At 43.1% G+C, this 71,243-nt stretch overlaps 5 protein-coding genes across 9 annotated transcripts in view; 3 read left to right on the top strand and 2 right to left on the bottom strand.

The window, feature by feature from the left end:
- The window catches only part of mgab (MAX dimerization protein MGA b), an 18,056-nt gene extending 11,036 nt beyond the window's left edge, over nt 1–7,020 (bottom strand). Inside the window, exons 1-6 of one of the 3 annotated variants that reach the window (XM_084377130.1) lie at nt 6,883–7,020; nt 1,946–3,342; nt 769–1,219; nt 426–522; nt 156–269; nt 1–42 (exon numbers count right to left, since the gene is read on the bottom strand). The exon at nt 1–42 is cut by the window's left edge and continues 78 nt beyond it. In XM_084377130.1, the coding sequence (XP_084233256.1) occupies nt 1–42; nt 156–269; nt 426–522; nt 769–1,219; nt 1,946–3,306 (2,065 nt within the window). In that variant the 5' untranslated portion in view covers nt 3,307–3,342; nt 6,883–7,020. Of the gene's footprint in view, nt 43–155; nt 270–425; nt 523–768; nt 1,220–1,945; nt 3,343–5,537; nt 5,753–6,003; nt 6,098–6,882 lie in introns of those variants that run through there. The other 2 variants (XM_084377131.1, XM_084377129.1) reach the window with 2 other exon arrangements.
- Nucleotides 7,021–9,617: 2,597 nt separating this feature from the next.
- On the bottom strand, nt 9,618–10,541 carry ora6 (olfactory receptor class A related 6; the record flags this gene model as incomplete). Its single annotated transcript, XM_084376958.1, has 1 exon — nt 9,618–10,541. One exon carries the CDS (start codon nt 10,539–10,541, stop codon nt 9,618–9,620), a length of 924 nt encoding a protein of 307 aa, XP_084233084.1.
- A 5,400-nt stretch (nt 10,542–15,941) lies between these two features.
- Nucleotides 15,942–48,538, top strand: LOC311271918 (bromo adjacent homology domain-containing 1 protein). Of its 2 annotated transcripts, none has more exons than XM_084377901.1 (7): nt 15,942–16,575; nt 40,046–41,833; nt 43,104–43,462; nt 43,747–43,906; nt 44,034–44,113; nt 45,624–45,715; nt 46,050–48,538. In XM_084377901.1, exons 2-7 carry the CDS (start codon nt 40,066–40,068, stop codon nt 46,237–46,239), a joined length of 2,649 nt encoding a protein of 882 aa, XP_084234027.1. In that variant the 5' UTR covers nt 15,942–16,575; nt 40,046–40,065; the 3' UTR covers nt 46,240–48,538. The 2 variants fall into 2 exon arrangements, with proteins under 2 accessions (XP_084234027.1, XP_084234028.1); XM_084377902.1 differs by lacking the exon at nt 15,942–16,575 and adding an exon at nt 28,567–28,651.
- Nucleotides 48,539–55,557: 7,019 nt separating this feature from the next.
- On the top strand, nt 55,558–64,739 carry LOC311271687 (echinoderm microtubule-associated protein-like 1). Of its 2 annotated transcripts, none has more exons than XM_084377478.1 (7): nt 55,558–55,667; nt 59,442–59,633; nt 60,600–60,729; nt 62,473–62,583; nt 63,045–63,076; nt 63,672–63,698; nt 63,947–64,739. In XM_084377478.1, exons 1-7 carry the CDS (start codon nt 55,571–55,573, stop codon nt 64,210–64,212), a joined length of 855 nt encoding a protein of 284 aa, XP_084233604.1. In that variant the 5' UTR covers nt 55,558–55,570; the 3' UTR covers nt 64,213–64,739. The 2 variants fall into 2 exon arrangements, with proteins under 2 accessions (XP_084233604.1, XP_084233605.1); XM_084377479.1 differs by having other exon boundaries at nt 63,958–64,095.
- Nucleotides 64,740–69,261: 4,522 nt separating this feature from the next.
- The window catches only part of evlb (Enah/Vasp-like b), a 48,496-nt gene continuing 46,514 nt past the window's right edge, over nt 69,262–71,243 (top strand). Inside the window, exon 1 of the mRNA XM_084377932.1 lies at nt 69,262–69,705. Coding sequence (XP_084234058.1) covers nt 69,701–69,705 — 5 coding nt within the window. The 5' untranslated portion in view covers nt 69,262–69,700. The remainder of the gene's footprint in view (nt 69,706–71,243) is intronic.

The raw sequence follows: 71,243 nt of genomic DNA on the forward strand, positions 1-71,243 counted from the left end.
CGATGGTCTTATTTGGGTCTAGGCAGCTCAACTTCAAGCCCACTACAAAAAAATAGACATAAAAAGGAGTCAAGGAGATAGAAATATTCACACAAAATTATTGTAAATAATCTACTCAACCACAGGGATGTTCATGTGCGTATGTAGGGACTCACCTTCCTGCAGCACCGGATGGATGACCTGTCTGTGTTTGAGAGTTTGGAGGTCCTGCAGCAGTACAGCTTCCAAGCGGGCTATCTTCTCCTCGTCAGTCTCTGGAATCACCTTCACTGAAACACCACAGAAAGGTTTCGAAAAAGGTTTAACACAGTAAGTGATGGCGAGAGGTTTACGCAGGATTTTTTTGACATCATTTAAGATGCATAGGCTGCATAAAAGCATTTGTTAAACACATCTCCGAAATGAAAGATCTTTACATTGCTTACCTGTTTGCGTCAACTGCATCGATGTTGTTAGAGAAACGGGAGATGCAAATGATGAGTTGCTGGCTGGTTTGTCCCTGATGTGAACCTCAAGAGCTTCCTGTCACACAGAGGAATGCAAAAGCTTTAACACTTGACAGAACACCTTTACTACTGTGCATCCGAGATACTTCTGGTATGCATCAGCAAAAGCCATTTCAGAAATGTGTGCCGCTTCAGCCAATACTCAACACACCTAGAGGATATTTATTAATAACTGGAAAAGACTGCAGATCTTAATCTTAAACAAAATAAGAATATCTTTGGAAACATGCATCATTCTTTGCAGCAATTTGCATTGTTTTACCTTTGAGGCGAATGAAACAAACAACAGGCCTTCTACATCATCCAGCTCTGGTTGCATAGCGACAGTCAACGATGGGCTGTGGACTACAGTGGGGGAGGCGGTCACAGCATTCCACTGTTTTCCCCGTGCGTTCGCCCAATGTCTGTTGATCCTCTTCCTCCTTTTGCGAAACCCCGGTGACGTCCTGGAAGTGGGAGTCATGGATGTTGCTTCAGGCGATGCTCTGAAGCCTTCCTCCGCCTCAGGGGTTACACTGCCTGCATGGGGTTCTGCCTTCGCTTCCACTCGTGGACGCTTTTGGACCAGCACAAGCTCACCAAGGGCATGCTTGCCTCTTATACAGGGGACATACCGGTCCTTCTTATCGGAAGAGGTAGACATGATGGGCTTCAGGACCAGTCTGGTCTCTTGCACATTTGAGAGAGGAGGAGAGGCGGTGGGAGTCTTTATGCTGTAAGACAGAATAAAGGGAGAACTGTAAAAAGTGAAAATGATTGTGATTTAATTATAAAAGACATTAAATTGTGTTAAATTGTAATGGCACAGAATGTGGTAATGGTATTTAATAGGCTCATTCCAGCAGCTTAAAAGAACGAATTTCAAAAGAAATTTTTTCAGTCACATGATTGAGTTTAAGTGACTTTTTTGAACCAGACATAGCCATGGATGCATGTTTTTCTCTTACTTACACAGTTTTAACAGAATAAAAGCAGCGAGCCTGTCAACATTTAATACTTTGAATTTAAATACAAAAGAATTGAGACAAAGGCATGACTAATATATGTGTATGTTTGCTGCGAATGAAACTAAAGTCGTTCCAAAAGCCAAACAAAGTCAAACACCACATGTAATACACTCCACAGCCACTTTTAAAGTACATCTACACAGTCTAATACAATCCAGTACAACTGCCATGTCACAAATTCTACGTTTACTAAGCGTATAAAGGCCAGTTTTTGTCAAATGTGTCAGAGAGATGTTAATTCAACTATATGTTTATTATTGAGGTCGTAGTTGCTATTGTACTGAGCTGCATTATTATCAATAATAATCATGTAGTTAAATCTATACCACTGTGACAGGTGACTGTATTGTGTTAGATTTGATAGGTCTTTACCAGGTGTACTGAATAAAGACCACAGAGAATATTAGTGTGTTGTTGACATGTAAAACTGACCTCAGAGCCACAACCTCCTCCTTGATTTCAATGGATTCAGCAGATTTCAAAACAGAAGGTTGCGTCTCCATCTTCTCCAAAGGTTGAGCTGCCGTGGTGTCCATCTTCACCAAAGGTTGAGCTGCCGTGGTGTCCATCTTCACCAAAGGTTGAGCTGCCGTGGTGTGCATCTTCACCAACGGTTCAGCTCCCGTGGTGTCCATCTTCTCCAAAGGGTGAGCTCCCGTGGTCTCCATCTTCACCAAAGGTTGAGCTGCCGTGGTCTCCATCTTCACCAGAGGTAGAGCCGCTGTAGCAACTCGGATCAGACGGGGGTTGTTCCCGTCCTCCCTGAAGCCTTTTGCAAAAGGATTGTGATTAATTTTCAGCTGGGTGATCCGAAAGTTCTGATAGGTCGTCACAGCCATGAATTCGGTTTGCGGAAAAGTAAAAGTCATGCTTTCTGGTCCCGTAATCACAGGATTTTCGTGCGAGGGTACGTCCCCATCCGGGACAGGTATCACATGTAGTCTTGGAATGTAGCGATGCATGGAGTGTAGGATTATGTGACCCTCCAGGTCTTGGGGATTATTGGTCAGTTTGATTTTGTAGAAGGACACCAGGCCTCCCATCCAATCCGAGCCTCGACACGGTGAGTAGTGGTGGGAAAATGCCCGGATCAGACCCTGGGTCTGGTTTTCTGCTGGTCCGTGAACCTCCCATTTGGATGTGCTCCAGCGGTACCTGGAATGGTCCGACGGTACTATGGACAGGACCAGACTGTACTTCCGCTCAGGATCTAGGCCTGCAAGGCGAAATCGGCAGTACGGGAACATCCGGCGCCCCTGTTTAGTGAGAATCATCTCAGTCCCACAGCTGTAGAACTGCTTCCAGACATTGTTATTCTCCAGAGTCACACTGACACCTTTGAAGGTCAGCACAGTAGGAAAGTCTGCGTCCGGGTCTGGACTGCCAAATATATGACATGGTAACACAGGCAACGACGGCGAGGGTTCTATGTTGACAAGGCTCGACCCTTTGCACATTAGGGAGTCTGACGCTGATGCCATATGTGAGGTAGCTGGGCTTGTTTCAATGGTCCCATCAAATGTGGTAGGTGATGTCACAGCAGGCTTGGCCGGGCTGGCTTCAGCAGGTGAAGAGAGAGCCGAGCTGCAGTCATTACTTGCCATGGATACGGCTTTTGACTCAATCTCAGCCTCGTTAGTGAAATTAGGCCCCGTAGTGGTCGGAACAGGAGGAGTTGAAGAAAGGACGGTAGTAAGAGGAAGTGAGGAGGGGGTGTGAGTCAAGTTCCCCTTCTCATCCTCCGATGCATGGGGGTCCTCCATCGGTGTGGGTTCAGAGTCTGTGGCAGGCATCGCTATAGGCTGTGGTAGTCCGACTTCATTTGGTTCCTAACAGGAAACAACAAGGAGGATGTCAATTATAAAATACAGGCTAAAGACCGAAAAATAGGACAGAAAATACAAATTAAAGCCAAATACAACCCAAACAATGCTGACAAATGTTAACAAAAGCAGTTAGAAGTCGTCCAAGCAGAGCGGATACTGACAGGAAACAAATAAGAGACATAAAAGAGGCATCAAGAAAACAGAGAGTAGAAAAATGTGCAGTTCTACTTGCCCAAGTAGAGAAGTGTTATTTACTGAAACATTTAGCACTGAATTCACATTATTGTATATGCAAAAAAAACACAAAACATCACAGAGCTTTTAAATGCTGGCTCAACTTCAAATAGTTGTAGCAACAGTGGCGTTGTTACATCAGATGCAACTTCAAGTTCTAGGATGTTGTGGGTGCTGATAAACATGGGCTCAATTTAAGATGGAGACATATTTTCGGTGAAATCAAATGAAGAAATTAGATAACTTAAGTCAAATTGAAATCACCGTTTTCATATCATAGATAATTTTAAAAAGTCATTCCAAGATTTGTTTCCCAGGCTGCTGGTTGTGTGACTCTTTTGTAAGACGGAGCACCAGCACCTAATGTCAACACATCTGATTTGCACGATTCATAGAAAAAAATTAGTCAGCTGAATTACAAAAATCATTGACATGATTCTTTTATGAGCTGGTGGGGACTCATTTTACTGTATATGTAAAACAAGTATATTTCAAACTACATCTAAAAGTTATAAAGAGCCTGCTTTGTCACTGGACGTACATGAGGAGGTGAGGATGCCGAGATAGGTCTCAAATTTTGACCTCAAGTGTGGTATCGCATTAAGTTTCACTGTGATGATGTTGCACACTATGAAGGTGGGAAATCAGCACCAGCTACCAGCAAAATGCTGGTAAGATATAAAAGTAGCTGGTAGATTTCACACACAAAATAATGGTTGGTTAAGTTGAACATTAATCATAGCGGCTGCTGTTTACATTTTAAAAAAAGATATGTCGTTTTTAGAGAAGAAATTCAAACTGGTCCCTAGGGCTAATTTACCCTTTCATGACGACTGTACAGGGTGTTTAAATTACATTGAGGCGTAAAGGGGCGCTATGCAGTTTTGAAGAAGTAATATTAATGAGGTAATAAAACAAACTCAGACATATTTATTTTTTCCATAACTGAATGAACAAGCTGTTCTCAGAGGACTGTTTGTTCACTGTTTGAATCAGAAAGGTGGCAGGGTCCGCCACATATAAACAAAGTACAGCAGTATGAAATTGTGTTGTCCTTTTGGAGGTCAGTTTGTTCAGTCATGTAAACAAAGTGAGTTTGTTAGTTTAGCATAAAACTAAATAAAAATCAATAACGATCTTTCTCTTCTCATTAATATTTCTTCCACTAAATTTCATAGCACACCTTTAACTTCCAACCCATTATTTGCAAGAACAGAAATGAAAATAAATATGAAATATGGTTAAAAGCCATTAACACAGAGCCATCTGCTGAAAAATGTAGCAGGACCTAAGATAAGAAAAATGCACCCATACGCCTTAAAAACACAATTATGTGACTAATATTCATATATATATATAACAAAAGTTTCAGTTTAATATTAACATGGACTTTGCCTTCGGTGAGCTGTGAGACCACTTCGGTTTGACTGACGTGATAACACCGAGCGGAGGACATGGCTGCTGAAACACTCGGACATGCCTGTTTTTTTTTTTTTTTTAAAGTATGGATGAAATTAAACAATCAAGACGAGACATCTCCTCGATCATTTCTCACCACTGCAGCCCACATTCAATCAATCCCGTCGTCGCAGGCAGGAGGACAAGCGGACAAAAACAACCTGTTTTCTCGTCGTCCTGCCCTCCACGGGTCAATTTACTGATCACACACTCACACCAACAACACTGATGCTGTAGCCTCATGTTAGAAAAGGTGTTAATCGGGCCACAGAGCGCCTCGAACGGGCCAGCACCGGCGTGTTTACCACGCAAACTCCGAACTGGGCTCCGTGTCACCGTTTCTCCTCCTAAAAAAAGCAAGAAGCCACGCTGAGAATATGACTTGTTTGACAACAGCTCTTTCTTCCTCACACACCGCAGAGAGAGAGAGAGAGAGAGAGAGAGGAAGGCCGCCCTCCCCTCCACTCGCAGAGTTGGAAAAGTTGGAGGTTTCTCTAACGCCTCACCTTTCGACATCGGCTGACTGCCTCGTGGCCTCTCGCGGCGATAAAACGAGACGCTTCCCGGTGAAACTCCAACTGTTGCGCGTCGTCGTCGTCGCCGTCGTCTCGGCGAATCCCTCGAACATAAACACAAACTGGCAAATGGAGGCCGAGAGCCACGCCAGTGTGTGCCTGCATCGACCGACCCGAGCGTGCACGCAAGCGAAGCCAAAGCGCATGCACAATATCACCCCCTTCAATGGCGCGTGATTCCTGGGCCGCCAGCGCGAGGGGCGCGGGAGTCCGCCATCCCGGAGGTTTTTTTTTTTTTTTTTTTTTCTCTCCCTCTCTCGCTTCTTCCCACCTCGAGCACACACAAGACCGGCTCGCGCGCCGGTAAAGCGCAACTCTCTGCAAGTTTGCGGGGTGAAAAAATAAACAAAAAATGTTTCGCGTGCGTGATCCCCGAGCCGAGACTTTCTCTTCCTACCTGTTTGTTTTTTTTCCTTCACTTCTTGCACCTTTTCGATCACGTTTCCATTCTCACCCTCGGTGAACCACACACATACACACACACACATACACACACTCCTCACTGCCCCCCTCTCTGTTTCTCACACACACACACACATCCGTGCTGTGACGTAACACGTTCACCATGGCGGTTGGGCTCCAGCAGCCAATGCGCAAGCTCCCTCCGGAGGACCCAACCGGCCAGTTGTTTCATCACGGTGTCAACGGCTTCAATATTATTGACCCGGACACAACCCGATGAAAAAACTTAATATATTAATATTATATCAGTACCGCACGGTCCAAACCCACCACACGCGTTATGTGTCTTGTACAACTGTTTAAAAACACACGCCGCTGACCGGCTTCCGTTCTCGGATAAAGATGGCGGCGAAACTCGTACGAATAAAACTTTACTGCGTCATAATCACGTAAAACGGCTAATCATAATTAGCCGTTAGCCGTTAGAAAGCCTCTCCAGACATTTTACACCACAGGAAACCAAAATAAAAAACATGGCAAATGTTTGAGAGTAGCTAGCTTGCATGTAGTGGCTAATTTAAATGTTTTTTAAGTCTTTAAAAAAAGAAAATACACATGTAATTAGCCTCGTAGCTACAATGTTGTCTACAGCTAATGAAGGGCATTTTATTAGCCGACGAAGACAAATTATAAATATGAATTATCAGCCCAGAGCAAACCAATCTTTTAGCCAGCTGTAACACCTTCAGTTTTGATTTTTGTTTACCTTTATGGAGGAAATCTGGACTCAAATATCACCAATACATCGACCTGAGACATCATCATCCCCACAAAATGGTGCCTGAACTCCACCAAAACCAAAACAAATACTTACACTGAGTGCAGCTCACTCTTCCAGTCGACTTTAGACACATTAATGTATAAGTTTGATAAATTAATTGTTTGTTGTGGTTGTAAATTGAAGCCAACGGAGGAGGTTGGCTTTCATTTCGACCATGACTCAATGGAGGGGGGAGGGGGGCTGGTCAAGGGCTCGTCGCTCCCAGCAACATATTTAAATAGGAAATACACCAGAAGGATAATAACGAGACATAACGAGTGTTTATAACACTTATGCATGATTTAAAAAAATGCATTTAACAGTAGACTGCATTTTTTAGTTGATTCATGTCATTTGAGTTGTGGTGTAATAAAAAAAAAAACACGACTTCCGGTCAGAAAATGTTGCTCGCAGTGTTCAGTTCATAATTCAGCCTGCACACGCAGAAAGACTGGGTCATCACAGCCACAACAGTGATATATTATTAAACCGACAGGGCGGGGTCTGAGCAGGACTAGGAAGTGCGACAGGAGCCCACATGAAACCTACCCATCTTTTGTGCTCCACGTGGAGATCTCGTGGCGATGTGCTGCAGCCTGTTCCTGCAGGGCAGCTCCAACACCAACACCACGCTGTCTCCCTCCTCCACCACCACCTTGTCAGTTATTGGGTGTTTTCATACATTTACCACAAAATGTTAGATTGGGTGTGAAGGCTGTGCAATGCATTGAGAGGCTGCTGCATGTAGTTTACACATTTCAAGGCAAAAGGCAGCCACTCCACACGACTTCCCATAAAATGACTGTAATATCACAATGATGCCTGTAGTCATTTTTTCCAGGAACAGGAAGTGTTTTTCAGAGGAACAAACACTGTGAGATGTGTTTATTGCCTAGATAGTGGATTAAAAGTGTTCAATTAAAAGATGTGCGGGTAGAAATAACTAAAGCAGGGTGTCACAGTTGTGCACACACATAGCTACAGCAACAACACAGGAGGCAAAAAAAAAAAAAATCTAAATTAATATTTTTTTAACACATCCTTTTTATTTTACCAACACGCTTTAGGTTGTTTCTCTTATTTTGTGACACTGCATAAATACTGAAGGGTAAGTTGTAGCTGTAAAGTTGTTGTAGTTGTATATTGTTCAGAATATTTGCAGGAGATATATAGAGTCCAGTGTAAGAACACTTTAATATGTTGATCTTTGTTCTCTTATTTTACTTACATAACAAACAATAACTGTCAAATATAGATTATTTATGTAGTCTATCATCACTAGTTAAAAAAGCAAGAACTTGCTTTTCATCCGTGAACATGGTACGTTGTTTAAAGTCATATTTTATCAGGATGAGGTGTAAAAAATCCACTATGTGGTTTCGGGGAAGAAATTTTAATTAGAAGAGAAAAATCTTCATTGACTGATTTTTTAAACCTAAAAAAAACTAAATAAACAAGCTCTCTTTGTTTTCATGACTGAATAAACTGAATAAACAAACTGACCTTAAGGAACAACACAATTTCTTACTGTTTTACTTTGTTTATACGTGGCGGACCCTGCCACCTTTCTAGCTTCACACAGTGTTCTGGGGACCTTATTTTCCTCTGAGAACAGCTTCTTTATTCAGTTATGGAAACAATAAATATTTATGAGTTTGTCTTACTACCTCAATAATATTGTAAAAAATAAAATTCAGAGTTTGAATTTCTTATGCGCCCATTTAAGGTCTTACTCAAGATGTAAAAACAGAGAATAAGAAGACTTGGACACTCATACATCAAAGTGCTATTGCCTCTGCAGTATGTTCTGTGGTATTTAATGTAATTTTGGGGGACTGAAGTTAATGTTATAGTCTGCTATGCAGCATGATGCTTAAACATCTTAATCTTTTGCTGTAGATAGTTTTAATAACAACAAATTCCAATTTAAAAGGCACATTTAACCGCATATCAGCTGAGGTTTAATGTCACCTACATCAATATACATCTCACTACATTAGTCACAATCACACTCAGTGACTAATATCTGATCTATGTGTAATAACTTTTGCTTTCAGCAGGAACCAGTCAGTCTTGTAATGTTGCAGACACTGTTGGCCCAAGAGTCTTAATGCATGAGGAGAAACCCTTTAAGGAAATGGGATTTAACGATCGCTTTAGTGGTCAGTGTCACATCTACCTGCAGCGCGCTGCTGCACATCCTATCCACAAGTTTAAAGCTGCTGTGGAGACGAAAGACATGCAAGGATTAAGCTATCACTGTTGGCTCTCTGTGGGGAACAGAATTGCTTCTTCACTGAGTTTGTTATGGTGTAAACACGTTATGCAGGTCTGTACAGTGTCAGTGCACAAGAGTTCATGCAAAAAACAGGTGTTAAGTGCAGAATTGCATTGAAAAAGAAGGCAATGCATGAGCTTGCATTTTTTTCAGAGCGAAGCAGAGACTTGTAGGTGTTTTATTTCAGGCCGTAAGAGAGCAAAACGGTTTGTTTTCAGTCTAAAGAATGATGACCCTTCACTGCTTTTGTCATGCAAAATATAAAAATGGGGCTGAAAGCTAATTTAGATTGAATGCAAAATTCATCCCAGAGGAGCTTTTCATATATATTCATATTAGATTTATATCAAGGGAAGGAGAAGGTATTTTAAAAATGTCTTCTTTCCCTGAAGTAACTCACTGAATTTATAACATATAACTTTTATTGGCAAGCAAAAATCACATTACAATTGTTTCATCTATTATATTCTATCACTCAAAACAAGAGCTAACCCAGAAGATACGCTTCAAATTACTTCTTCATTAAGTTCTTCAGAGAAAACAGATTATTCCCAATCCCATACACATAGGGACTGATGGATGTATAGGAAGTTGAGATAAAGAACTCCATTTCACCCCAATAAGGAAGATCATCAGGGCTAAAAGTCAGCTGAAAGATCAGGTAGAGAGTCCAGTCTACCTGGAACAATCCCATAGCTGCCAGAACGGCTATCGTGCTTCGCTGGAGCCTCAGACCTCTGCTCTTCCCGCCCAGCTGGCTTGAGCTGCTAATGCTCACCACCGGCATCACCGTCTTCCTCTGGCTCAGCAGCACGGCGATGATGAGGCAGCCGGTGACCGTGACGATGATCAGAGGCAGCAGGTTGCACAGCGTGATGAACAGGTACTTGAAAATGCCGTTGAGTAGTGGACAATAACTTTTACTACACTGAAAGAAGTCAGGAGGGCAGCCTATTTTCTTTGTGACATTTTCTCCAGGGTCCTCAAGGCTTATGGCGAAGATGGGGACACTTAGTAATGTAGAGAACATCACACAGGCTCCGATCACCATCCAGGCCGACCTGATGCTGTCGAGGTAGATCGGGAGGTTGACCCTCTTGCTGGCGTCTCTCAGCTTCTGGTAGCGGAAGATGCTGATGAGGACGGTGAAGAGGATGCTGGTGATTTCCCCAAACACTGTCAGGAACTTGAGTGAGCGGCACAACCAAATGTTAGAGGCGATGAGGGAAGTCTGGAGGACTATAATGTCGTAGATGTTTACGATGAGAATGTCCTCCAAGTTGGCTGTAGCCAGTCCCAAAAGAAACAACTCAAAGGATTTAACCCGGGAGAACTTGGTCTGAACGATGCAGGCGATGAGAAATACATTACCCACAATTCCTATGAAAGAAATGCAGACTCTTACGCTGAAGAGGTGGACGAGGGATCCAATCATTCTCGAAAAGAAGGATCACACAAAATATGTCACTTCTGTGTTGGTTTCACAGAAGCAGGCGGTGATGTGGCCTCCTCAGCACGGAGTTGGAGTGTGTTTCGTCTCTCCCCGCTTTGCCGCATCACTGACCAGAAACCCCTTGTTATCAAGTTCTCAAAGGTGGCAAGGACTTAGCTCTGTGATTGGCTGTGCTCATTATAGAGAAAGGAAAACAAGGGGATGCTGGAAACATTGGAGGCTGGGAATCATTAAAGTTTTACCTCTGAGCCTTTCAAAGCTTCATCTTGAGACCAGTGCAGTGTCTGATTTGCAGCGGTGACATGTTTTTCCACTGGCTGACATCACAGAGTGCAATTCCTGCAAGAGCTCATTTAGTTCCTATGAAACAAGTTCTCCGCCTCACTTTTTTGTCTTTTGGTGTTTTTTCCCACATGATATATTGTGTCTGACGATACACTGCTATGAAAAAATATCCACTTAATGACATCTTCCTTAACTTAACCATTACCCTTTTGCAAGCAGTAAATTTCTAAAGCGTCTAGCTCCCTGTTACCTCTTCCAGAAATGAAAAGAAATCTAACTAAGACACTGAGACAGAAATATCAGTGCTTGATTAAAGCAAGAGCAGTGATATAAATGGTTAGACCTTGAGAAACTTAGCAGCTTATCCGCCTTATATCATTATAAAATTATTTGATATTTGTAGTTTACCAGTAATTGTTTTGTGTTTGCAGCTGAGGCTAATGACTTCACGGTGTCAGTCTGTCTCCAAACCAGGGCTGCTCACAGGGGGGGCTCCTGGGCTGAAGCTAGTCCACCATATAGGAATCAATTAGGCTTGCCAAAAAATAAAAATAAATTTTTAAAAATAAAATTGGTGGCTGAGATAGAGACACCATTCACCCTATAACAAGACACTGTAGCATCAAAATGATCTTGCAGCTGTTATTTTGAGGTAAAAGAGTTACATAGTGTTGCTTTAAAGTGTGTTTACAGGTCTTGAGGAGCAGTACTGTATGGTAAAAAACGTAGTATAAAGCCTTTGGTGCCTCCAGAGGAAGCTGCATGTAATCTGATAAACTGCCTCCAGTGATGTCACTCGGTGGCAAAGTTGCATTGTGGGTAATGTGGGTGCCAGGTATTGAACAGCAAAGCGCTCCTATACCACCGTTGGACTCAGTATGAAAACAATTTATCAAAGTCGATACAACAAAACAAGAGATATCGCCTTTTTTACTCCTCACATCCTTCTTCATTTTCACATTACCCACAATGCAACTTGGCCACTATGTGACATCACTGGAGGCAGTTCATCAGATTACATGCAGCTTCCTCTGGAGCCACAAAGCACATTATACCATTTTTTTCACATATGCAGTGTAGTGTGTAGGCCCATAATCACACTTTAATGTGTAAAATTGGCGGAGTTACCCTTTAATTATTTTTCTTAATCAGTTAGTTGGTCAGTTAGGGGAACTTGGGACCCTCATACCATTTTGCAAATGAGCAATACAATATAATATGATAGGTGTTTGCGTTTGGCCCATTGCCCACCATTAAGCGTTCAGTGCTGGCCCTCCGAGGGAAACACACTGGTGGAAACTGTTTCAGGGTAAAAGCATCGGCAAGCAAATAATATGAGAGAAGCGACGTCCTTATAGACGCGGTCACTGAGAATATGTATGTACATGTAGGTGTGTGTGTATATGTTTTTGTGTGTCTGTGTGTGGTGGACAAACAAAGATGTAATGGGGCTTCTGGACCCTGCTGTTCACACAGGACCAGTTCATGTTCCAGCTTGTTTTCTTTTCCTCTTGTAGCGCATCGTCTTGTTAGCAGACGCTCCCTTCAGCCAGGCCCTGCGTCCTGATTCAGCTTAATTGTGAATCCCACTGTGTGTGTGTGTGTGTGTGTGTGTGTGTGTAATTAAGGGATAAGCCCTACACAGGCAATAAATGGGTAAACTGCAAGTTGTGTAACGAGCCTGGACAGTGTGGGAGGTTGTCCTTTGTCACGTTCCAGTAATTATCAATCAGACCTGATCAGACGGGATTGATTGAATTCATTGTATCTGTCTGTGTCTGATTGCTTTTAGCTGATGTTTTAATGTAGCATTGTATTTCACTGTAACTCCAACAGAAATCATTGTGTCAGTCTGATGCGGTGAGATATGGGCCAGTCGGGGTTTTCCACAAATCATAATCCGTCTTCCTTGTTTGGTTTCCACACTCACTGGACTTGGAAAACCCCCGACCGAAATACCCCTTATTAGACTGAAACAACATAGATTTTTGCATCGGGTTGGCATCACAGCAATTATTTTCGGCGTTGGCACATTAGAAAAAAGTCTTCAGCCACGCTATCGGCTCTGTGAAGCTGTGCTTATACGCACAACAGTGCTTTGGGCACAATATCAATGCTAACATACTGATGTTTAGCAGGTATGTTTGTCATGTTCATCTCATTTTAGCATGCTAACATTTGCTAATTTGAGTTTAAAGCTGCTGTAAGTGTTATTTTCTTATTACAATAAGTGTTACATAGCTCTATATCCCAACAGTGATCTTTGTTATAGTATTTCGTAAGTAACCCATGACTTTTTCTGGTATCCCCGCCCACTTTATCCAATCAGGACAGAGAACTCCACAAGGAGGCGGTCCTGTCTGCTTCACAAACAAGCAGAGAGCAGGATCCTCTTGTTCTGGTAGCTACACCAGCAATTGCGGAAAGCTGCCATTTCCAGCGCTCATGGTGATGGCTTATACTACCAGACAGGCCTGCAAAGAGAGCTTCCTCGTGAAAAAGAAAGGAGTTGTGCCAGTGTGCTGACGGAGAGCAACAACGCTTACAGCAGCTTTAACTCAAAGTACAGCTGAGCTGATGGGAATGACTTTCACTTAGTACGGAGCAGTTTCCACTTTTGATCTGATGTTGCAGCTAGATGAAAACTCAAGGTAGTTGAGAGGCCATGTTGTGTGTATCGAATAGTTATTCTTCCAATAATTGTTAAGGCTCGCACGAACGAATGTCAGCCTCATGGTGGCGCAACAGGAAAAGTCACCAAATCAGTGTGGTTCAACCTCTGAGGACCATGAATGTGTGTTTACTGGAGAGCCTAACTGTGCTCTTTCTCTTAGAGAAGATTCAGCTTTTTTGTGTTTATGCTTCATAAAGGTCAGAATCCTGGTGATGAAACAGTCATTTTATTTTGTGTCAGAGATTTTGACACGTCACCGTCAGAAAAGAGCAGGCACACTAAATAAATGGAACAGAGCCGTCATCAATGACATTGTTAACACCTGTGGCTCTAATGTGACAAGTCATATCTGCTCTGATAGAGGCCTGAACTGTGAGTCACACAGTCTCTTTATATAATGTTCCTGTGGATCATTCAAAGTGGAGACAAGAATGAAGATCTGACTTTCACATGACCTTCATGACCAGAACTCAAACCTGAGAAATGTGACTCAACTTTCACGATCACTTTGCTGAGCTGCGTGTTGAGGAGTTGCATCGCTCGGTGGAAAGAATTACATTTAATTGCCAGCTCGTCAATATAAAATGTGTTTGACACTTTCGGTGACACTGTTAGCTGTTCAGAAATCACTTGTCTGTGGAGTCAATTAAGGGTGTGAAACGGAGGTTATCGAGGGGACTCAAAAACTGAAACGCTCGGTTGATTTGGATCCTGTCTTGTGGTTTCAGACGTCTGCTTTTTTTCCCACAGCTACAGATGAATATTTATCACCAAGGTGGAAATCTTTGACTTTTGTTTCCAAATAAAACAAAATTTAAATTCACTTGATGAATCTGAAGAGCTTTTGTCCATTTAAAGTCTCTCAAGAACTGAGGGTGGCCGTGTGGTCTGAGTGACACCACCTTTCAAGTGGGTTCAGACTCTAACAGCAACAGACGTCTTCATTAACGTGTCCTGGAGCAGCTCGCTGAGTCTGAACTCCGACCACGCATACAATTTTCCATTGGCGTCAATGAAGACGTTAGTGTTCCCCTTCAGTTCATCCCCAGGATCCAGAGACTGACCAGTCCTCGTGTGCTGGAACACTAACCGCTCCGTTGTCAATTACTTTCAGACAATTTGGTTGAACCCAATTTTATTTTGTAAATATGTTCCCTGGAATCAATATAGAATAAAGTCTTAAAGGATAAGTTCACCCTAAAATCAAAAATTCAGTCACTACTCACACCCGTGTCGATGGAAAAGTCTGTGAATTTTCATAGTCACAACCAAAATCGTTGCAGCATTCCTGTGAACATGTAAAACATAAAAACAAAAACAACCAAAAGAAAACATAAAATCCAAGGTAATTAAAGTCTCCGGAAGCTGAGAGATAATGATATTGAATATTTACACCCTTGACACGCTGTCCAGCTCATGCTCCCACTTCAGACTAACACTTTTAGCTTAGCGACTACAGTAAAGATAATAACATATTCTCAAACCAGTTTGGGAACTCGGGGCTTCTGGAGACCTGGATCACGCTGGACGAGCTGCATGGAGCCATTTAAGTTTTTTTTTTCCTCAGTTGTTGTTTTTTTTAAAACAAGTCTCCATCTACTTCACTTCTTTTGCCGTGAAGCTCCAGAAATGTTTGGTGGACGACAAAACTTCACCTGACTTTTCCATCGGCACGGAGGTGAGCAGGTAAAGACTGAATTTTACATTTTGGGGCGGACTGTCCCTTTAAAGTAGATTGTTTTTTAATAGGATTAGGTGTTAATGCAGGGCCAATTCAACTTCAGTTAGTTGACATTACATTTTTATGGTGTCAATTTTTAAAAAACATTAAAATGACAGGGCAGCTGGGGTCTGGGGGCCTCTTGTAGGAGTCACCAGTGTGTCCACTTCCTGTCAGACTCAAGCCTCCACACACTGCTGGCTTGAGGCTCATATTTGATCATATAAAATAAAAATCTGCATCTTTATTGGGACCCATACTTGGCAAACTTTGGCACGGAGTCACCGCAGGAGAGGCTCTCCTGGCCTGACGCCCACTTGGACGCACAGCTGCCTGACAGTCACCTCCGTGTCCAATTAACGCCGCGGCGCATCCCCCTCCGCGAAAAAAGTTAGCCGGGTGGATCCAAAGCAGCCGAGCAGTGACGCGTGGATACCCCTTTAAAAGCCTCACCATGTTGCCATCACATGTTCCAGCACAGAAGTAGGATGAGGATGTTCTCGTTGTTGTTATGTAAAACACATTTAGTTTCCTCTATAGTGTGTCATCTTTGGACCGGAGACACTTTTTCTGACTATTCCTACACTTTGTGTGGCAGGAGGGGAGGTGGTGGGTGAGGAGGAGGAGGAGGAGGTGAGGAGGAGGAGGGGAGGCAGCCAGCCCACCCCCGTCTGTCAGCGCTGCAGTCAGTCATGTTGTGCTGCTAGTTGTTGTTCAGCAGACACACACACACACACCGCACACACACCGACTGGTGCGCAAACTGAAAGCTGCGTACAGTGTTAATGCCAAGTGACGGATATAAGCGACGTGTGTGCGTGATCTTGCGTGTGCGTGCGTGTGTGTGTGTGTGTGCGGGATTTCTCCAGCAGCAGCAGCAGCAGCAGCAGCAACACTCTGAAGGTTTTGCAGCCGTGCTGGCGTCGGAGGAGCGGATGGGATAGGGGAAGAAGAAAAAACACACATCCTGGAGCAGAGAGCCTGCTCGTCTTCTCGGTGAAGGAGTGTTGCGTGAAAGGAGAGGAGAGTTGGCTCGCTCCGGCTCCTCTCTGCCTCTCGTCGGGGGTGTTTAAAAAAAAAAAAAAAAGAAAGAAAAGGGGTCTCTCTCTCTCTCTCTCTCTCTCTCTCTCTCTCTCTCTCTCTCTCTCTCCGGGGTGGAGTGGCGAAACATCGGCGACACATTCGTGTTTATTTCCTCGAGTTGAGGCTGCAGCCGGACGAGCCAGGCGGACTTGTCTTACCTCAGCCATTTGGAAACAACAAGGTGCCCTGACTGACTGACTGGCTCCCTCGCACCATTGCAAACCAGACGGAGATAGTGCCCGCTGCACGGCACGGTGAGTAGCGGCTGCTCCACATTATCTCTTTTTTTCCTCGTTGGGCTCGTGTGTTTGTGTTGAGGCGGAGCGGAGCGGGGCTGTGCGCGGCCAGCTCTCCGCTTTTGTGCACGCTGTTTTTGTGCGTGTGTGTGTGTGTGTGTGTACTCATGTCTGGAGGACGTTGCAGAGGCAGATAATGGCCATGATGATGAAGGAGATTCCCAGGGAGTGGTACTCAGTCGGACTGGCCGTGCAATGTTATCATAGCCACTACCCCCCTCCCTCCTCCTCCTCCTCCTCCTCCTCCACCACCACCACCAGCAGCCACCAAAGTGTAATACCAAAGCCATAATAGTGCTTTGTCCGCGGGATAGACTGACACAAGGTCAGTGATAAGGGGGCAGCAGCATAGTGTCAGGATTGGCTGCATGGATGCCAGATGTGGTCACCTGGATATCACACCCTCTGTGTGTGTGTGTGTGTGTGTGTGTGTGTGTGTGTGTGTTGGGTTGGGTTGCAAACTTTATGGTATATACAGCTCTGGTATTTATTGGGGGTGTAATCTGGGCCTTTAACGGGCTACTTTGGGTTCAGTGAGAATAAACAAACGAGCCACTGTTGACTGAGAGAGGAGGAAGAACAGCCATTGGTTCATTCCTGCAGGTAAATGAAGGAGGCTTGCACACATGCCAACGCAATTAGCCCACATTGCAGCTTGCCAATTAGGTCATAAAAGGCAATGAGCTCATCAGGGATGATGCTGTTGTGACATCATAGATTAAGCCACCCGAAGCTGGGGGGTTGCCCAGTGGGTGTGAAGATCAGCTGACGGCTGATTGAGGGGGGAAAAAGTGGCCGCAGAGGAATCAGAGAGGGGCCGCCTCCATCACCGGATTATCATGAAACATGGACTTTTGTATGAAATCAGTAGCTTCGTAAACTTCACCGCTGGTCAGGCTGTGTGTGAGGACTGCCTGTGTGAACGGTGACAGTTTCCTGTTTGTGTAGAAATTGACTAGAATCTGGAAACCCTGTTAAAATGTCACGAATGAATGCACTTTTAATTTCACCCTTTATTTTAACGTGAATGTGAAATACTGCATTACAAGTCAAAGTCTCACAATCAAAATTATACGTAAGTTAAAGTACCAAAGTATCAAAACTTCAGATTCTGCAGAGAAACGGCCAACGTGACCGATAAATTCAGTGGTGGACTCAGCAGGGCGATGGCCCCTCGGTGCCCCCATGGTCGAAAAGATGCTGTAAAAGTGCCCTCTTGGATGCCCCTATGGTAGCTAAAACATGATGAAGTGCCCTCTTGGATGCCCCTATGGTAGCTAAAACATGCTAAAGTGCCCTCTTGGATGCCCCTATGGTAGCTAAAACATGTTAAAGTGCCCTCTTGGATGCCCCTATGGTAGCCAAAACATGATAAAGTGCCCTATATATATTTAATATTGCGATATTGAGAGAGAAAAAAAGATGGTAGAAACCTCAGGGAGAACCACAGAGGAGGGATCCCTCTCCCAGGACGGACAGACGTGCAATAGATGTTGCGAGTACCGAACAAAACAACAAAATCAAATTGCACTGACAGAATATCTGATACATATAATATATGTAAAGTGTGTGGATTAAGGAGGACGACTGAGCAGGCCGAGTCACACCTCTCCACTGTGGTGACCTAGAGGAGAACAGGCCACACAAGATAATAAGCCATAAAAAAGAAATCATCAAAATAAAGAGAAGTTTTCCAGAAGTACACATAAAGGAGATAGTAAAACAGAGCAGGGGTCACGACATGATTAATGAGATAGGAGCTAAGAAAAGCAGTAAAGTTCTGCTACGCAAAAAAAATGTAATTAATGTTTTTGGATTTGGGAGTGAATCTTCACCTTTCTGCAAAATAATCTTTTTAATGAGTCACCTCTGTACTAACTCTGGTACAAAGAGCTGCAGCTGCAGATTCTTCATGTCAATAAATAAAACCGACTCTTCAACCTGAGAAAATGTAGAAGGAGAATATGTTTGTTTACATTGTTTGTCAGACTAGTTGAGTTAATTGAATGAGTTTTCTTAAGTTCAGTGAACTCGACTCGGTTTCTTTTTACATTTTTTAAAACTCTTCTGATGAATTAATTAAATTCAGGTAACTCACTTTTATAAAAATGTCTATATTTCAAGTTTAATCAGGTTTATATAAAGCTTCATGTCTGTTTCATATGGTGAAGTGAATTTAAAACCATGACCTTCTGTGCAATGGTGCCCCGGCATACATGTGGTGCCCTTTTTATTTATTTTTTTGCCACTGCCCCTTAAACATCCTGAGTCCTCCACTGGATATATTCAATTATTAGACTGTTAATACTGATGTTTCCATGTGTAAGTGTCATTTTACTGTTGTGGCTGGTTGAGGTGGATATAGATTTAATACACAGTAACAGCACGTAAATATTACACATCGCCTCAGTGGGCTTTACAATCTGTACAGTGAACAACATCCTCCGTCCTTAGACCCTTGATTAGAGTGAGGAAAAACTTGCCATATGAAAATAATAAAAATAATTATAACATAAGCACTTGTTAGACCAAGAAACCCTTCTGCTCAGTCCTCTGAAGGTGCAATATGTAAGATATGGCCACCTCTTAAAACACACTCCAACTAGCTCCAGCTAGCTGCTTAACATGCTAACATCAGTAGACGTTACACATCTCTGCAACACAATACATAATAATAATCATAATAATGATGATAATAATAATAGTTTTGGGTGAAACCATGATATTTTCTGTTCTGGTGGTTGTTGTTCTGTTAAAATTTCACAACTCTATCTATTAAATAACTGTTAAATAAATGTTGCAAAGTACAAAATACCTAAAATAAAACACATTGTACACCATAGTATACGATGGAAATACTCAGTAACTTGTTCAGTATTACAGTATTTGAGTAGATGTATTTAGTTACTTCCCACACTTGTTGATCAGTCACAAAACGTTAAGACGTTGGCCCGGAGGAAGAGCAGATCTTAGTGTGCTCCGTTTAATAAGATGTTTCTCAATGAGTTAGTCATCTCGTTCTTTCTGTTTTAATAATCCCTGTTAACCATCCTCCGCCTCGTCGTAATTCTCTCTCTCGTTCACACTGTGAGAAACGATTTGCTTCTTTTTTTTTTCTGCCAAGTCTCCTTTTTTTTTTTCAGAGCCGCCACGAGACACGTCGTGCAGCGTAAATGAAAAAGCTGTGCTGCCAGGCCACTCTTTGACACACTGGTTTATTGTAGTTGAACATTAATCTTTTGGAGTTTCTTCAGCAGACTTGCACTTCACACCACGCAGCACCTCTCCACAGTGTTTCCTCTCTGATTCAACAGACCGCACCCCACCTCACTAAACCATCGTAAATGTCATAAAACTTAATATAGAAGTGTTTTAATGACTCACACCTAAGACCCGTCATTAAAAAGCCATGCAGGCCTAATAACTGAGCCATTACTGTAAAGGCAGTCCACTGTGAATTATCAATGGGCTCTGCCAGCGTACAAATCTAATGCTTAAATCATCAACGGACTACGGGCCACTGGAGTTTTTGGATTAGTCGTGTATTTTGGATATTAAAGGATCTATTCTTGTGCTTATTTTCATTAATTTTCTTCCATCGCTGTGGATCATCATTCAGTTGTGCTGATCATTTAACAGAAGAAGAGTATTGATAAGATGCATTTCTGCAGACCTGTCCCTCAGTCAAGTCACTTGTTTATGTGGTAGAGGTGGAAGTACATTTACTCAAGTACTCGTGTACAATAATGTGGAGTATTTCTATTTTATGGTACTTTATACTCGTTATTGTGCTTTTTGCTCAACTACATTTTAAAAAAAAAAGCTATAGTTATTACTTATTCTTTTCAAAATAAGATTTTACAAATTAAAGGCTGTGATATGCTTATAAAATACAATATCTATACATATATATACATGTCTAGCTGGGGCCCTTTTTCACAGGTTTCAGATGTTTAGGAGTTGTCACCACCTTTGTATGCCTAAACAAACTAAATAAACAAACTGTCTTTGTTTTCATGACTGAATAAACAAACTCACCCCAAAGGTCAACACAATTTCATACTGTTTTACTTTGTTTATATGTGGCGGACCCTGCCACCTTTCTAGCTTCAAACAGTGTTCTGGGGACCTTATTTTCCTCTGAGAACAGCTTGTTTATTCAGTTATGGAAAAGATAAATATCTCTGAGTTTGTATTTTTACCTCATTAATACTGTAAATATTAGAGATGCACCGATCCGATACTGGGATCGGATATTGGCTCCGATATTGACTAATTAGCTGGATCGGATATCTGATGAATGGGGCCGATCCAGCATACCGATCCAGTCGTTTCATTTTTATTAATATTGGGCGCGGGTGTGACATCAGAGAGAGGCGAGATTGTTGCGGGTGTGAGAAGTGTGTTGCTCAGCTCCAAAGAGTATTATGTTTGTGAGTTTTTGTCAGCAGAATAGAGTGACTTTAGAAGCCCTGTACACTTCATTCATTCAACAGTAGTATCGGATCGGTATCGGGTATCGGCCGATACGCTCAGCCCAGGTATCGGTATAGGGATTGGATCGGAAAAAACTGGATCGGTGCATCTCTAGTAAATATCAAATGTTCTTCTCCAAAACTACATAGTGCCCCTTTAAGTAAAGGTTTTAAATACTTCCTCCACCACTGGATTTAGGTAAAGTGTACTGTGTTGTATTGTTTTGCTGATTTTCAACACAATTATGTTCTGAATTGATCCTTCTATTGAATGATATAGTACGATAAAGCCTATAACCTCTACTCATCCGTCCTGTAACACTACAAATACACACAGCACAACTTGGTTTTAAGTGTCTGAGATCTAAACATAAAGTCTTCGAGCTGTTTGAATGTCTTTAGATTTCATTTAATTTGACTGTAACACTTTTGTGCCTCCGTGTGTGTTTACTGGCTGTCATTTGAGCGGCTCCATACAGGAGCACCTCCCGATGAGAGGCGAGATTAGCGTCACGGTTGCTTGGTTTCATCAGAAGAGGCTTGTTTATGTTCTATCGCTGTCATTGTCCCGACGAAACCCTGTACCTATACACTCCACGTTTACACAAGTTCAGTTTTATGAAACAAATCACGTCTGCTGGACTGGTTTCTGACCCATTAATGGCTCGCAGTGCACACAACTCCAGAGTCAGACCTTGAGAATAACATACATTCATAACACGTGTGGCACATCAAGTGTAGAGGCCCTTACTGTTGGATTAATTTTCAATGCCCTGCCGTGCTCTTTGTCCACGGTAACCGAGTGTGTGTTGTCTTTTGAGGCAGCCAGTAGTCATGTATGAATGTGTGAACAGACGTTTGACTGTCTCCTCGTGGCATTTTCTGTGATCCATCCACGACTCGGAGTATTTCGCTTTTTTATTTGTAAGAAACCGGAAAAAATAACTTTTCATAGACATCAGTTAACGTGAATGTTTATGATGACCATCGTTATAAATTGTACATTTCTAGTTGTTGGGTGTTATTGACGACATTCAGCATTTCATCTCCCTCTTCTGTGGCGTTCACGTCACAGTGCTGCTGTGGTTCGTTTGCTAATGTTGCTAAGGCTAGCTGGCAAACGTTTAAGGAAAAGAGATGCTTTTATTCTACACCTGTCTACCAGCGCTGTGGATGTATTATTTTTAGGATTTCTCTAAGTAAAAAAACACTAATATGACCTTTAGTTAATAATTACTTCACTGTTAACAAACAATTAAAATGCTTTAAAAAACATTTATTAAGCAACTGTTTACTGTAAAGTTGCAACTGATGTTTATAAACCTTTACATGTACTTAATAAATGGTTTATAAAGCATTTTATTGTTTGTTCAGTCAAATAACTATTAACTAAAGTTTTAGTTTTACTGTTAAACTATTAACGTTATAATAATATAATATGATAATTATAATATAATATAATTTAATTTACCATAATATGAATAAGTAAGGTTATAATAAAGGGTTACCAAGTAAATTATTTCAAATCCTTTTAGAACGACACAGAATATGATTAAATTCCAGCTCTCTGTATTGTGGGTCTGTAACCACACAATATCATTGTGAATGAACAAAAGAGGTTTTGGGTCCGTCTGGCTACAACAACAGGATGTAGAATAATATTGAGACACTGGAAGTCGTCTAGCCCGTGTTGTTGTAAGGAACGGACTGAGCTGATGACAGAAAAAGGGAACATTAGAATGGATTATATACAGATCAACTGGGAGAGAAGCTTTTTTTTGTTTTTAAACAAATCTGGGGCTAATTTCTGGCCTTAATGTGACTGAATGTGTCCTGACACCTGGTATAATGAAGTGGTAGATTCGGGTGTAACTGGTGTTTTTAAGGCACCTTTTTTTTTTGTCTTTACTGGAGTCTTTGTTTTGTGGTGTTCACAGTTGTGTCTCATGTTGAGCTGCTTTACTTCCCTTTGTTGTTCTCTGATAGGATGTTTTTTTCGGTTTCTAAAAAATATGAGCAAAATAAACACCAAAGAAATGTTTTTGTAAGTAGATGATTTTTCCAAATGTTTTGACGAAAGCTACATCTACTTGAAATTCAAAGTACTTCTGGAAACGGCTGCAGGTAGCGAAGCTCAGTTTGTCTCTGTTAGCGTCTCTGACTGTTAGAAAGTATGTTCAGGTGAATCATTGAATGAGCAAACTAAAACTCTAACTGGTGGCAGAAAAAAAAAGAGATTCTTCTCGCAAAGTCTGTCTTTTTGTCGAAACATTCCTCCCCCGGAGACTTGAAAGGTGGCTGTAAAACACTGTGGTTTGCTTCTTCACAGAGAGCAAAGGATTCACTGTTAGTACAACTGATTCCACCCAGAGTATAAAAAGCATCCACATAAGCTTCACCAGCGGTTCCTGCTGTGTAATCACTTCAACAGTCATTCAGAATTTCTGCAGGCTTGTTCTTATTGTAGGTCACTGATTGACTGCTGCTTCTGTCACTCAAACAGTTATTTAATCTATTTAAAAGACACTTAAGGCAGCTGGGTGAGGTTTACCGACTGTTGTTCAACTCTTTATTCTTTCTGAATGTGTGATGGTTAACTATCAGGATTTTACTCAGCTGTGCTCCGTTTTGTAGAACAATTCTTCTGACATCTCATCGAACAAAATGCAGATTTTTGTTGAAAAACGATCTGCAAAAATGTTGATTTCTGGTAAGTCAGCAAAACAATTAAACAATTCATGTGGAGTGGACTACAGTGTATATTATTACTTCTGCCAAGGAGGTTATCTTTTCACCTGTGTCTATTGATTGGTTCTTCAGATGGTTGGTTGGTTGGTTGGTTGGTTGGTTAAATGGTTGCTTGGTTAGTTGCTTGGTTAGAAGGTTGGTTGGATGGTTAGTTGCTTGGTTAGAAGGTTGGTTGGATGGTTAGTTGCTTGGTTAGATGGTTGGTTGGATGGTTGGAAGGTTGGAAGGTTGGTTGGTAAGATAGTTGATTGCTTGGTGAGAAGGTTGGTTGGATGGTTAGATGGATGGTTGGTTAGATGGTTGGAAGGTTGGTTGGTTGGTTAGATGGATGGTTGGTTTGAGGGTTGGATTGGTTGGATGGTTTGTTTGTTTGTTGGTTGGTTGGTTGGTAAGATAGTTGGTTGCTTGGTGAGAAGGTTGGTTGGATGGTTGGATGGTTTGTTTGTTGGTTGGTTGGTTGGTTAGATGTTTGAAAGGTTGGTTGGCTGGTTGGATGGTTAGTTAGATGGTTTGTTGATTGGATGGTTGGCTGGTTTTCCAGGGTTTTTGTAGGTTGGATGGGGTTAGGGTTAGGCTTTGTCAGCAGGATTACACAAAAACAACTGAACAGATCAGGAGGGTGATGCGAACGTTTGTGCCACGAACGCTGTATTTTCATTCAGCTGGAGTCGTGTATCTGGCTGTGTCGCATTTAAATGTTCAGTATGTTCACCAATCATCCTGTTTGTTGTTTGGCTCTGGAAAGGTTGTAATTGCACATATAAAACATCCACACCCTTTCTCTTTTTCAGCACCGACAGCTTCTTGCACTGGTGCTGAATATTTAGACTCGGTGGTAATGCACGTGCTGCAGAATCATTCAGTGTGAACGCAATACCTGTGGATAATGGGAATATGATTGTTAAAAGCATGCTGAGCAGGAGGATTTGCAGCGAAGGGGCGATTTGAGAAGTTACCCTGAACGTGTCCATTAATTCTCCCTGCTGTTCATTATATAAATGTACTGTGACCAACATGGAGAGGCTCGAGGAAGTGATAGTTATTCCATACCAACCAGTTTATTTCTCAGGTCGTTTGGTTGAGACGTGAGGACGAATAACAAGTGACTAGTTGATCATGTAACAATAGAAGTGATTGGATCGTTATCGCTACAATGAGGAGTTATTCATTATTTAACATCACACAATGTGTCAATCACTTGAGTCTCTTTCCCTCAAAAAAGGCTCGGCCTGAAACAGGGCACCTTTTAAAGAGTTTGGATTGATGTAATAACCGTGTATTGAAGTCTTCAATTGAGCTAAGTGTATAATGCAGCTCTTTCAGCTTCTCAGAGTTTCATCACAATTTCTTGTCATTAAAAAAAAAAAAAAGTCTTGTAATTGGAGCAGGTAAAGTGGCAGCTTTCACTGATGGCAGGTTTAGATATATATATATATTTTTTGCAGATTATATAAAATCTTTTCAAAAGTATAGTTTTACAGCTTTCTGGAGCCTGAATGCAAAAGAAAAACACACCAGTCAATGATCCTTACAGCTGAAAATGATCACCGATTTTTTTTTTTACGATAACTGAGAGTTTTAAAGTGTTCAACACAGCTGTGAGAGGCAGAGAAATCTGTTTCTGTGGCAGATTGTGTGCAAGAGATGTTCAGGATAAACTACACCACTGCATTCAGATGCGGTTTTTGTAATTGGTGTGTTTCAAATGTTAGTAGCAAGTCATTAATTCCTTTTAATATACTTATACAGTCACACACTGTCGACAAGCAGCAGGACCGTGAGTCAGGACTGATGTACACAGTTCTACTTAAAGCTTTTTAATAATAGAGCTCTAAGTAGCTTATAAGTACATTACTACTGGTGTTGCATGTCACCGGTCCGTCCTGTGAGATCTACACTGATCTACACATCTACAACTGCACCTTCTCACTTAAAGTCCAGCTTCATGTTGAAATGTTAGATTTAGTTAGAAGTGAGATGTTTTGTTCTGTTGTTGAGGAGGCAGTGTGAGCTCTACTCTTAGTAGTACTTTACTTATTCTGGATACCTTGTTTCCTCAAAATATTTGCACTACCTAACTCAACAATGTCACTTTGAATAATTTGCACTTTCAGTATGTTTCTGTTTTTGATATTTGTTATTCTTATTGTGTTTTTTTTTTGGATATGCTTTCATATTTTAATTCTGTGCTGAGCCTCTGAAAGGAAATTTCGTTCTGTGTTCACTTGTTGCTCACTGAAGTCTCTGCCGATGCACTAATTCGAAGTCCTGGCACTTAACTTGAGTATTTCCATTTTCTACCTCCATCACCAGCCTCGACAGCGCTGCCTGGTAATGTTTTCACCTTGTAAGTTTGTGTGTTTGTGTGTGTGTGTCATAGCGGCATAATGTGTTTGACCATTTGTGGCCATATGAAGAACTTTGTCAGCATGATAGCATCACAACCGAGCAAGATGCAGTCACAAAACCACACACAGGTGTGTAGCTGAGATGAAAATGAAGGCCCGGTCTGAAGATGTGGTGTGGTCAGAGCAAGGGTGCTGGAAGTAGAGGGTGGCCCCTCGCACTTTACTCGCCCTCGGCCCGAATTCATTTCGATGCAGTCGTGAAACTTGACAGGTGTGTAGCTGAGATCAAAATGAAGGCCGAGTCTGAAGATGGGTGTGGTCCTTCCCATGAGCACTGAGTCCTCATGTTGTAATGTAGTGATCACTAATTAGTAGTCATGGCTGGAAATGTCAACATGCTGACGGGCTTCTCTGGTTTCTACTCTGTCAACCTTGAGAGGGAAATATTCAAGAAGTCTTTATCTGACTACATTTATTTGACAGCTTTATTCACCAGTAACTTTGTAGATTGCGACACATATTAAGCAAATTATATGGAAGGCCTCGTCTGTAACTGAGGACACTGAGGTCATCTGTGGTGTTCACTGGACAGTTTAACAGAAGAAGTTTAAACTCTGCAGTTAAATAAATTCACACAATTTGAGTATTTTGTAGGTAGATTAAACTGAATATATTCAAATGTGAATAATTTGATGAAATAGATTAAAAGGATTCAGAGCAGCCCCGCTAGGATTGTATTAGCAGAGCCGGAGAGGCTTTGAAACAGCTTTTAAATAGTCAAATATGAAAAGTCAATATAATTACAGAGCTTTAGAAACTTTAGTGCCACAGATGCATGAGCGCTATACTTCTTCAAGCCTCGCTATGGCCCGAACGTTGAGTATATAAGGTGTGATTATAGATTAATAACCTCACAGCAGCCTGAGTACTTTATCTTTCTGTACTTGAGCTGATATTACTTCATCATCTCTATAAATTCTTAAAGTATGAGTTTTATTTTAAGTACTTCTTTGTCTCATGTTAGGAGTTAAAGTACTTCCTCTGCCCCTGTCAGTATGTGTAGTAACACCTGCCACCTCTCATCTGGACACGTTGGTGGCTGGTGGCTGTACGTCCCCTCCCTCCTCGTTCCTCGTTACAGTGCTGGAGGAGAGGTGTTAGTTTCGTCTGCTTGGCTCATTGAGCATTTAAATGATTTGAGGTTCGTGCTAAGTTATAAAGTTCGCCAGTTGCGGGGGAATGAAACGAAAGAACAAATCGCCTACGGGTTGATCTTTACTTTGATTTGTTCATCTTGTTCCCGATCCAAGCTATTAATTGAGAGTTTAATAAAAATGAAGTTGATCTTTGGCCTGTTTTTAATGATGAATGTAAGAAAATATACAAAAAACTAAAGATATACATCATTTCTTGAGAGTTACTTTATGATTTTAACCCTTTAAAGCACATTAAATTGGCTTTAAAGTGAGCTTTAGGAGGGTTTACTTTCCTTCACATCACACAGCTCACATGGGGAAGCATTTAAAGCCTCGTATCTCACCACGCAGCATATGGGACACTGTTGATATCGGGCCTGATCTCTAGTTTAATTTGTTCATCTTGTTCTTCATCCAAGCTATTAATTGAGTTTAATTTTAAAAAAGTTACCCTTTGGCCTCTTTTTAATGATGAATTTAATAAAAATACACCAAAATAAAGTCAAATACTTCCTGATTTTAACCCTTTAAAGCGCATTAAACTGCCTCAAAGTGAGTTTCACATCCCACACCCCACATGGGGAGGCGTTTAAAGCCCCATATCTCACCATGCAGCCTATGGGACACTGTCGATATGGTGTTTTTAAACGCCTTCCTCCACGTTCACCTTTCACACCGATCTCTCCAGACGTGCGCTAACAGCGTGGTGGCTGACTGGTCACGACAAATGACAGGGTGAGGCTGTCTGTGGTGGTGCTGCTGGTGCTGGTGGTGGTGGAGGGGGCAGCAGCGGTAACATCCATCGCCCGTGATGATGTAGCGCCACAGCGGACGCAAGTTGCTCGGGATCTCGGGGATAGAAACGCGGACGCGCAGGCACTTTACGCAGATAAACAGCTGTGTGTCCGTCATTGGAGGACGCGGGTGTCAAGCGAGCCCGGTCCGTGTGGCAATTGGTTCAGATGAAGTTTTTGTGCAAATCGGGTGGAAGCCCAACCAGGAAGAGCGCACACACACATACACACTAACACACACAGACACACACACACATACAGTCCTCTCTCTCTCCACTCCTCCCCAGCTCTCCCAGTTCACGGAGCTCCACCATCGCACCAGTCCGGCGTCCTTCTCCCTTCTCTCCCCCCTTCCACACACACACACACGCACACACACACACACACACACACACACCGCCGCCTCCCTCCTCTCTCTCTCTCTCTCTCTCTCTCCTCTTTCCTACCCGCAGGAGGAAGCGTGTCGGCGAGCCGTAAGTTCCCACCTCTCGATGTGCGTGCGTGCGTGTGTGTGTGTGTTTTGTTGCTATCTCGCCTCTGAATGTTTGAAGTTGTTCCGACCGGCCACTCGTCCACACAGCCCCATTTTTTTTTTCTCTTCTTCTTCTTTCCTTTCCGCTTCGTGCACCACCAGAAGCGGAGCGATCCACCGGGGGCTGCCCGGCTGCTACGTGCCATAATCCTCCGAGGTTCGGGGGGATCGGAACAAGCACACCCGCGTCGGTAATGAGGAATCCGGTTAGAAAAACGCGATCAGGAGGGGTGACTGCCCTTTATTTTTTTGCTTGGTGTGTGTGTGTGCGTGTATGTGTGTGTATTCGGGTAGCCTCCCCCCCTCCCTCCCCTCCCTGCCTCCCTCCTTCCTCCCCTCTCCAGCCCATATTTAGAGCCTGGCTGGCTACTTCAGATGGGCAAACAGCTACGTCGAGCTCGCGCTGTATCCCATCCTGCTGTACCATGTATGTTTACGCATGCACTGTATGGAGGCGAGCATGCGGCGCAGCGCTTCCGCGTCATCCCGGTGTCGTGCCAAAAAGTGATCGTCTGCCAGAATCTGATTTCCGGCCGCGGGAGCGCGCACAGCAGCCCGTTGAGCGGTAGCGTTTAAACGTCTGGTTTTCTCTGGATGAAACGGTCATGATATGCAGATACACACAACTGTACGTCCGCAATTATAGCAAAGGTATGTGTCTTAGAAAGTTTAACGTTTGTTGTTACGTAATTATCACAACTGTGGCCAAAAGAAGTGGAGTTTGTAGCGAAATCAGGCCTGACAATTACGTGATAGACATGTCCCTATGTGCTTGGTATGTCTGATGCCTTTGTTTAGCCCTGTCTGATGAATTAGACTGTAATGAATGTGATTTATAGGTGTGGATTTTCAATAAAGAAATGATCACTTTTGCAATTATCCTCGTGACTCTGCATTATCTTTTATCTGATCTGGGCTCTACATTTGCTTCCCATGTTTGGATGTGTCTTGTACATCTAATATTCTTGTTTATGCCTACTCTTTGGAGACAATACTATGAAAGACATGATTAGGGAGGGTTACATAAGCCTATAAAATAACAGTTTTCACCTGCCAAAAACTGATTGAAGGCATAGTAGAGTTACTGAGAGGTTATTTCTGCCTAAATATGACTTGATCTCATTCTTGAGCTTCATAATATGAAGATCTGAGCTCAAGAGACAGCTTGAAAATCTTTTAAAGGACCATTACAACAGAAAATGGGCCTTTTCACCTGCCAAAAAGTGATTGAAGGACATATACAGTTACTGAGAGGTTATTTCTGCCTAAATATGACTTGATCTCATTCTTAAGCTTCATAATATAAAGATCTGAGCTCAAGAGACAGCTTGAAAATCTTTTAAAGGACCATTACAACAGAAAATGGGCCTTTTCACCTGCCAAAAAGTGATTGAAGGCCAAATACAGTTACTCAAATGTTATTTCTGCCTAAATATGACTTGATCTCATTCTTGAGCTTCATAATATAAAGATCTGAGCTCACAGGACAGCTTGAAAATCTTGTAAAGGACCATTACAACAGAAAATGTGCCTTTTCACCTGCCAAAAAGTGATTGAAGGACATATACAGTTACTGAGAGGTTATTTCTGCCTAAATATGACTTGATCTTATTCTTGAGCTTCATAATATAAAGATCTGAGCTCAAGAGACAGTTTGAAATTCTTTTAAAGGACCATTACAACAGAAAATGTGCCTTTTCACCTGCCAAAAAGTGATTGAAGGACATATACAGTTACTGAGAGGTTATTTCTGCCTAAATATGACTTGATCTCATTCTTAAGCTTCATAATATAAAGATCTGAGCTCACAGGACAGCTTGAAAATCTTTTAAAGGACCATTACAACAGAAAATGTGCCTTTTCACCTGCCAAAAAGTGATTGAAGGCCAAATACAGTTACTCAAATGTTATTTCTGCCTAAATATGACTTGATCTCATTCTTAAGCTTCATAATGTAAAGATCTGAGCTCACAGTATGCTCCTGATGTTGGACTGAAAGGGATGCTCTGCCTCAAAGTCACTTCATATCACTCATCAGTTATATTTTGAAGAATATATCTTAACCACTACTTTTCACTACTTTAAACTGTGGAAAGGGCCAGTGTGAGGTGGTAATCTGTCACATATGATGCTTCAGGATAAAGATCAGTCATTTTGAGGCAGAAAACATCTTCAAGTTACAAGGAAGGAGCTGCAATCAGTTTTTGGCAAATGAAAAGGCACATTTTCTGTTGTAATGGTCCTTTACAAGATTTTCAAGCTGTCCTGTGAGCTCAGATCTTTATATTATGAAGCTCAAGAATGAGATCAAGTCATATTTAGGCAGAAATAACATTTGAGTAACTGTATTTGGCCTTCAATCACTTTTTGGCAGGTGAAAAGGCACATTTTCTGTTGTAATGGTCCTTTACAAGATTTTCAAGCTGTCCTGTGAGCTCAGATCTTTATATTATGAAGCTCAAGAATGAGATCAAGTCATATTTAGGCAGAAATAACCTCTCAGTAACTGTATATGTCCTTCAATCACTTTTTGGCAGGTGAAAAGGCCCATTTTCTGTTGTAATGGTCCTTTAAAAGATTTTCAAGCTGTCTCTTGAGCTCAGATCTTTATATTATGAAGCTTAAGAATGAGATCAAGTCATATTTAGGCAGAAATAACCTCTCAGTAACTGTATATGTCCTTCAATCACTTTTTGGCAGGTGAAAAGGCCCATTTTCTGTTGTAATGGTCCTTTAAAAGATTTTCAAGCTGTCTCTTGAGCTCAGATCTTCATATTATGAAGCTCAAGAATGAGATCAAGTCATATTTAGGCAGAAATAACCTCTCAGTAACTGTATATGTCCTTCAATCACTTTTTGGCAGGTGAAAAGGCACATTTTCTGTTGTAATTGTCCTTTACAAGATTTTCAAGCTGTCCTGTGAGCTCAGATCTTTATATTATGAAGCTCAAGAATGAGATCAAGTCATATTTAGGCAGAAATAACCTCTCAGTAACTGTATATGTCCTTCAATCACTTTTTGGCAGGTGAAAAGGCCCATTTTCTGTTGTAATGGTCCTTTAAAAGATTTTCAAGCTGTCTCTTGAGCTCAGATCTTCATATTATGAAGCTCAAGAATGAGATCAAGTCATATTTAGGCAGAAATAACCTCTCAGTAACTCTACTATGCCTTCAATCAGTTTTTGGCAGGTGAAAACTGTTATTTTATAGGCTTATGTAACCCTCCCTAATCATGTCTTTCATAGTATTGTCTCCAAAGAGTAGGCATAAACAAGAATATTAGATGTACAAGACACATCCAAACATGGGAAGCAAATGTAGAGCCCAGATCAGATAAAAGATAATGCAGAGTCACGAGGATAATTGCAAAAGTGATCATTTCTTTATTGAAAATCCACACCTATAAATCACATTCATTACAGTCTAATTCATCAGACAGGGCTAAACAAAGGCATCAGACATACCAAGCACATAGGGACATGTCTATCACGTAATTGTCAGGCCTGATTTCGCTACAAACTCCACTTCTTTTGGCCACAGTTGTGATAATTACGTAACAACAAACGTTAAACTTTCTAAGACACATACCTTTGCTATAATTGCGGACGTACAGTTGTGTGTATCTGCATATCATGACCGTTTCATCCAGAGAAAACCAGACGTTTAAACGCTACCGCTCAACGGGCTGCTGTGCGCGCTCCCGCGGCCGGAAATCAGATTCTGGCAGACGATCACTTTTTGGCACGACACCGGCGGATGGAGGTGATCAAGTGTCTGTGGAGGAAAAAGGGCAGAAAAGCAGCGAGCTAATGTTTGAGGTTGTTGTAGTCCTCCTGTTGTCCTCGTGCTGTAGCTGCCCGTCAGCACAGCTGTCTGGGAGAGAAGAAGAAGATCCCCCCCCCCCCCCCCCAACAACCAGTCGGTGTTGATCCGATTGGGCCACGTTACCCAGCTGCTGATGTGTGTTTCGTCTGAAAGTTGGAAGGAGAAAACCTGCTCCACAAAAAAAAGGGAAAAAGCAAGTGTCGGGGTTGTAATTGGAGGTGTGATGTTGGCTGATGACAACCAGTGTTACCAAGGGATCCGGAGCAGAGATGGAGTTGTGTTGAGCAAGGTGTGCTGCACGCTGCTTTGTTGGTTGGTTGGTTGGTTGGATGATGTGTGGTGGTTTTTGTGAGGCTTTTTTCGGCTTGTGGCACCTTTTTTTTTTATTAAAAAAGAAAAATGACACCCATTCTGCTTGTGACACCTTATTTTTCAAAGGTGGTTTTTGGAGGAGAAAAATTCCAACACTGAATTTTTAGGCAGTAGTACACACTTAGAAATATTTATTTTTTACCATAACTGAGCAAAAAAAAAAAGCTGTTCTCAAAAGAAAACGAGGTCTCCAGAACACTGCTTGAAGCTGGAAAGGTGGCAGGGTCCGCCACATATAATATAAGTATAAGATAATATGGTGATATAAGTTATTCAGTCGGTGAAGATTTTTCTCTTCTGATTCAAAACTTGACCTTAAAGGACGACACAATTTCATGCTGGTTGACTTTGTTTATATGTGGCGGACCCTGCCACCTGTCCAGCTTCAAACAGTGTTCTCGGGACCTTATTTTCCTCTGAGAACAGCTTGTTTGTTCCGTTATGGAATAAACAAGTATTATTACCTCATTAATATTCTAAATTTTACATCTCTGGGTTTGAATGTCTTCTCCAACACTACGCAGTGCCCCTTTAATTTACGGCCTTGCGAGCACTTCCACCAAAAAGTGATTTGTCGTTCTCTGATTGTGCGGATGGCAAGTTTTTCCTCTCTCGACTCGAGGGTCTGAGGACGGAGGGCGTCGTTCACTGTGCAGCTCTGTGAAGCCCTCTGAGGCGATGTGATCGTGGTTTTGGGCTGTAAAAATAAAATCAAATTGATTTTAATTTGGATGCTTCTGTATTTCAGAAGAAAAATCAACAACTTAGGGACTGTGTGGAAATTATTCTGGAGGCGAAGGTGGTCATAAAGGCAGGTTGTGTGTTTTTCAACTTTTATATCATTTAAATCACACTCCATCCTTTCTTTGGTGTAAATATTGGACACTAAAGTCGTTAATAAGGTCTTTTTGACATCATCAGCAGCAGAGCTGGCGCTGCGGCCCGGTTCACTCATTTACTGGCTGTTATGGGTCTAATTGTTTAGCAGCTCATTATACAAACGTGGAGAATGCCTGTATTTTCCTTGTCAAGGTTCATGTTCATTATTACTCCCGCCGAGGAGGCCATGTTTTCAGCTGTGTCTGTTGGCTTGTTGGTTGGTTTGTCACCAGGATTGCACAACATGTTATGCGCTGATTTCATGGAAACCTGGATGGAGGATGGGTTTCACTTTCGGTACCAAATCTGCTGCTGTATCTTCATGAAAAATAGGCAGGCATATTTAGGTGGCTGGTGTCTATTCGCGAGTGCAATTTGATGCGGATCCAAATAAAAGTCCCAATCTAGCAGATTTAATTACGTTTTAATTGATATTGGACTGCGCTTGATTTAATTAAAGGGGACTGTTGGGCCTCAGCTTCACTGAGTGCCGTTCTCATTTGTCACTCTACAACACAGGGTTAAGCAATGAAATGCAAGTTGAAATATCTTTATGCTGCACAAGAAAAACTATGAGTGTCGAGGATGAGTTCAGGAGCCTTCACAGCCTGAGGAAAGAAGCTGCTTCGTAGTCTGGTGGTGCGGCAGCTGATGCTTCTGTCAGGCAGCTGGGCTTTGAGACACCTCGCCGGTATCTCTGATGCCCGGTAGATGGGTATCCATGATGTTCTGATAAAATATATTAAATAAAATATAAGATTCAGCCCTCCTCTACACCCGAGTATGTTTCAAACAGAGAGGTAAAGTAACGCTTCATTTAAACCCACACATTAAGCATTTATAAGCAGTATGTAAACACTAAATGTTTTAGGACACACTGCAGTGTCGTCGTAAAAAGACGTGAGGACATATTTAATGTGCTTATGATTGTCTTACAAATTAATGTTAATCAGGGCTTTATAACGAGTCTATTAAATGCTCGATATCATTGAATAACATAGTTCAGAAAATAAATTATATATATTTTTAAAATAGTTTTAAATACATTTATAAATGTACATAAATATCCTGTAATTGTAATTAATTAAAAATAATTTAAAACCCTAAAATACAAAGGATTAATTACCTTGATAAGGGACCCAAATTAAATGGAAACTAGTGAAATTAAAGGAGCACTCTGTAGTTTTGGGGAAGAAAGATTTTGTTTACACCTAAAAAACTGTCTTCATTTTCATGACTGAGTAAACTGAATAAATAAACTGTTTCATACTGTTTTACTTTGTTTATATGTGGCGGACCCTGCCACCTTTTCTAGCTTCAAACAGTGTTCTGGTGACCTTATTTTCAAAATATTTCTGAGTTTGTGTTATAAACTCATTAATATTGTTTGAATGTCTTCTCCAAATCTACACAGTGCCCCTTTAAAAGCTTACAATGTATTTAAAACTGCTAAAGACATGATAATAGTGCATATATTTGATGTTTTATTGGTTTTCAAACAGTCGTAAACTATGTATACTGTTATAGATAATTAATATGAGGAGTTATAGTTGTTAACAAAGACTAAATAAACACTTACAATGTCCCTTCATCTGTTGGCAACTACATAGTCACATAATATAAACCATTTATTAATTAGTATAAACTGTTTATTCATGTTAAATAAAGTGTTGCCATGAAGCCAAACAAGTTTCTGTTGCAGATATTTTTTTTACTCTCTCTTATTTATTTAATTATCCTGTGATGTGCTCAACAGTATCTTCTAGTGTCATTCAGAGTGACTGAAACATGTCTCACTGATGGTTACTGCAGCTCTACCTGCAGTTTCTCAGCATATAAAAAGAGTCTGTATGTAATTATTGAGCTTGTGCGTCGTCACTCTGTTGAATTATTCTATAAACACATCTGGGCTGCTGTTGTACGCACATCGTCTCAAGAAGAAGAAGTCTTGGGAGATCTTTTGCGAGCCTCGTCATAAAAAAAAAAGTATCCCGGTGCGTCTGGTGTTTGCGCTCTGAAAGGAGCGGACGATCTGCTTTCCAACCAATTAAAGACAGAGCGCGGGGTCATTGATCTTCCCGTAAATGCGAGATTACTTCCTGAGGATCACCAGGCACCCCGACTGTGTTTAAAGAGGGCCAAATTACCGTTTGGCCAGAGCGCTGCCGCACGAGATAATATCTCACAGGTTGTTCCCTTCCAGCGTTTTCCCCACCTACACTTCTCGGCAGTGACCCGCAACCGCCGGTGGAAAATCACGATAAAAAGTTTGAATTAACCCCACGAATACAGACTTTGAGCGTCGAGGTGCTTTAAATCATTCATCCGACAGATTCTGGGAGTGATTACGGTCGTTTCTCTTGAATTGTGGGGCTATATGTGATGTGAAACCCCTCTGAAGGATGTCATTCTGGTATTGAATTTCAGTCTCGGCCGGCAAGGTCACACTACAAAACGGATTACATCTCCTCTGAGGAGCGCAGCCTGCAGTTAGCCGTCCTGTGACAGGGCAGAGACAGAGAGACACACACACGAAGACGAGGGATCACACACACTACCCGATGTTGGCATTCAGGAACATGCTCGCTATGTTTTTTTGCTGTATGAAAGAAATTATATGAAATGCTGTTACACTGTGGTGCAGTTGCAGGAAGTTGTAGTTGATTTTTAATTGACCCTGGAGCTAAACTTGTATTGGCTAATGCCAGGATCACTCTGACATTTCACACTGCGACCGCCCTCTCGCTGCACAAGCCCAGTCAGATTGGAGGCAGACAGAATCAAACATGTTTTCGTCGGGCTTCGACTGTAAATGAGTCGTCAGTCAGGACGAGGCGCTGCAGAGAAATCTGCATCGACCATCAGGCTTCTCAGCGCCTCACACTGCCGTGCTAGTCTGAACAGATGCCCCGGCCTGTTAGTCTGGAACTGCAGCTCCGTGCAGAACGAGCTGGAGAGTGTTGAAAAGCTTTTCTGTGATACAGAAGAAGAGAGACACACTGTAAATATGCATGTCTTTAAAGGGTCTGTAAAGGGTGAGTACACCCTCCACTTTACAGCCATATCTCTCGGCCATGTCCCAACTACAAAATGGTGGATCCCAGTTGATTGTCGTTGTCATTTTGAGATATAGAGAGCGGAGGTCACGCCCCTTTCCAGGTGGATCACCATGGGACCATATTTTGGAGAAGATATGTACAGTAGTGCAGGGAGATGATTTTATGATCCTGTCTGAATTGTGCCATGAATCACACCTATGATGTTTGTCAAATTAAAAGTTGAGAAAGTCACAGTTTGTCATAAAGCTAATGACATATCAGACTGTGAAATACGTAATTATAAAGACAACACAGCCAACAGACTCGTTAGTGATGTCGTCTTGTTGAACGCTCACCAAAACCCGTAACTTTAACCTTGTAGAGCTGCTTGTGTATATTAGCAGCTCACAGAACTGCAGTCGTCAATATGAGCAGACTTATTGTGATTTTCACCTTTTGTTAATACTTTTTCTGTGCTGAGGCAGCTGCCGTGTTGGTGTTGGTGTCGTATGTTGAGTGAGATGATGCAGCACTGAGCGGATTCACACAAAACTGTGGTTATTTTACTTTCTTTACGAAAAACAAACTTTTTAAATAAATATATCACATGTGTGGTTCATGGCACAATTCAAACAGGATAAAAAATGTATTTGTCTCTTTGATGATGATTTATAGAGAGAATAGGAGATCCACCAAATACCTTTAAAATGACTGTTTAATCCTCTGATTCTCAGAAAAACAGGCAGGTAAGAAAAAAAAAACCTTACATGAGAAAGTTTAAGAAATACTTAAATCCAGATTTTCAGATATTTTTTTTAATGTTTTTTTTCTGTCCACTTCATTTTTCTTAACATTTTAAATCATGCTATAATTTACACTTGAGTAGTTCAACAAATCAGCGTTCAGATTTGATCTAAATATAGGTCCCATAGGCAGAATATGCCCATCGGCACGTAACCTCCGCTGGAGTGGACAGATGTGTTTTCAGTCACAGAAAAAAAAAAAAAGATGTAGTTATAATTATTAAAATCTTGATGAAAGTATTTCTAATCTAATCTAAATTAGTTAAAGATAATTATTTTACCTGCCTGCTTTTCTAAGAATAAAAGGGTTTTATACTCACTCCTTCAAATAACATGGTGAAAAACTTTTTTATATAATAGTTCATGCATGAAAGGGTTAAAAATATATTTATAAAGATGTTTTTATTGAAGCAGAACAGCCGTTTTTCCACAATAAGATACACATGAAATACACAAACAAATGAAAAACATACCTCCTACCACGCTCAGTAGGTCGGAGGTATTGTAGACGTTTCTCCCTCGTTCACAACTGAAAAATGAAATGAAATACAATCAAGGTGTGAGGTCGATAAAGTATTTGAAGACAGCGCGATCGGGGGCAAGGTTTTATACTAACTCACTAGTCAAGAGGATGCAAAAGCCCGGAAAGAGCCCCATATGTTTTCATACGTTGCTGGTGCAGGTGTACTACAGGATGGTAATTAATTTAACCCTTTGCTTCTGCGATTGAGAAAGGTCTCATTTCCAGATTTGTACAATGCGTTTTTTTCCCAGCTGTGTCCACGAGTTATATGAAGTATTTTTTTATATTAACGTTCATACTCAGACCTTGTACGTCTCTTCAAATCCAGATCGCAGGGTCAGACGAGTTTTTGTTTTCTGTTGGAAATAGTTAAATTTGGAACAACAACTGCAGCATACATGATACACGTACAAGCTAAAATCATTTTTTTTAAAAACACAATATGAATGTAGTAGAAAAAATCCTCCTTATTATCATCGTATGCCAGCAGGAGTCTGTTGTGTGGAGTGAAAAAACGTGCAGCTCCTCTTTCAGGGGGAAATTCATTAACCGATTATAGCTAATTACGGGAAGTAATGGGGTAGGACAAGAAGCTCTTGTGATTTGTGAATCCATTCAGTTTACAACAGGAAATCTGAATGGAGGAAAATGTACGATTGTAAGAGTTTTCTCTTGTTTTGTTTCACAGATTCTGAATGTTCAGTTTTTAAATGCAGATCTTTCCGTCTCATCAGGCAGACGATAAATCTTTATGACCCTCATCATAAACAATATGCTGCTTTACCTTTTCCCTCAGCACCACAGTGTGTGTGTGTGTGTGTATGCGTTATTTAAAGAGCCGTTGCTTTAACGTACACATGAGCCATTATTCTGTTGTTTATGTTGCAATTTCAAAAACGAGCTCAGGGAGTATTTTTTAACAAATACTCCCAAGCTACTTGTTTGTTGTGGATGGAGTTTAATTGCACAATGGTTTCACAATGAACTGAGGGAGTATGGTATGTTGCACCATAACTGTATATAATACGGACATTTAGACACTGATTTTAGACATTAGCACGGAAAATCGGCTGGTTTAAGGTTTTTTAACTGTCATGTTTATTCAGTCTTCTTGAGCTTATTATTGTAATATTGCCTTTTTGACATTTTACTTTCAGGCGACACAATTGGCCTTAACAAGATATGATTTCAGGCTTTGTGCACACGAGGTGATAAGGCAATGAATGACAGAGAGCGTGCACCAGTTTCTCCCTCGCTGCATAAAACACACACACACCCCCACACACGCCTGTTATAATGACAGGATCTCACACAGGCGTACGATAGCGGGGAGCTCGCCATATGATCAAATAAATTCAGTCTGATCACAAAACCACCCAGCTGAATTTACACATCATTAAGCAGCTTTATGCACCGCATCAGATGTTTTTCTTTACATGTAAACTGAAGACTGGTGTAACATAATCAATATCTCTGTCATGCTCTGAGGTGTTTTTTTTTTGTGCGGCGTTACTTTCCACATCACAAAACCTTCCAGCTTTGTCTCGTCTTAAGTCATGACAATAAAAAAGTTAATGCTCCCTTCTTTGGTCCATAACCCACCTTATACTACTCCCTGATTGTCTGCCCCGACCGTCAATACTGTTCTAGTCGGCACGGCCAAAACTGTGATGCGAGGATTTTGTGTGATTATATCAAACAAACTCTATAAAGATGTTGTAAGATGTACAACATCTTCAGAGCTGGACCAGCTCTCTCTGGACCCAATTATAAGCTATGTTTGCAAGTAACGTCAACTCCTGTCTAGATAACTGCTTGTTGTTCGGTCGATTGTAAGCACACAGTGAAACTAGGGCGAAATCTAATTCTACCACTTGTCGGTCTCTTATCCTCAGGCCCTGTGGAGAAGCATGTGATGACTCACGCAAGGCAGAAGGGTTCCCTGAAGCAGAGCGACAGCAGCGTTGAGTGGTGGGACAACTGCCCTCTTTGGCCACATGGTGGCGCCATGGGTGGCGCCTGGCCTGAGCGCTCTCTACGATTCGGGAGGACAAAGAAGATGAGCGAGATCATCAAACAGAGGAAAGATCCGGCCAAGAAGATGAGCGCCAAGAGAGGGAGAACAGAGAGATCGGATCAGAAGAGGAAACTGGACAGGAGGCGCGAAAAGAAACGCGACAGGAAGTCGTACCCTTTGCGAGGCAGGGCTGGGGCGTCAGACGGGGAGGGGCTCAGCTGCCACGTCCTCCTGACCCGATTGGAAGAAAGCATCCGCGAACAGGAGAGTTCTGAAGAGAGGAAGAGAAAGGACGCACGCCGACATTCATCTGTCAAACCCAAACCTAAAAAAGGGAAAGGCAGTGAAAGGAAAGACAAGAAGTCGTTACCAAAAACCAAATCAAAGTCAAACAGTCCGAGTCATGGCAAGTGTATTTTTGTTGCACAACCTCGCAAGCGCAGGCTGGCCTCTCTCAACGCCGAGGCGGTGAACAGTCTACTGCTTGAAAGAGCTACTGACCCCCAGCCGGCAGCCAAACAGGCCCGAAGACAGGAAGAGCCCACGAATGGAGGGGTATGCCTGGATGCAGATCCAACCAGGAGTGGTGTCCCCGGAGGTCTGAAGGCTTCACGGAGAAAGGCCACTAAAGCCTCCACGTCTCGCAAACTTGAACTGTGCCAAAGCTCTAAGCCGGCCAAGAAGGCCAAAGCCAACCGAGAAGAGAGCGGATGGATGAGTCAGGAGAGTCTGCACGCCCCCGCCCCCAGGAGATTGGCTGGACTCAACGCCGCAGCCCTGCTGAAGTTAACCAGCTCCTCTGCTACCAGCAAACAGAGAGTAAAGGCTGCTCCCACAGCTACTGTCACATCAGACTGCAAGGCTCCTGATGCCGTCTCAACCCCGAAACAGCTTTCCAGAGTCAAACACAAGGGGCGCCCACAAAAGCAGAAGGGGAAGAAGGTCCCTCCCCTGCACAGCGGCTGCACGGCCTGCAAGAACAAGGCGGACTTTGAGCCCAAAGTGGAGTGGGAGACCGGCAGCTGCACCCATCGACTCACCAAACCAGGCTACCAGTCACGCTCAATGCTAGCGTACCCGTTAAAGCAAGTGAAGGAAGAGCAGATGGAGACCGAACTGAGCCCGTACTACTGCTGTCCCCCCGAGGGCTCAGTGGAGTACTGCCACCGCTTGGCCTTCTTCCTGGGCCAGCAGCCCTACGGAGAATCAGACGATCAGCCCCTCAACTCAGCCATGCCCCCTGTGAAGCGCGAGTGCCTCGTAACCTCACCGCCCCTGACGCATTCCCACCCGCACCCCGCCCTGACCCTCAGCCCTCACCCCTGCCTCTGCACCGCAGATCACTGCTTCTCCAGCTACTACGTTCACATCGCCCACCCGACACACACTGGAACGACGTCGTCGAGCCTGACCTCGCGACCTCTGAACTTTGCTCCCTCCAGTTTATGCCCTAGTCGGATGACTGGCTCCTCCAAGCTGCTGGGTCCGCGGATGTCCCACGCCTCGGGGCTGGCCCACCCCGCCTACTGCAACTCGGTGGCCTCGCCCTGCTACGGTGACAACTGCGGGATCGGCGGCTACACGTACAGAGCGATGCCTCCTGTCAACAGCAGGGGTTGTTCGTTCAGCACAGGATGCACTGGATGCACACACAGCATCAAAACAGGTGAGTGGAAGGCAGAGATGGTTGATCATTGATGTGAAATCCGTACAGTGAGTGAAGGAAGTAAATAGTTAATCTAGACTGTCTGAACAACCACATTTAGCTTTTTAATGAGATCCGCAGCAAGGTGAGTATTTCTTTCTTATTCATTACGAGTTCATTTTCATGTCTCTTCTTTGATTCTCTCATCTTAAGCCCTCTTTGTTTTTATTATGAAAGAAGCCATTATCCCGATGTTATACTTAGATCAGGTTATCACGTACAGAACTGAAGAGTCCTTTGTTGTTAAACGTGAGCCTCGAGCCAGTTTTGTGCCCCAACAAGTGTGAACATTTCTGTTTGTTGTTGTCTTTATTTGTTGGTACGAGCTTTGAAAGTGTCCATAGCTTCAGGCTTCGGACTTAGATGTGTCTTGATAAGCAGCTCCTGTGTGATATCCTCCGTAACAACTGGGTTGTATAGTTTAACTGATTAATGAGATGAAAGAAGCAGGTTGAGCTCATTTAAAGGGGAACCATGTCTTATTTTTCATTTTAAAGTATATGTACAGCAGCAACTGAACCTACTACTTAAAGGATAAATTCACCCAAAAATGAATATTCAGTCATTGCCTTCTCGCCCTCGAGTGGATGGAAAGTCGAGGAAAGTTTTGTAGCTTCACAGCAAAACAGCGTTGCAGCCATTTTCCTAGACAACTGAAGTAGAGGGGATAAAATGGCTGAGGAGACATTATTTACACCCTCGACGTGTGGGCGAGCTTGTGCACAAAATTCAGACGGGGTGCGTGCTAACACTCTTAGCTCAGCAGCTACAGTGAAGATTTTAGGCTTTAAAAAGGGTGTAAGTAACGTCTTTTCAAGTCAGTTTTGGATTTTAAGGTTTCTGGAGACTTGGATTAAGTGTGGAGCCATTTCATGTTGATTTATTTTTTCAGTTGTTTTTTTTTACATTTCAAGACAAGTCCACATCTATTTCAGTTGTTAAGGACAATGTGTAAACAGAAACTGTTTTGCTGTGAAGCTCCAGCAATCGTTTGTGGATTTTCTTTCATTTTTGGGTGAACTTATCCTTAAAAGTTTGCTGACAGTACAGTGAGAGCTGAACAGCCAAACCCCTTCAGTGTGCTGATCTAAAGTTAATTTTATTGCTCATGAATTAAACGTTTCATCTGAAAAAGGAAGAATGTGTTATTCCATCTGTCAAAAGTTCAATATCTTTTTTGCTTTCTTGATGTATTACTTCATGGTCTTACGTTCACCCTTTCCTTCTCCAGAGGGTTACTCCTCCCCTCAGGGTGACCACAGCCCCTCCCTCCTGGTTCCTCCCTCCCTGCCCATGTCCAGCTGCCCTCTATCCAGCGTGCCCACCTCCACCCAGACCAAGCCCCACCTGCTGACCCCCCTGTCGGGGCGAGACCAGCCCCAGGCCAGGTTAAAGCTGGCCAGAGAATGCCCACAGAGCACCAAGCCCTCCAACGGCTCCCTGTCCATGGGCCGCACCCGGCTGAACCAGAAGCAGCCGTCGCCCTTGCCGAGCCTCAGCAGCACCAAACAAAAGAGAGTCAGCCGCAGACGTGCCACCAACGGCTGGCGGCCTGTTGGAGTGCCTACAGAGAGGGAGGTCTTCATTGCGGTAGGTTTATTTGTGAGTGCAGTGAAGACGAGCCGGAGATTATAGAGCTTGTTGTCTCTCTAGTGAGACTTTGTCTGCTGTATTGCACTACCTGATCATGTTGTGCTTGTAGCATCCATGCAGCTGCCAGGCAGAAAAGGAAAAAAACACCAGCTCTTGGGGAGAGAAGATAATTGTGTTTTGACCACACAGCTTCGTGTGACAGATTCCTTTTTGTCTTTATAATGAGAATTATATCTGTCCTCGTGGGCGTGTGTGCCTGCATGTGTATCCGTCTGTCTCAGGGAGAGGATGAGACGGCCCTGCGGCGGTGTTATGAAGGAGTCGAGAGGGACGGTGAAGTGATACATGTCAGAGACACTGTGCTGCTACGATCCGGCCCCAGGAAGAAATCCCTCCCATATGTTGCCAAGATATCGGCGCTGTGGGAGGACCCCAAGACAGGTAAAGGAGAGGAGGGAGGGGGAGATCTTGAATAGATACGGTGGTTTGTGCGTTTGCATGCATGGGTGGAGGAAGGGACATATGGCCGAGATTGTTTACCTGCGTGCGTCTCAATTTGCCTCCTCAGGAGAGCTGATGATGAGTCTGTTCTGGTACTACCGACCCGAGCACACCCAGGGAGGCCGAGATCCCAGCGCACACTGTGAGGTGAGGCTGCGATGATTTAATGTTGCCTGCTGGTTAAATGGCAGCGTTGCAGGAAAACAGTTACAGCACGCTGAAAAAACTGCGTGCGTCCCCTTTAAAAAAGCGGATTACTGAGAGACATGAAAGTGTGATTTGTAAGAATTAATGGATGAGAATTTGACGTACAATTTAATGTTTAATTAGTCCTACCCATTTTTTGTATGGAGCCCCAAAGTGGTCAGTATTAAACAAATAAATGAATTAAAGTCATGATTTAACTGATCATATGAATAAATACAGACAGAATATATCATATTTCAATAAAATTGTGAGATAATCATTTTAAAATTAAAAAAATGTATTCAATCCTGCTTTTCTCCACAATAAAACATTATATTGAATGTTTGTCATTTCATACTGACATTTTATTTTTCCAGCCAAGTCAAAGAGACTCCCCGAGATTACAAACTGAAGCAGTTGTTGATCTACCGTCAGCAGACAGTGGCAATATAAAAAACAAAGAGCCGTCACTAAAATATTTTTTTCAAAAATTGTAACTAATTGCAGCCACCAGATTTCCTGGAGCACAGAGTCGTAAATGTGCACCGTCAGAGATAATAAACTCTTTTATTGTAAAAAGAAGCAGGACGTAAAACCATTTAAATTACTGGTTATTGCATAATCCCACATTTCATGGTTTAATTATATGTTTTGATTGCTTGTATTCACATGATTACATACTTCACAATTTAATTCATGCATTTAATATTGAACACTTCGGGCTTCCGTAGGCTTTGTTACAGAAAACACTGGGATGTTACCCAGACATAGTGAGTGTACAGCAGCTGTACAGTATATCCAGGTACTTGGAGTCCCCTCTGCACACCTGAAGTCATCAGGCAAATAACACTCAACATCTACTCCGGCAGCACTTATATAATGCTCTAGAAACAATTCAAAGTTGTGCTAGAAAAGATTAAAACACGTGTTTTAACGTGGGAGGAAAGACGTTTTGTCATTTGCATTACTTGGATTGCGATTTTATTTGTGCGCTATAATAGAAATTATGTCATTATCAGTTATTTCTCTATTATACGTAAGTGGTGTTGCATAATGTGCAGGGAGGAGGTGAGCAGAGCTGCCGCGGGAGTCATCAGTCAGCGTCTCTCAGCAGCCCTGAAACTGTTGATCGTTGGCTCTTTACTGTAACCACAACGGGCAAAAAATGATGATATCTCCGCCACCTCGCTCTCGCACAAAGACTCAGAGAAGAGAGCAGTTTCACTTTAAAAACACTGCCACAAGTTTCTGCTCACAATGGATGTCTAGCATGCGTCGAGCTGAGAAGGATTTTTGTGTGTGTTTGTGTGATGGCGCTTTAGCGAAGAAACACGGAGGCACAAATCCTGTTGCACATGAACAATTACTTGCGCCCGCAGTTGAAAAGTGTTGTCATTGCTTCAGCCTTCAGCCGACACAATAGGACACACTTGTGTGCCGATGTGACATTGTACACCCACTGTGGTTTCAGAATGAGATTTTCGCCTCTCGGCATCAGGATGAAAATAGTGTCGCCTGCATAGAAGACAGATGCTACGTTCTCCCACTAGCCCAGTACTGTAGGTAAGTACACACACACACGCACACACAGGTAGAAATACACCTCAGCAATGGTCGTTAGCTGGAAGTCTTTTCAAAAGGTTTGGAGTTGTTCCTCTTAATTAACACCTCGGCTTCTGAGATATGTGGAAGCCTGTTTTTCTGACTTTCCTATCGCACAGCGGTGACACTGCAGCTGTTAATGAATTCTTTGGAGCACCAGGCCATGAACATTTGCTTAGACATAATTAGCGACTATCTGTTTCGTGTTCAGTTGCTTGTTATTTTCAGTTAGAGGTGCAGGAGCATGAAGATATATTTGATTTGTGTGTGTGTGTGTGTGTTTGTTTCTGGGTAGATTTTGTGCCTTGGTGAAGCGGCGTGCCGAAGGCGCCTCACCCGGCAGCGCCAGCGTGGTGCCCTGCCGCCCCGACTTCGCCCCTCCTTCCCACCGCTGTGTGCCCACAGACGTCGACCCCGAGCTGGTGTATCTCTGCCGGCACGTCTACGACTTCCGCTACGGACGCATCCTGAAGAACCTGCAGTAGAGGGTAGAGGGGGTGTCATTGTACCCATGAATTAATCATAACATGGCTCCCCCTTCCTACACAGAGGACAGGGGGGGGGTGTTGCTGAAGGACTGAGCACCCCTGTCTTTCCTGCTGATGACGCTCCCGATCGGAAGGGAAGGAGGACGATGGGGCGGGGCTGGATTTGAAGCAAAAAGTGTTTGTGACACATTATGAAGCACAGATCCCTTTAGTTGACTACCGAGGGGTGATAGATGAATCCATCTCAGTCAGAGCACCTATTTTTCCTGTTTTTTTGCGAGAGCAAGGAAGGGAGAGTTCATCCATCAGCTCGGGAGTTTTCAGCCTCCGCACCGCTCTGAGGTTACGTGGAGGCTTGTGTGCCTCCTTTCGCCTGCCAGGAATGCTGAACACCAGACTGAACTGGGCTCCCGTCAGGGCCCGCGTTTCCCCCCAAAGCATCTTAGCACAACAATCATGTTTGTTTCATTTGTAAGCCAATGGCTCAGGAAACGGTCCGGCGCTAAGGTGCTTCCCGGGGAACACAAGCCTGCGCTGTCAGCTCGATGTTAACGGTGTTCAGCCAGCCAGGGTGACGGAGCGGCTAATGGAGAGTGTCGTCTTATTCCTCCTGATTTGAGTTCGTCTCAACCTCGGTGTGTGTGCGTGTAACAGCGAGTGGGAGAGCGAGTGTTGTCAGTGTGGATAAATGGATAAATGTGGGTATGTGTGATGGTTTTTTTAGGAGGCTTTCAGGCAATCAAACCAAACAAGCAGCTTTACAGGAAGCGGAGCTCTCTCTCTCCTCCCCCCCTCACACGTCCTCTCTCCTGACACTGACAGAAACATGTTCATCTCGCGCGATGTTGAGCGCAAACTAAAATACTGCACCTGAAGAGGGGGGGTTGTAAGATCTGCCTATACCACACTTGACTCTAGAGCAGGGCCTCTTTAACGTCGGGTCAGGACACTAAAAATGGCTCTTTCATTAGTGAAAACACACGTGATAAAAAGCCCCGGTGGAGTTACAAACTTACTGTCGTCTCAGCTACAGGCCTGGCCTGAAGAAGCGTCTCTAGATAGTCCGGTGTAGAGAGGAGCTGAGACTCTCCTGAGCCCTGTGAAGGCTCATCACAGCGAGGGGCCATCGCTTATTGTTTTTCGTTTGGTTTTCCTTATATTTCTTTCACCTTGGCTGTTCCCTGTGACTTGCCTTACGACTTGCAGGCAGCGCTTTAGGCAGCTAGTCTCAAACACATACAACTAGAAGGCGGTAGAGTGGGAGCGTGCTGTAGCCCCGGATTGAATGATTGACAGCTATGACACGATCACTGCACAATACACTGGTTTTAGGGCTGCAACCGATGATTGTTTTCACTATCGATGGAGCGTTTTGTCCATGAATGTGACACAAGACGGCGTGTTCAGTTGTCCTGTTTTGTCCAAACCCGAAGACAGTCAGTTTACTGTGTGATTATCTAAATTCCTTCGTATTAATCCAAGTATCTTTACACCTGGGCTCTTTACATGTTTGTTTACATGTTTGGTTGTAAATGATCCAAACTTACCGAAAGTTTTGGAGCTTGTCCAGTGGATCATCTCGGCTGGCAGCCGCGACACCGCTACAACGGCTGCAATGTAATCCTTTGGGGCAACCGTGACCGTCGCATGCTAAATAAAAAGTGTTTGACAACATTGCGGATGCGATTCCTGCAGAGACGGACCTTTTTGTTAAAGTGTAAGAGCCTTTCTGTAACCAGAAACAGAAGTCTTGTTCAAGGACGAGTCTGAGGTGAGTTGTTGCAGGAAGACAATGGTGGAGTCCTGGTTTACTTAGAGAAACTGATTTTTACAATCTAGACGAGGCGACAGCTGCAACAGACTTCTCCCTGAACGAGACTTGTGTTTCTAGTCAATAAAAGGATTTTAAACTTTATCAAAAAGGTCCGTCTCTGTAGGAATCAGGTCTGTAATGTTGCCAGACACTGAAGAATAACAACCTCAGCCTGTCAGTGGCAAAAACAAGCACTTTAAGTGGACGTATATCTTCGACGGTTGGGATACCAAAGCTTTTGGTAAGTATGAATCATTTACACACCAGAACACGTATATTTAGGGCCCGGGTTTGAAAAATATCGGCATCTCCCTCGATTCAACTCCTGGTTGCAGCTCCGCGTTTGTCACAAACACAGTGCGCCTCTCATATCGTCCGTCTGTCGTCCTCCAGCTGCTCGCGTTGTGTCCCGAAGCGTCACAATGTCCGTTCTGTCCGTTCTGATTCTACATCCTGAAGATTTCCCTCCTCCTCCTCCTCCTCCTCCTCCTCCTCCTCCTCCCGCCCCTCCCCCCCCCGAAGATAAACCAAAGGATGTCACACAAGCCAGAGTCCCCCGTCTCCTCCCTCGCACTTCTTCTTCTCCTCCTTCTCCTCCTCCTCGTCAGCTCTTCTGCCCACCTTCCCTTATTATATTGCACTAATCCATTCCTTAATTACAACAGACGTGTTTTTCTTTTTTTTCTTTTTTGGTTCCAGCTTCTTAATATCTCACATGTTCCCCGCTGAACATGCTGTATATCATTTATATGTGTGTGTGTGTGTGTGTGTGTGTGTGTGTGTGTGTGTGTGTGTGTGTGTTTTGTATAGAAGGAAACAGTGAGGCTGCTTTTGTCTGTATATTTCTATCCTTTCGCCGGTAGAGGAGTCGGACAGCGTGTTTTTCGTCATGTTACCTGATGCACAACCTGTTGAATCCCATGGAATATATACAGTATATATATATTACTAGAGTCATTCCATTTGATCGCTCAATCAGCTCTGACATACTTATATAAATATACAGTATATATATATGTATGTATCCACACTGTTAATGTGATTAGAGTTCAGAAAAAAGGCGTCTGGACGGAGGCCTGACGCGCCGTGCGGACAGACGTAGCGCCGTGTTAGACGTGTGTTTGGACGGAGCGAGGGGTCGGGCTGGTGTTCGATACGTAACCGAGTCGCGGTGGATTTTGAGGCCCGCACTCGTTCATTGCCTTTTAACCTGCAAGTGTTGTACTGTCACTCAGAGTAGTGTCGGAGTGTGTGTACCTTTTTTTTTTTGTTTTTTGAAAACATAAAGAGTACCCGATCGCTTTCCCCCCCCAAACGTTCTTCAAACATTGGATGAGAAGTTTTCGACACTCTTTAAAAAGAAGCCATCTTGAACTTTTTTCTCTATTAACCCAAAACAAAAATCAAAAAAACCCTGATCACTGGGGTTTTTTATTTTATTTCTATTAACGCCCCTGATTCTTCTTCATAGAGGTAATATATATTCTCCTACTTTACAATTTCTCCTTAGTAAGAATATTTTATTATGTCAGTTTCCTAAGATGGCATATGCAATATATTTTTGAACCGACTATTTTTGAAAAACCTAACGAATCAAGAAAAAGAATAATATGCATTATTTTTTAATTTAATTTCAAAATTAGTTTTAAAATGATCACAGCGTTTAATTGAGATTTGACCAAATGGTAGAAAGAAAGGAGGAGTATGAGGCGACTCGATGCCGTCGTGCTGACCTCTGAGGTCGTCACGTCGGCGGCGGTGAGAAACTCCCCTCCGGGCCATTTCTGACGACGTGTACATATCTGAACCCAGGAAGCACCGGGCACTCTTTAAACAAGCAGACAAGCCAATGCACAGTGTAGTATTTTTGCAAGATCTGTAATAATTATATTTAAAGTAAGAAATTTAAAAAAAATATTTAAATGGAGTAAACAATACGATATATTAAGATTTCAATTTAACTTATTTGGAAATACTGTGTCTAATTGATTAACTGTATCCTGTTTCTTTGTGCTCCAGGATAGAAATTGTTTTTCTGTTTTTATTTGTAACTTATAAGTTTAGAAATTTAAAAATGATGGAGTGGCTGTTGTTGACAGAGATGTAAATGTTGTTTTTAGTTTATATATCGTTTGAGTTGTCAGGGGGTGGAGACCAGACCAAAGCACTCCCTGGCGGACGAGCAGAAGTAGGATCAGTCAAATCTGACCCGAGACCTGTGGAAAGAAGACGACTTCTGGCTCTCCCGCCTAACCTGACTGACCTTAAGTGTGACGTTTGGGAGAATGCCGTGGTCACCTGAGCTTTTATTGATTCGTCCTATCAGGGGAGAGACAAGGACGGTACACCTGAGACGGGACGGGACGTCCTCTGGGCTCGAGAAGATCCCCTCAGGTGACGATCTGAGACCAGTCTCCCTCCTCTAAATTTAGCCAGATACTCTAAAGGGTTCGCAGAAGGAGTCAGGACGTAGGGACTGTGTGAAAATTTATATTGAGGTGCAAGTGAATGTTTTTTTGCTTAAGGGAGGTTAGTTGTTGTTTGGAGAGCAGGAGAGGGTGTTTAAACATTTTCTCACCCAAGAATTACATATTTTTTTATTAATTCTGGGGTAAAAATATGACGTCTTAAAGGAGCACTTTAATTAAAGATAAAGATCTTCACTGACTGATTTTTTAATGCCTAAACAAACTAAATAAACAAACTTTTTGTTTTCATGATTGAATAAACAAACTGACTTTAAAGGGCAACACAGTGTCATACTGTTTTACTTTGTTTATACAGTATGTGGCGGACCCTGCCACCTTTCTAGCTTCAAACAGTGTTCTGGGGACCTTATTTTCTTTTTTCTTTGAGAACAGCTTGTTTATTCACTTCTTTGTATTATCACCTCATTAATATTGTGAGTTTGAATTTCCTCTCCAAAACTACATAATGCCCCTTTAAGTGCATCAGCACCTTTATGTGTTATTTTGAGATACTGAAGTGAGGTTTAATGCAGTTTTTAGGGTTTTTTTGTAAGTCAGGGTCCAAAGAAGATATGTATAATGCTGTGGGTGGCTTTTTTAAATTTTTTTTATTTTTTATAAAATAAGATGTAAGATTTTTCTCCCTCTCCTGCTCCTAATAATTTTCATACAGTCCCTCGTTGACGTCATTAAGACTACATGGTTGTCCAGTGGGCTGAGAGGAATTTTAATGCATTAATAAGCAGATCAAATTGAGGATTTGCTGAAACAGCTTCTCCCACCATCCAAATCAGCTGGCCACCGTTGCCTTTCTCCCAGATGTGCATTGACCTTGTTCGTCCCCTAGAGGGCAGGAATCCTGTGTGTGCAGAAACGTCTCACGGCCACATCCTGACCGCTTTCTCCTCCTCGTCCCTTTTTTCCTCTCGCATCCTCATCTTTTTGGCTGCTGGAGAGTGATGCAGGAACTTTTTTTCTGGAGGAGGAGGAGGAGATAACAGAAAGCTGAGTCAGGGAAGTGGCCATGAGTCATCCTCCCAAGTGCTGGCCCGGCCCTGCAGAGAAAAAAAAGCATGGACTAGATTGTATGTTATTATTCATGTGACTTAATTTTTCCTCGCTGCTTCTGCATGGTGTGCATCCTCCGTTGCCATGACAACGGGGCCGAGCCAGCACTCGGGACAGAGAGCCTGTGCGCGCAGGGTGTCCGAAACGTGTGGCAGGAGGGTCAAAGACACCGAGCGACCTTCACCGACGCCACACAGGAAGTGTGTTCACTCCATGAGTCGACAAAAACAAAAGCACCCGACCAACCCATGAGATTCTGCTTTCTGTGTGGTCCGTATCGATGCTTATTGTCAACATATATTTTGATATATTTGGGGGATATACGGTAAAAAGAAAAGGAAAAAAAAAAAAAAAAAAGTCTAGATATTTTTGGAGTAGAGAAGCAATGTGTGTATCGAAATTAATGTCACTTTGTCATGCTCTCTGAAAGTCTCTTGGATTTTTTGGAAGAATTATATAACATCCCTACTGATTTAATGTTCCATTGAAAGAATATTTATAAATTTTAAGTCCTTTGTGAAAAAATTCAGTGTGTGACTCTTCATTTATCACATTCAACTCCACTACAAAGCCTCCTTTTTATATCCTATCTGACATTCACGCCATGCAAAAAAAGGGGGAAGCTCTTCTCTCCACGTGACCTGAAGAGAGTCTGTGACGTTCCTACGATCTCCACAGGAGGTCAGTACCGAGACGGCATGCTCGGGTCGGGGTCACACCTTCTGTGACCTTTTTTCATTTAGGCACCAGTTGACGGACAGAGCACACGGTCCAGTCATCTGTTGATTTTTAATGCAGCGGTCCGTCTCGCATGTTTCCCCTCCCTCCACATGTCCTCTGTCAGCACAGCCGTTATCTGTCTTTGGCCTTTATCCCCGTTCAGGCCTCTGAGCATTAGGAATGTCGCTGTCACACACACACACACACACACACACACACACACACACACACACACACACACACACACACTACACCACAGGGCCTTAGTGTCTGTTACACAGGGATAACAGCAGCCAGCACAGATGATTAGTGTCTTATAATGATATAACTAGCGGCACACTTTGACCTCAGAGGCCTCTCAGGTGCGCCCGTGTGCTGCAAGACTGTTGGCTGGGTGTCGTGGAGGATCAGGGGCCAAATATGAAGTGTGTATGATTTGTGATCTGAACTTTATTTCACTAAAACTCAACTGATTTTAAATGAGTCGCTCTCTGTGGGTCGGGGGACATGAACTTTTCTTGGCTCCTGAAGGGGAACATACCGGAGAACCACTGTGTTTAACAACGTGGGTTAAAAACCACCATTGTTTAGCAGTTTACAGCCGCTTATCTTCACATACTCTATAAAATAGCGACTTAAAAATACTCTAAGTTCGAAAAGGGAACATTTGTAAGGCAAGTTTCTTTTACTGTGGACAGGAATCACAAAGGAAAGTACTGGAGAATATTTATTACATATATCTGTCTTATTCGGTGAAGAGCCTTTTTATAATGAAGACCACATTAATACTTACCTTATTAATAATCTTTTAATGGCTCACTGTTGTACTCATACTTGAGTACATCTACACTTGTATGTCAACAATGGAAAATTGCAGCTTATTATCACACTTGAATAACAAATCAAACAATATAAAGGACACTCATCAAGGCAGTGAAGAAAATAAGAAATAACGACCTCAATCAAAGACAAGGACCCTAAATACAAACGATGACAGCGCCTGGTGGAAGATCTGCACATGGTGAGTGTGAGTTGCGTACAGTTTAATGTATAAGAGTTATATATGAAGAGCATCTAAGAAGACACAAAGGCTGGTACAGGTGTGTTATAATCAGGTGAGCAAAACACTCGTCTTAATGTAAAATATCTTCTTCATTTCTCCTGTTGTTGTTATTTTGTGTTCATTATTCAAAATGTGTTTTCCTCCAGAACTGGACGACATGCTGTGTCCTGTCCTGTCCTGTCTGTGTTAATAACAGCAACATTAAGCTCAGTGGAAGCATCGTGAAGTGAATCAGGAAATCAACAGTGACAGCAGACTTTATTGATCCTCGGGGAGAAAGTGACTGAATGCAGATACAAGACAAAAACAGAAAGATAGAAACCTAAAGTAGAAACAGAAATACATAGAAACAAGTGATTCAGTACTAATACCTCGACCGGTATTAGTGTTACTTTCAGTACTGGTGGCACTTCCTGTTATGTCTGTAGCGCTGGGGACCATCGATACTGATATTGGTACCAGTACCATATTGTCTCTTTCACATCATGCACTCATAGATAAACACACAACAGGAAGTACTGGTATCAGTTAAATCAGTATTAGTAGTATCAGAACGATAGATACTACTGATACTGTTTCTCTCACAGGCTTTGGGATGGGGTCACGTAATTAGGATACAAATAAAATAACTGTATTCTGTGAAAGAAGAAAAGATGTAATTAGATTACTGATATATATTTTCTAACAGGATCATAACTTTAAAATATAGAGTGATAAACTAGTGAAAGTTCAAATAAAACTTTTGATATTTTATTTCTCTTGTTTTTATTTGCATTTGTTTTATTATTCAGGTAATCCAGCAGTAACAGAAAGTAATCAAATTACATTACTTTAAAGGTGCAATATGTAAGAATTAGCCACCTATCGAATTCATACTCATGACAAACAGGAGGCAGCAAATCACCAGAGTAACCGCTAACTGCCTCATACTGTAGCTGTGGTTAGCTAGTTAGCTGAGTTAGCCGTGCAGCTAGCAGTCAGGACATTTATAATCGTCAGAGGAATCACGAGGCTGTTTCATAAACACTTAAAAGTCACATTTTTTGAGCAGGTAATTAGTAACTGTATTGAAATATATTTCCAAAGTAACCCGACCCTGCTTACAGACACATATTTACACAGGTAAACACACACAGGAGGCATTCAGACATAAGAGGAAGTGCCGAAGAGAAAAACACGAGTCTTATTTACATTTGGTCAACAAACGCTTTACCGCGTCTCCACATTTGAATTTATGATTCTGTGAAACATCAGGAGAATAAATGTAGTGCGAAGCAATTTCAGTCCCATTGTGGGGAGTTCAGCAGGAGGAAAGCGCTTCGACAGATCAGCGAAGAGGAGCATCTGCTCGAGGAAGAATCAATCCAACGAATGCAAAATAGACAGAAAGGCAGCTTACACTGGGGGAGACCCTCCGACACAATCGCCTAACTGGCTTTTCATCTGCTCCCCTTGTCTTTCTCTGTTGGTCTAATTACCACGTCCGGCTTATTGTCCTCTTGATGACTGTAATTAATCAAGTTGTGCTCCCTAATCTCTGAATCTCATCATCCTTACAGTACACCAGGGCTGGCCACGCCGGATGGTAGCCTGATGTAAGCTCTTTTTGGGGGAGTAATTGTGTGCCTGGCTGCAACTTTGCATGCAACAGCAAATTGCGCGTTCCCTCCCTGCTGTGTGTGTGTTTTTTCTTTCTGTCAGGAGTGTGTGTTTCCTCCACACACAGGTCAGTAATTGTTACTCATCGCTTCCTCCGAGAAGCGGTCGCTGTATGTTCGCAGACGGGAGTTATGCAACTTATGTTTCGGGGAAGTTATTTTGGGGCCTTTAATGTGAAGATGTTTTCCCTCCCCGACCCCTCGTCCACACACTGTTGCTACTCACACACACACACTACACACTCCTACTCCCTCATAGTCCTCTCCTGAGCTTCAGATGGCTTACCAGGTCCTTAATCTGTCCTCTGAGTGACATCACGTCTTCCAGCACTCTCCTCACGGGACAGCCGGTGGAGGGGGGGAGGGAAAGCGAGAGGTGGGTGGCCACTGGTGGTTTAGGGAAGGTGAATTTAAAGCACGGGAGACTTGGGAGGAGCAGACGGGGAATCGCTCCGACACTCTTCAGCAGGGGGCCATGGCTGCGGGGACGCTGGAGGGGGACGCACACATGGAGGAGCTGCTGGACCAGGGCCTGGGGATGGAGGAGACGGACCACGGCCTGCTGAGGAGGCCCTCGCTGAAGGAGAGCTACCACAGCGACTCACTGCTGGCACCCGACACCGACTTCATGATAGGTACGGTTAAAACCAAAGGAGATGCTAAAGGGGCAGTTCACCCAGAAATATATTGTCGCATTCACTTCTTGTGGTGCGTGCAGGTTTACTTTTTGCGATTACTGCCTAATACAGCAGAGGTGAATGCAATTTTGCTGTTTAAAAAGTATCATTTTAGAGATGTTTATCTTAAAACGTGCAAATAAAAGCCAGACTAACTGCTTGATATAACAAGAAGCAAGTGATAACAATTATATGACTCTTTAAAGTGTTTTGTATGAATGAAGTGCATCTTTACTTCCTAAAATTCATCACAAACTGGGTGTGCGGTTCATTGAAAGTTGAAAGTTATGAATTAAAAACTCCACTGTGTCCAAAAAAAATCATGAAATCAGACGATTTAAATGATGTTAATCTGAATTAGATTGAGACTAAAGTGATGGTCTGTGTTCGTTTGTGTGCTGTGACAACTTGTGAGACGGTGATGGGACAACAGGTGTGTCATTTTCATTAACATGCTGCCTTCTGGGAAGAGTTTGCGTGACATATTATTCAAAAAAACAGCAGAAGAGAAAGAGAAAATGCTCTTTTCTGTCTGTTTTCTCAGGATAAAGAAAGCAAAATCTGGTGACAGGACCTCTTCCTCTCACTTAACTTCTACAATGCTTCATTTGAGAGTCGCTGTTAGACAATAACCCTGCATACATGTCCGATGTCTCAGACGCCACACAGTCAAACTGTGGGTGTTGAGGAATGTGCCTCGGCTGAGAGGTTGAGGGGAGCTGCCCCATCCCCCCACACAAACACACTGTCAGTGGACTAACGCTGTATGTGAAGGATTGCTCGTGCACACGTGGCCTTCACTGTATGTGTCAGCATGCAGGATGCTGATATGAGCAGACAGATGCTGGTCCTTCATTCAAGAAACACCATCTGCGAGCAGAGATTAAAACACTCCGCTGCTTCTCTGCGCCTTAACGTATTTTAATTTTGCTCGTGCATAACAGGCATATAAATTATTTAAGTGTTTGCGTTTTTCTGGCTGCTCGTACGTCTGTGAATGTGTGTGTGTGTGTGTGTGTGTGTGTGTGAGTCAGAGGCACAGAGATAGACTCAATGCATGTGTTTGTATGCGTGTGTGTTTACATTTGCATGAAATGCATCCTGCCTGTTCTTTGTACGGTCGAGTTAGCGAAGAGATTGAGCTTTGGGCTGCTAATTCCCTTTTACAGCGCTGGGATTATGTTCTATTCTAATCCCAATCCCATATGGGGTGTGTGGAGGTGGCACGAGGATGATGTCACGGTCAGGACAAGAAGGAAAAAAAAAAAAACAGAAAATCACAGACCTACACGGAGTCACAACGCTTCACGAGGGACAGATTACAGCTGCCGGCACGCTTGAATGATTATACTGAAAGTTTCTGCCCACAGCAGATTATCTGCTCCAGGAGGAGAAACTCAGACATCCTAACGAGACTTGAGGAAATCAGCTTGAAGATTGGAGAACGTGCATTTTAGAAATATAGCAGGTTTTAAGGCCACATTCCTGTCACATGACCCGACGCAACACAAGCCCATCATGTCCCACATGTGATCACTTGAATTGATTTTAAACTGGTATTATGTAACTAAGACTTATGTAAAGGTTGACGTAATAGTGGACGTTAAAAATGTGTTTTCATGAGATTAAACTGAAAACATTTAGGTCTGTTTAGTTTGCACTGCTCACTACAACTCGGAGTAACGTGAGTTGGATTTTTCATTATCCGTTACTTTTAGCTATTTTGACTTTAAGACATATTTCAAACATTTAGCTTCCGTTAGGCATTTATCGAATCATTTTATTACACTTCTTCAACCATTGATCGATAACTTTTAGCTAACTTAAATTCCTGCAATTTATTCATTATTTTATAGCTGTTTTAATTGTTTAGCTTAGACTAGTTTTAGCCATTTAGTCTATTTCTTATTCTTAGCTAATTATTTCACCTGTCCATCCATAAGATAAACTATTTCAGTTGTTCAGCCATTAGCCTACTTCTAGCAAACTATTTCTGCCCTCTGTTCATTAATTTATTATATTTATACTGTTTTATGACTTTTAGTCTCCTATTTTAACAATTTATTGATCTATTTTAAGCATATAGTCATTATTTTTAGCTACCGGTTGACAAATTCAACACGTGGTGTTCAGGTAAACGTAAGAGCGACACCACCATCTCTGTATGACGTATCCCTGGCGGTGGGCTACGCTGCTTTTGATTCGCTGGTTTAGTTATGGACACTGATTGTGTATCTGTAACATAATGCCTCATCATCATCATGCATTACATTGCTGATTCCTGTTTTGTTTACTCTCCAACTGCAGTCAACCCAACACTGTTTTTTAATTTACCCTCCTCCTCCTCCTCCGTTAGGGTTAGGGTCAGTGTCAGTGACCTGCCCTGTGACCTCTGCAGCTCTGTGGACGTACAGGTTGTTTACTGCAGGACCGGGACACACTTCAGCTTTACTTCTACTGTTTCCTCTCTGTGTCTCCATCTCTCATAGTGACATGGGGCTTATGTGTGGGGGCGGGTTCAAAGAGGCTCAGTCTGAGGGATTATCATTGTACTCTGCACACACACACACACACACACACACACACACGTGTACAGACAATTTAGGCTGAATTGGACGACTGCTGAGTTTTTAAGCATTATCAACCCCACCCCCGCCTTTGTATAAGCACACACCCTGAGCAAAAGGGCTTTAAGCGCCGTCATACACATCACTGCGCCCCAGAGCGTGTCAGGCGACCACCGAGGGAGCGTGAGAGGATCAAAACATCGGATGCTGTAAACAGAGGCGGACAACACAACGAGAGAGGCTGCGAGTGTGTGTGTGTGTCAGTGTGATCTAAGTGGAGCAAAGAAGATGATGAGATCTTAGTGGACGCCAGCCAGTGGATCGAGATCAGATGGAGAGAGAGCCGGCCTCCGGAGCCAGAGGAGGGAAGAGGAGCGAGAGGGTGTGCTCGCGAGAGGAGAGGAAGAGGAGGAAGGCCTCTGGAGCGGCGGAGGAGGGCGCCGGCGGCCAGCAGAGGCACCGTGACAGCTCATCGGCGTCCAGCGTCTCCCACGGTATCCACCTCCGACCTGTCGTTGGATGTTGTTGGATGTGTGCTCAGCTACCTTTGTTTACATGCTGCTGCGTGACGACCATGTCCAGCTGTGCTGTGACCTCATTAGCTTGATTTCTGCTCTGTAGGCATGAACGTGTGTGTGTGGGGGGGGGTGATAAAGAGCTTATACCTTACATCTCATATCTTAAACGACACCCTAGAAATCCACGGAGTAGATACTGCTGTGGCTCCAGCAGTGTTTTTGTTGAGTGGACCGTTGAAAAGCGCTTTCTTAATCTGTGACTGGAGGATTGTTTTCTCTCATACTCAAGATTTTCTTGGCCGTATGAGTCAGTTGCATATTCATTTCATTCTTGGCATCTCTCCCTCCCTCTTTGTGTGTGTGTGTGTGTGTGTGTGTGTGTGTGTGTGTGTGTGTGTGTGTTGTCACTGTCATTCTTGGTTCACAAGCTCTTTTCTAACTGTTGCTCCAAGAGTTTGCTCTTTCTTATGCTCTGTAAGATCTGCACATTCAAACATAATCAGACACAGTTTTGAGGCCGGCAAGTGTTTCCTGGATTCCTCAGATTCCTCTGCTTGTTGTCAGTTATGTAAATAAAACCACATCATCTGCGTCCTCGAACCGATCCGTCGTACCTACACATGTCCCATTTTCTCTCGCTCCCTCAGATGACCGCAGCTCGGCAGCCAGCGGCCTGGACGTGGCCGACCGGCTGACCTATCTGGAGCAGAGGATGCAGATGCAGGAGGATGAAATCCAGCTGCTGAAGATGGCTCTGGCCGACGTCCTCAAGAGGCTCAACATTTCTGAGGAGCACCACGCGGCTGCCGCCGCGGGCAGGAGACCATCAGGGACTAAAGGTGAGCAAAGATCTGGATTATTGCAATCATCCGCGTGTCAATACGAGGATTTAGGGGAAGCCGATATTTACAAGTGCAGCATTGATTTCTTTAGTGGATCGTTGATGTTGTGTTGACCGAAGTGTGTTTCAGTGTTATTCAATGTGGCAACTAAGGGGGTCGGACTGAGAACAGGTGTACCGTTTTTATTTTAATCAATCGTTTAATCCATGAAATTTCAAGAAAAGGTGCTCAAACCTGCATAAGACAGAGAAATATTTGGCCTTTCTTTCTTGATTAGTGACCTAAAGGAGCACTACGTAGTTCTGGGAAAGACATTTAAATCAGAAGAGAAAGATTCATACTGTTTTACTTTGTTTATATGTGGCGGACCCTGCCACCTGTCTAGCTTCAAACAGTGTTCTGGGGACCTTATTTTCCTCTGAGAACAGCTTGTTTATTCACTTATGTTAAAAAATAAATGTTTCTCAGTTTGTATTTTTACCACATTAATATTTAAACATTAAAATTCTGAGTTTGAATTTCTTCTCCAAAACTACAGACTGCCCCTTTAAACAATTGCAATCAAGCGTTGTTGATTCATTGACAAATCATCTCCGTTCTAATACTTTTATACTTTTTTTATATTGTATGTTTCATCATCATCACATCTCCTTATTGCTTTTTAAAAGGAAAGGAGACGATCAGATTAATGACATCAACAAACAAACGTAATCTGAGCAGTTCATCCGTCCATCCATCAGATTTGATGACATTATTCTCCAAAAATGTCAACTGATATATAATGTTTACACATTTCTTCACCCTGAATAATAAGCACTAAACACCTAGTGTCAGTCTGAACCTGGAAAAAAAACCTTGGAGTCCTGTTTATACAGAATATGTATTAAAAAAAAGACATGAGCGTAAAATGAAGCTCAAGTGAATAAGCTCTTACTTCCCCCTCCTGCCTGTGTGTCCCTGCAGCGAGGCCGGTGTCCCTCGCTCTGCCCTCCAGACCGCCCATGGTGACCTCCAGCACTGCCTCGGTGAAGAAGAGCTCCACGCTGCCCTCCAGCTCCACGGCCAGGAACTACAGCCCAACGCCACCTCGCAGGTACAACACTGCTGCTGCAGAATATGAGGTCCTGCAGGGTAAAAACAAAAAGGTTGAAACACTCCTGATTGCACTGACAGCACCCGTCATGAAACACACCGAGGGCAGCTGTTTCTAATGAAGCGGCCGACTGATGAAGCTTCAGCCCTAACAGCTTCTCAGGCTTCACTTCTCATTATCTAATGTGCCAGAGCAATCAGCAAGTCTCCCTCCATTACCCAGGAAACACTGCACACGGATGATGCTCAATAATTATTTCAACGCTCGCCTTTATTCCAAAGCAATAAAGCGGCAAACCGTCCTCTGCAGATGTTCTCCCTCTCAATTACCTTTCAGATGATACTGCCATTAGATGGCATTAGTCAGAGTGAATGATAGGTTTTCTCTGCGGCAGCCTTAACGCGCTGCCTGCCGTACGTGGGGTACGCTGATATAATTGCACAGGGAGAAGTAAATCTCCATTCACTTAAGGTCGTCCGTTGTAGTGTGAGGATGAAGGGAGATCCATCATCGTCATCATCGCTGTCATCATCGAGCAGCGGTGGTTCGTTTCCCTCCCCCGGTCCTACCTTCTGCGTTCGTTCTCCCTCACTCAGGTTGACGGCCGCTGTTTCTCTTCATTACCTGCCTCCTCCAGACCCTCCCCACCTGTCCGTCACTCCTGCGCTCGAACAGAAAAGGCCACATCTGTTTTTTTCTTTATTGTCTCTTGCGCGTGTTTATCACGTAGAGTTAAAGGAAAACACATTCAACAAGGCACCCATCATCGGCCGGATTGCATTTGCTCAGAAGCAGAAGGAATATGTGTGAATCCAAGGAAATGAGGTGAAATTAAAGACGTTTTAATCTGACAATCCCAGATTTTTAAGTAAAATACGAAATATGTATGTCTGGAAAATACTTTATCTGAATTTAAAGGTACTACTTGAGGGAAAACTGAGAAATCTGGGTATCAAAGCAGTTACTGAGGCAGCAGCAGCTGCATGGAAGTAAATACATTTTTATAATCAACTGAAAATCTCTTTCTTGGATCACGTGACAGGAAGTAATCTGACTGGACAGATCCTGATCACTTTGTTTTTTTAAATCTTGCATTATAAGTGTCTGAATTTCATTTCACGCTGAATGCGTGGATGGTTTTTCAAAAGTAAAATGCTGCAATGCAATTACTTAAAGTGACATTAAAGTGTTGCCACGTGGTTTTATTGTTGCCGCCACCAGATCTGTTTCCCTCATGAGCAGCAACCATCAACAACACAGGAGGGTTTTTCATTCATTCGGTCTATAATGGAGATGTGCGAGCAGATACAAAGACAGGCTGCCTTCAGTTTCCCAGGAGATTCGGTGCCGTGTCTGACTGAACGCTGCGGTGACAGCGAGGTTTACAGGGAAAAATCTCAACGCTGACGATTCTACATTGTTTAATCGACTTAACAGCATAAAGATCAAAACAGTGGAAGTGTAAGAAGTGATTAAAATTTAACTATAAGGTCAGTTATCTACAAAATCTCCAAATCCTTCCTGCCTTTGTTTGCTTTCATCATAGCGACGAACACAAGTCCTGTAAACCTGTCTTCATCTCAGTGCCTGAAGTGTTTGGACGACTACATTTTGTCTCAGTAACAGTAATATGCACGTTTGTGCTTTAGACTGTGAAGCTGGATGCATTACCAGCTTCTTTTATTTAATAATAAGACTTAAACAAAATATCCATGACCTTACTGGTTTTATCTTCCCTTCCAGCGGTGTGAAGAGCCCACTGGGCAGTGTGAAGGACAGTCCATGTAGGCCCGCTACATCACGACCCGCCTCCTCGGCCTCCTCAGCCTCCACCTGTAGGAAACCTCAGGACAGGTAAGTGTTTCTGTACCTTCACACTCGAGACAAATACCCTCTCTGTACTGTAACCTCGCCGTCTATCAACACACGGCCACAAAATCCTTCCCTTTTCATATCCTGTTCCTGTCTCACATGTCAGGTTTCTTTTCCACACACGAGCATGTAGTATATTTCCAGTCATTTTTTAGATGACCCAGTTATTCCTGGCCCCGATCAAGTCGGAATCGAACCTTCTCAGATCGAATCAAGGTCGTTTCCAAACCCCCGACGTCCTGTTTTAATGTGCAACAAGCTCAAAACCGCAGAGGAACGTTACATCCTCTGATCCAGCGCACGCTAACCTGAAACCGATGTGACGAAGCGAAGCCACGTGACCATCTGATGCGATCAGATTCACTGATCTCTGTCACAGTATCTCTCTGCTCTGTTTCTCTGCCCTCCTCATATCCAATCCTCTCTCTTTCTCATTATAACAGCAGCAAGTCCAAGGAGGCTGCAGTGAGCGTAGGTGAGTCAGGTCTCTCTCTACTTCCCAGCACTTGTTATATTTTTTTTCCCAGGCTGTGTTCAGCCTCAGAACAAGAATCCGACCAAACCAACCCAATCACTATATAAATGTTGGCAGTGCACGTTTCTGAAAGCCACAGATAAGCTGAAACTTTACATTTCTTTATGTTCAATTTGAAATGTTTTGCTGTGACAACGCTGCGCTGATTGTCTGGTCTGTCAGCACAAACACAGCTGGACGCGTCTCGTTAAAAATACCTGGTTTTCCGGCTACAAACTGTCCCGATGCCTTGTCAAAAAAATATCTGGCTTTGTCACCGACACAGCTGGAAAACATCCTGACGTCTGGTTATAAATATCCATTTGTTTGGCGCTTACAAAAGTCGAAACACAGTCTTGAACGGTGGTCTCTCGCCATCGTTCATCCCCCCGTCCTCCTGCAGATGTCATCTGAACGTGACACGACACATATCGTGCAACTGTTGATGCGACACATGTAAAACGTATCCATGGTTTTCAGAAACGTAGATCGCTAACGTCATTCTTCAGTGGTGTTGATTGCTAAATGTCTCTGTTTGTGTGTTGTTTCGCTGCAGGGACGAGGCGAGTGACACACTGCAAAGGTAGGATTCACCCCGAACAGCATCACAGGAAACACACACTCACACCTACACTATCATTAAAAGTTAAGAGCATCGTGTTTGAGTTGCTATTTTTTACCCACCCTCCATTTTTTCACATCTCACCATGACTTGTGTGCCTCCCCTCACCCCTTGCACCCCCTATTTTTTTGTCTCTTCTTCCCCTATCCTCCTCACCCTCCTCATATTCGCACCTCGCCCTCCTCACCTCATTTCACCACTTCACTTAGTGACTATGCAGATCTATCTGAGCCCCCTCGCAAGAAAGACTGGGTCTTCTGAGGCCGGCAGGTCAGGGGCGGCGGTGCCTGCCAACAACGGGCCCGCGGCCGCGCCTCAGGCGAAGGCGGGCGGCAGGCCGCAGGGGAAGAAGACAAACCCGTCCTTCACCTTAAACCTGCAGAAAACAACGTCCATCCAGAGCGCGGTGCAGGAAGCATCCAGCTACAAGAGCCCGCTCAAATCGCCCAGCCAGTACTTTCAGATCTGCTACTGAGGCGAGCGGACCGGGAAAGATTCTGGTCAACTGAACAAAACCAAACTAATCATAAAAAGTCAATCACACTGCAGATAAAGACTTTGAATGACACGATCTTTCCTGATTCGTACATCACCAGCACTGGCACCATTTTGTTGGCAGCGTTTTATTCCATAATTACTTATTTCAAAGATAGTCTGAATGTTTTTCTGCATTTTTTTTTAGCCTCCTCAGAGGAAACAATGTTGGCGTAGCTCCATGTAATACCTGCGTACCGTCTCACTGAACGCCCGTGTTTGCTGTAAACGTTCCCTCCGTCGCCGAGTCATGTGAAGTTTTGAGTTTGTGAGTGCGTCTGTAGTCTCTGAGCACCGGCTGCGTGATGAAGGAGGGGAAGCTCGTGTTTGATCACAGTGAGTGTGTGTCACCGAGTGCGTCTCATGCCTGTGTGTGCTGTGATGTTTGTAGATTAGTAGTTGATGTTCTACTTGAAGCACGACTAATGTACAGGATGTACCAGAATCAATCAAACAGGCTCATTTTAGTTCAGGAGGAAACAATAAAGAACTATGAAACACTTAATGGGCCTCTTCTTGTGTTATCTGACATTAAATGACTGAGTGTGTGTGTGTGAGCAGGGTGGAAAACATCCGCCATGTTGACCTTTTCAGTTGGAGAGACATTCAAATGAAGCCTTATGGAAAATACTCAAGCTCCACTCCCACTGTGAAAAACAAAGTCCTTGTCCTTTGTCCTCGCTGCAGCGGGCCGTGGTCTGAGTCCGACCTGCGGCCCTTTGCTGCATGTCGCCCCCCCCCTCTCTCATCCCATATCCTGTCGTCTCTCAAGCCGTCCCGTCAATAAACCCATGAAAAGGCTAAAAATAATACCGGGCGCTCCGGTAGCTAAGTTGGTGCAGCAGGCATCCCATGCACAGAGGCCTCGTCCTCGCTGCAGCAGCTGTGACCTGTGGCCCCTCGCTGCGTGTCACCCCGCCTCCTGTCAACTCTCAACCCTTTACTGTCAATAAAAGCCATGAAAAAGAGATAAAATTCATAAAGCTTGAGCTAAAAGATGATTATGTTATGGTGAATCTGAGATGACATCATATTTGATCAAGAATATGATCTTGTAAAATGGTGTATCAGTGTTTTAGGATCTTCCATTTGGTTTCTAATTAGTATAATTTGGTATAATTACACTGATATGACAAAATAAACGAACTTTTTTGAATAAAGACTCAAACTTAAAGGGGCTATATGTAAGAATTTTAGCTGAAAATGTTCAAAAATGGACAATTTTCAACAGAATTTGAATAAAAGGGCAGTTTTTACATTATAATGTCTGAATATTGTGTCTCAGAGACATCTATTGAAGTTAGCATGCTAACCAGCTAGCTCCGACCCAGCCCAGTCCAAGTCTGAACCGCTAGCTGCGTCGCTAACAGAGCCACCTAGCGAAGGGCAGCTACAGTAAACAGTAAGCGGTTCATATGTTCATTCTCACATACTGCAGCTTTAAAATGAGCCATTTCACCCTGAGTCAGACTTTAATTAAATCTAAATATGAAATCACTCCTAAATGTAGCAGCTTAGTGCTAATATAGGGTGTTAAAAATAAGTCGTCTAGCCCTGAAGAGGATATAAACCTACTTATCAAGTGACATTTACTTGAATCAACACAAAGAATCTTCCTTTTAAAGCGCCACATAATAAAAACAAGAGCGACTACATCTTTAATCTAAATGTCAGATTATCACACTCGGTTTGAGCTTCAGTTTTTTGCAGTGCAGAGATTTATGCGGTTTCTAATTACGGCATCATTTTCGGTGCCTGGTGTCTAATTAGGGTGTAACTGTGTGTGTTTACTGTCTAATAAGGAACATTATTTCTAGTTTTTGTCTAATTTGATACAAAGCGCGGCTTATTAGGGTCTTATTAGCGTACTGTCAAACAAAGTGCCAGCTTAATTTGTTCTTTTATCTTACTCGGCACATCGTCCCCGTTATTGTGGAGGGTTCTCGTAGACGTTTTGACAAGAAATTTTGATTTAGTCGATAATTCAAGGATTTCTCATAAATGAGGCTTCCAGACTGATCAGATGTGACAGTCAACAGGCTCGGAGGCCTCTACGTATGCAGATACAGTAACTCACAAGTAGAAACGTATATTAAACACAAGCATTAAACATGTAAGCATCACTGTGTGTACTTTTCGTGTTAACTAGTTCGAACCTGACGTGCTTCACTGGCCTGCACGCGAATAAAACATCCGTACATCCTGTGACTTCAGACTTATTTAGCCTTTAGTTAGACTGCAACCTTCAGCTCCTCCGGCATTTATACTCGTCTTTCTTCTCCTTGTAGATGAAGTGATGCCTCTCTGATCAGAAGGTGGTGACCTCCACTGCTTTCAGGAAGACGTCCTCGAGGTGTAAAAATCAAAACGTTTTCTGTAGCTCTTAATATTTGATTCAGTGAGCTGATGTGTGCATCAGGTGGTTCGTAGGCTGAAGGTTGAGCTCAGCTTTTAGTGTGAGGAGACGCTTTTCAACCGCTTTTCCATAGAGGGCTGCACAATACGGTCAAAAGGTGACATTGGGATTGTGGATGATTAAATTTTACATCGTATTGTTGCTGAAAAACTCATAAAATCATCATGATGTGGCGTTTCTGCAGGTCTCTGCCGAAAAACATGTTTCATTACATCTGGAGAACAAGGCCAGAGCATCTCTGCAGCACGGCAAGACTTCATTAAAACACTGTTTTGTGACACAGTTTGATAGATATTTTCATGCTTTCCAGGGCTGAAACATTTTGACTTGTCACAGCACAGGTGGAGTTTTTACTGTGAGCCGTCTTTAATTTAATAATTGATAACATCTGAGCTTTTCCTTCTTTGTACAGTCAAAATATCTGCTGTGAAAATGATCACAATAAGCAAAAAACCCATAAATCCTGACATCTCTCTGCACCTTTAACAGTGATTTCAGTCAGTGTCCACAGCATCAGCGCCCTCCTGTGGATGTGATGCTTCAGCCCAGACAGGGAAGACAGTGACCCTCAAAGAAAAAGGAAACGTCACCTGGATATTAAAGTTGCAACAGTTGATCCAGATCAACTCAGTTGCAGTTTAAAGTTCTTCATGCCGGTCTGACGCTGGATCCTCACCTCTGCTATGAAAACACAGGGGAGGCTCTTCTGCTCTTTGGACATTAGGAGGACCTCTGCTGGACACAAGGCAACACTGCAGGCTTGATCTGAACGCTTGAGATGAAGCATGAGCCTGCATTATTAAAAAAAACAATGCAATGGGATATTTAAGAGCTTTATCTAGAATTTAAAACAAAAGCCAAACATATATTTATATTTAATCTCTTGCTGACAGTGGTTTAGTGTTGTCCCAGTATGATGTTATCCACAGGAAGTGGATGTGAAGTGAAACTCTTTTAGGTTTTAGCACACAGTACATAAACAACACCTTATTTTTATCTTCTTCTATTTATTTTTCTTTTTTCTTCTCCCTCTCTTCCTTTTCTGTGATTTTTACGGAAGCCCTAAAGTTGTTAGTTGTTATTTCGAGATAATAACTCGAGATCTCGAGAAAACAAATGAAATTAACTCGTTATCACGGGAAAACGGAGGAAATAAAATGTATGAATGCATGGCCCTTTAGGGCTTCCGTAGATTTTTTCCTGTTTTATCACTTTTATTACTTTTACTTGTAATAACTCATTTAGATTTTTTTGTGTTTTTACATGTTGTGTTCTGCTTCCTCGTGTTTGGCTCGACTGTTTAGTGCTTATTCAGGAATATTGTCTTCCTGAGTTTCCTGCTTTTTGCTTTGTTTGTCACAGCACTTTGTAAACTCTGTTTTTAAAGGTGCTATATGAATAAAAAAAAAATAATTAAAAGAAAATAAATAGTATTAATAAAGAGCAGCCAAAACGCCCTAAATTCTGAAACCACGTTGAAGCACGGAGGCTACAGGAGTGGACCCGTCCAGTAAGTAGCCCGTAGACGGACACACTCTGGTCCTCGGTGGAGATTTAACTGAGCCCGTCTGTCCTCATGAAACAGCAGCTGGCTGTTACAGAGACAGATGTTGAGCCGGGTGATCGTGGCTGCTGACAGGTGTGTGTGTGTGTGTGTGTGTGTGTGTGTGTGTGTGTGTGTGTGTGTGTCCCTTTAAATACAGAACCACATCATGTCCACTGACACATTAAACACTGGATGGTTCTGTTCAGCAGCATGTTGGACCACTGATGTCATCAGGAGGGTTGATCTCAGAGGAAGAAACAGAAGACATGAGAGATGAAACAGTGACAGCTTTAAACTCAGTTAATACACATATTATGAAATATGATGGAAACGTTATATATTTGCCTTTAAGCAGGGGTGAAAGTAACTCATTACAGCTACTCTAATTACTTTAATGAAGTCATTTTTGGGGGTACTTGTACTTTTATAAGTACTTTTTTAAGCTGTAATTTCCTCATACTTAGGTATGCATCACGTCATGTAATCTACTTAGTCACAAAACTACTTTAATACCAGTTTTACTTGTAATTGAGTAATATTTCAGTACTGTGACTGTGCTCGTACTTTTGAATACTCTTTCGCCTTTAAGCAAAGTGTATTTCAGATACACACACCATGCAATAACACAATACTATTTCTGCAGGGTCTTAAAGGCTTATATAAGTATAAGTAGTATAAGTATTAAGTATTTTATATCCAATCACATCTCTAATATCTCCATGAAACTCTTGTTTTTCTACTGGAATAAAAATATTTTAATTATTATTTTAGAGGTGTGTGTGTGTGTGTTATTTTCCTCTAGTTACAAATATATATATTTATTTATTTATTTATTTGGACTTATTCTGTAAGCAGGCGGTGTGCGTTTGTTTTCTCCACCTGCCTGCCTGCAGCTGCATCACCAGACTGAGGGCGCCACCGTGCAGCGAAACCACCAAACACTTGAATATTTCAGCAGCCTGCTCCCTCTCCCTCCCTCCCTCCCTCCCTCCTGCCTCCCTCCCTCCCTCCACATGCAGCCTCCCAGTGGTTGAAGGGAGGAAAAGATGGCACCTCACAAGCCGCTGTCAGCCACTCCGCCCGGCTCCTCGTCCTGCGGACAGCGGCGTGCCGCCCTCTGAGATGGCCTCGACCGCACCACCAGCCGCCTGACGAGACACCGAGGACCAAGAATTGATTTTTTACCAAGACCGACCTGAAAACTGTGTCCATCCGCTGTAGCATATCCCCCCTCACACACACACACACACACACACACACACCCTGTCGCCTCTTCCCACCCTCAAACATCTGCACACCCAGCCGGCTGCAGGCTTCACTGTCAGGCTGCTTTTTATTAAACCCTCCCGGAGCTGCTGCTGCTGCTGCTGGATCTTTTTTTATTTCTACTGGGACTCAAACTCAAGGACGAAGCACTGAGCGGGCAGAAAACATCATCCATCTCATCCAGACGGGCGGGAGAGGAAGATGAGGTAAGCACAAGCATGCGTTGCTCTTTCTGCTGCACAGTAACGCGCAGGCTGCTCTGAGTCCACTGCGCATTATCATGAGGCACCACAGGATGGAGCGAGCCGAGCCCGAACATCCAGCCAACAGGCGGGCTGTGCGTCGGTGCAGAGGCCTGTGATGTGTGTGTGTGTGTGTGCGTGCGTGTGTGTGAGGGGGACACGGCGGGTCACCTGTTGGCCGACAGTATATGGAGCTTTAAGAGGAGCAGCACCTGGAGGCTTCCTGCTCTGACGCGTCACGTGGAGGAGGAGGAGGAGGGGGGGGGACGTTGTTGTCATGGAGACCACGCCGCACGTGTATAATTAATCCCACGCGTTAATTGCTCCACATGTGTGATCGCTGGGTTTTACAAAGCGTGCACATGTGTGTGAGTCATCTAAGATGCACGCACGCGCGCACACACCTTCCTCCGCCGAGAACCAATCAGCTGAGAGGATTTCAGACAGACACAGCTGTCTAAAGGGGGGGGATGCGAGCTCCCGGGGCTGCAGGAGCCTATCAGGTGAGGTGTTGCTAGTAGGGGGGGGGGCTCAGCCAATCAGCTGCGAGGCTGCTGCCACAGGGAGGAGGTGGGTGGGGCGGCGGCGCTTGGCACAGGTTCACCGTGAACAGGAGGAGCCCTGAGCTCCCTCTAATTGCTGCTGGCATTGATATTTGCGTGTGTGTGTGAGTGAGTGTGCACCAAGGTCAGAGGGGGATTGTGACCACCGTGGGTCAGTTTTAACAAGCTCCTCTCCAGCCTCTCACTGCTGCTGCTGCTGCTGCTGGTACCTCAGCTCTGTCTTCTGCTGATGGAGACAGACTCACTGTGAACCTGCAGTCTGCAGGATGGACGAGGAGAAACTAAAGACTGGAGGCATCAACAGCTTCACTGCCACTGTCATCACCATCTGTCCAGATTTAGCCAATCACCACGTCCACACTTGAACACTTTGACATCACGTCTGTCAGCGCTGCACGACATGCTCAAAAAGTGATATTGCGATTGTTCTGACAGATAATACAAAGTAATTCATATAGAGGATATAGAGGACGTTGAGGACGTGTACATATTCACGTTCATGACAATCGGAATGCTCTCCCTGGGATATGGAATGTTCATGCTACTTCGGAAGCTGAGAAAGATCGCTGCCGAGCAGACCAGTGTGAGGGCTGACAACGCCAAAACTCGGAGTGCTGTGGTGGAGATGCGATCTGGCATCTCCACAATGTGCGAGTACATGGGAAAGATGCGAGCAGACGTGGCTTCTAACCAAGAGGTCTTGGTGAAGCTAAGCGCGGCGAAAGCTACAGAAGAGATGGATGAATAAAGACGGCAATACTAGCTCTCACACCATCCCAGTTAACAACCAAATAACTGAAACTAACCTATATCGATTGGATCACCTTATGACTGTGTTACACTCCAGGCAACAAGTAGAGACTGTTGTTCACTCATGATGGACCAATATAGACACTGTGCAGACACACACGTAGTCTGTTGACTGTCTAGAGCTGGACT

Source organism: Pagrus pagrus (assembly GCF_965226575.1).
Source record: "Pagrus pagrus genome assembly, chromosome: 16".
Lineage (NCBI taxonomy): Eukaryota > Metazoa > Chordata > Actinopteri > Spariformes > Sparidae > Pagrus > Pagrus pagrus.

Bases quoted from the DNA above. Each gene is read 5' to 3' on its own strand.
- LOC311271918 (XM_084377901.1), top strand. From the start codon at position 40,066: ATGACTCACGCAAGGCAGAAGGGTTCCCTGAAGCAGAGCGACAGCAGC. The intron at 41,834-43,103 runs GTGAGTGGAAGG...TTCCTTCTCCAG, and splicing joins CACACACAGCATCAAAACAG to AGGGTTACTCCTCCCCTCAG. The intron at 43,463-43,746 runs GTAGGTTTATTT...CGTCTGTCTCAG, and splicing joins AGAGGGAGGTCTTCATTGCG to GGAGAGGATGAGACGGCCCT.
- LOC311271687 (XM_084377478.1), top strand. From the start codon at position 55,571: ATGGAGGAGACGGACCACGGCCTGCTGAGGAGGCCCTCGCTGAAGGAG. The intron at 55,668-59,441 runs GTACGGTTAAAA...TCGCTCCCTCAG, and splicing joins CGACACCGACTTCATGATAG to ATGACCGCAGCTCGGCAGCC. The intron at 62,584-63,044 runs GTAAGTGTTTCT...TCATTATAACAG, and splicing joins TGTAGGAAACCTCAGGACAG to CAGCAAGTCCAAGGAGGCTG.